At 37.2% G+C, this 72,089-nt stretch overlaps 1 pseudogene; it reads right to left on the bottom strand.

Annotated features, from left to right (window-relative positions):
- Positions 1-13,095: 13,095 nt before the first annotated feature.
- LOC149215037 (protein CHROMATIN REMODELING 20 pseudogene) lies at positions 13,096-55,676 on the bottom strand (annotated as a pseudogene).
- Between the last annotated feature and the right edge of the window lie 16,413 nt (positions 55,677-72,089).

Genomic DNA, 72,089 nt, shown 5'->3' with positions numbered 1-72,089 from the left:
GTATATAATTATATTTCTTCTACTTCTTTATATAGTACTATTTACCTGCTAGGAATATTCTAGAGAAATAAATTTCTAGTATGCCGAACCTTCTAATAAGCCTTCTTATTTTTTTTGTTTTCAAGCTACAACATTGGCCTTTTTAACTAAATGTGGCCTTCATTCATAAAAATAAATAACAACCCATCTATCTACTTATTTGGTTAGGGATATTATTACCCTAACGACCAATGAGGCTTAAAAGAACCTTTATAGATATACTTCTCTAATTTTATTCATAGAACCATAGATTGGGGCATGAGATCCATTTATGTTGTGTTATTTGTTAAAATTAAATCCACATTTGACTCATAGGAGAAAGAAAAATTTTAGGGGTTGAATTTCACCCATGGGATAATCTTCCACATTTTTTCCAAAAAAAATACAATTCACCAATTTTATTTTTTCCTAAAATGAATTACCCAAATTCTATAGGAAAAAATATTTAACTCTAAAAATCACCTAAAGTTTCTAAAAACTATATAAAATCATTGTAAATCTAAACACTTTTACAAAAATACCACTGAAGTTTTTATGGTTGGAATTTTAAGAATCAGTAAGATTCATTAATACTTCTACATTTTAATGATATGAATTGGTTCGTTATACTAAATTTCATCCATCTTGAATCTTTTAGAGTGGAAAAGTTGGAGCAATAAACTTACATGGCCATTTTTGCTGGGGTGTCCTAGTTTGGTGAACTAGGGTTTGACACTTTCTAGCGGTGGGTTGAGGCATTAAATGAGGATTTTATATAGCTCAAAAAAGAACTCACTTGAATATCACACCTTGGCAGTGTTCTACACTTGTAGTCATTTCTAATGGTGTAAGAAATACTTTGAATTCTAGAGGTGGTTTGAGGCATTAAATGAGGCTTTTATATAGTCCAAAAAATATCTCACTTGAATATCACACCTTGGAAATGTTATACACTCATAGTAATTTCTAATGGTGTAAGAAAGACATTGAATATATTTTGTACACAAACTTTATGCCACCGATAAGTTGAACTTCTTATTTTTACCACCACGATTCAAGAGGATTCCATGTAAATCTTGTTACTCATGGAAAAGGGGCAAGCCATGTGGAGATTATGAAGCAGACTCTATAAGGGTCAAATTTGTAACTCTAGTTGAGAGTTATAGGAGTCGAAATTAACCTCTAGTTGGCTATCAAGTTGTTGTAATCGAGCCAGTAGAAGGAAAAGGGGTTCCATTATATTCAAGTGCATTTGGTTCCATAAAATAATATAACAACTTGGAAGTGGGAGTGAAAGAGCATAACTAATGAGATTCTATTCTATAGTATCCCAAAGGCCACATGCCTCTAGTAAATCCATAGAGAGTGACTTCTCCTTTGTATTTACATTATTTCCATTCTAGAAAAAAAAGAGCAAAGAAATCTCACTTTCCACCTGAGTTTTGTCCTAAAAGGGTTTCTTAGAGCATATCTTGTCGTTCATGATGATTGTTGTATGTTTGTATTTCATTGTTCTCTATTTTCTAATTTTATATATGGAATGCATAAACAACAATTTTAATAATAATAGATACAGATTCTAAAGGAATTAACCCTTCATTTTGTAGATTTCATTTCATTTTAATAGATATAGACAAGCTATTTAGTGAAATGTCCATGACAATTTATATATAATTTAAGAGAAGTATGAAGCCTTAAATTTCTCTTAATAGGAGAATGATATGATTTATAGGGCCTACATTATGATATGGTCTTCAGACATGATCATGGTACTTAGAAAACTTATTAGGGGTAAGCTCTTTGGTTTATGGAAAATGAACCACAAAATCATCCCCATATCCAATTCACAGAGTAAACGATCCCATATTGGGATATATTTTAGTTTACATTCCTATTCATAGTTTATAAGTCTTGACAGTAATCACGGGGTCCAAATTTTATGGTTATTGGCCCTAAAGTAGTCACTTTTTCATCTTACACCATGGAATTATCTTAGTTATCAAGAACACATGCATATTTCTATATGTTAATAATTATTACATGTTATGAAAGAACTAATTTGCTTATGCCTTTATATTATGTACATGTTTTGGTGAACTAAAATATGCACATATTTTGTTAAACTAGAATGTGGAATATTCATTTTTACCTAACCTACATATCTTGTGAGTATCCAAGCTTGGGCCACCTCAAACTTATCTTTTGCAAACATGTTAACATTTTACATTTCATAACATGAGTGGGTTTTTTAGATATTTAATTACATCTTAAGCATCCACAAATTTCACGTACTCACCCTTGTACATATCTCTTTGTTTCCATTACCCTAATTATCTTCCTTGCTAGGCATGATAACATTGCTATTATGAAAAACATGTCTTAATATTGAACCATGTCTTAGTAAAAACTACCAATCACTATTTGACACATCTAAGGAAAAAAACACATTGTTGCAATGTTTTGGGAAAAATAAGGCTCATTCTTTCCATTCCACATATTCTTAGTTAAAACATATTATCTCACTATCCTAATATTCCTTTATGTTACTTCATTAGAATGTATCCCACCACTTAGACCGAAAAATAAGAGATTGGAAAAATTAGGTGTCCACTTGCACAATCTCCTATATATTTGTAACATGTCCTAACTTCTCCTCTCTTAGCTTTTAATCATGTACATGTCTATCATGATTACATTGGTTGAACTTGACCTCCACTCAACATTCAAGTGTGACATGTCCATCATTAACATCCTTAGTGAGAGAATGATGTCCATATGCCCACATGGATGGGAAAAAATGCATCTATAAAAACGATAACAAAGTATAATGTCATATGTCTAATAATCCATTCATTAATAAAAGTATAATACATGCTATAACTAAAATATGCATTTTTAATGAATAGTTGGCATGAATAGATAATTAAAGAGTTATTGCATATAATACATATGTTTATTGCATTCCCTTCACCACATAAGTAATGATTTGAGGTGCCATATTTTTGTATTATTTGGCTAGCCACCCAACTCTTGGGATGTATCATTGACATATTTTATTTTAAATGATCAATATAATACATGCTCCTACCATATAGCCAAATGAGCTATTTTATATCAATGTCTCGTTTCCTTCTCTTCTTTTCATACAATGTAACCCACAATTGTGTTGCATCTCTATTGCAAATAACACATTTATTGAAGACATCATTGTATTAATTCACTAATGTATTTTTGGAGTCAAAAGAAATAATATGAAATCAAATATATATTATCAAGTTTATGACAAATAGTTACTTAGTAGAATATTTACAAAATATAAGTGACTTACTCTTTATTACACCTCAATTATTAATAATAATTATTTATTGTATGATATTTATTCTCATTTATTTTCTATACACATGAATCTAAAATTTTCGTTATTATTTTTAACTTTCATCTCATAATCCTAGATTAGCCTCGCTTCTATGGTAGCATGATGTCGCATAAATAAAATTATTTTATAATTCCCTTAGTACTAGGTCTAGGTCTATTTTTGGAGCAAATGTTATCGAATAAACCACTCTTCTTCTTCATGTGTCATTGGTTTTCTTGACTTACTCCCTATCATAATAAGGTAAATCATATAATATGTACCCTTTTCTATAAACCTCTTTATTTATTTTTGTCAAACAATGAACTTCAAAATTTTCATGTACCTCTCCCATATGTATATCCAATGACATTATACCACCTTAAATAATTCAACCTCATGAGCTATGCGATTCGGAATATGGACTTACAACTCCATGATAGTTATGGGTAGTTGCTTCTCATGCATAAAAATAATAATCTTAGCTATCTGTCATCATGGATACTATCCATGTGAATACTTTATATATGGTGCTCACAATTCCTACGGGAAGTCGTGGTTCATAGAACTAAGCATCAGAAAAGGACAATAACAATAGAAAATAAACATGCATACAATTAATTAGCATCAAATTGTTGGTGCATAGTATAAGCTATACTATAGACAATTCCTACGGGAAGTCATGGTTCATAGAACCAAGCATGAGAAAAGGACAATAACAATAGAAAATAAACATGCATACAATTAACTAGCATCAAATTGTTGGTGCATAGTATAAGTTATACTATAGAAAAATAAAGATATAATTGACATATATGTGTTTAGAAGGTTCAAAATGTCATGATGTTTCAACCTCAACACTCAACACATTCCTCTTTATGATGAATTCGTTTTCGAGATTTGACTTGTATAAAGAAGGTTCACACCCAATATAACATCTTTCACAAATGTGGGTCACCCTTTTACAAAATCAATACCAAGAGAAACTAGCCTCTTCCTTCTTTTCCTATCCAATGTTTGTTTTTAGTATTAAAAGAAATAAGATATATCCTAACACCTAATATTCCACCTTTATTTTATGATATGCATATGGGATTGCTCCATCTGAACTTTACTTTAGATATGGAAGCTCAAAAAATGCATAACTTCTTTTCATCCCATTGGGAAGTTTTTCAACATAGGTGTTAATAACGTTTGATCATTGAACATAGATTCCCCATTTGATTTGAAGAATTTTATGATTTCCTTCTTCTTTATTTTATTTTATATGTATCAAGTTATTTTGGTGATGTCATTATTTTAGTTCTTTGTGTTTCCCTTAGTCTGCTATTAAAGCTAGATGTTTCTCTTTTATGAGTGTCGTCTTTGGGGATAAATAGCTTGGAATAGTCATACATTAGTTTCATTAGGTTGCTATACCACGTAGTATTTATAAGAGTTATATAACATTTACATTAATGATACTTTTTTTGTTAGGAGGTTTACAATGCTATTGTATATGAAACAAAATATTTGCAAAGAAGACACTTGCACAAGTTAAATATGCCAAATAATATTACAATTATAATAATATTGTTTAAATTGTTTAAATTTTTTTTTAGAGAAAACACCAATTTTTGATAATTATGCATGGTATATGCACATATCCCATAAAATATGAAAGAAATTTCTCTTGGATGGGTTTTCATATATTGCATATTTTTATCCTTTCCAATAATTTCTTTAATTCAACCATGAAGGCTTGAAAATAGACTTTCATTTTATTTACTTGTTTCTTACTAAAAGATGTATGAGCTAACATGAAATATTCATTTCTTATGAATAACCATAGGCAATATTTTTACTTATCATTACCATTCACCAAATAAAATAGTTGGTGTTTTGGAGGGAATATAAGTTAACTCATTCATTTCTATGCTCAATCAAAGTTTTTATACTTCATCCTTGAATTTATTAGGCCACATATCATCTATATGCTTCATGGTTATTTAATCCACTAGGATCTCCATAAATCTTAGCTCACTTCTATGTGAGGCATGCCATCATTGTAACATAATTAAATTTTTGCAATGAATGATACTTTGAATACCTGAGATTATGTGTGTTTCAATATCATAAGAGGATGACTATGTGTCTTAACCTTCTTTTTAATTTTGGTACCTATCATGTCCACACTTTAGTCATATTTTTTTGTTTGCATGTTCATCTTCGTAGATAAGTGTTACAAGACAACTTAGTCCCTACCAATCAAGTTAAAATTATATTATGGGAAAGATTGCAAAATAAATTATAAGCTGCATTGATCAATGTAGCTAAATTAATAATGGTTAATAAATTATAACCTGCATTGGTCAATGTAGCTAAATTAATAATCGTTAATAGGAAAACAAAATCCTATAGTCTTGTATTTGGAGGAGCTAATAAATTGAGATTCAAAGTGGATTGAAACCATATTCATAAATTGTAGCATAAAATACATGAAGTAGTTATCCACATGGCATTATCTTGTTCAAATATTGCAATATGACCTTCAAGTTATGGTTCAATAAAATGTTTGAAAATTAGTTTTTCTAATAATAAATAGATTGCTAGAGTCTAGGCTTGGTAAATGCTAATAACATAACTATCTCGAGCATGATATGGCATTTATTCAACAATTGTTTTTGCTAAAATTAAAAAATATCATAAAAAATAAGAAAATTTTAACTTTATTTTAAATTATTATTATTATTATTGTCAATTATGAAAAAGTGTATATAAGTCAAATACACACACATAGACAGGCACAAGCCACACACATGGATATAAACAAGCGAAAAAGGGTATAAGTACTTCGGAGATAAATCTCAACCTATGATTTGTACAACATTACTATGAATGTTATGGAATATTTTATGGGGGTTAAATCATTACCATCCACCTAATAAATATTGATAATTAAATTGAATTTATGGAAGCCCTATTCCAAAATATACATGGCTATGGATGTAAAAATAATAAAAACTAACTAACTTGTAAATTTATTTTAAATTATTATTCTTGTGGTCAATTATAAAAAATTAATATATGGCTAAACCAATATCTAAGAAAAGTTGAAAAAGATTCTTAACCATGGAGATTTACCCTCACTTTACCATAGAAATTCTCAGTTTGTAAATAAGTTTTGTTACAATACCATTGACCAATACTACAGTTTATCAATATCACATGCCCTAAAAATCATAAGTCACTATATATGACACTTATTTATATAAATTTTTTTAATTAATTAATTTAATTTCATTAAAATGAAATAACTAATTTGAAAATAAATCTCAACATGTAATTACTATAAATATTTTAATAATTATTATAAATAAATTAAAATTATAAAATCCCTATTTTAAAATAGACATATGTATAAAATTATAAAGGTACCTATTATTCTAATTAATAATAAATATAATCTACATTATACTAAGAACACATAAATCCCCTTGCTATTTTCTTTTGTTACATGATTCGTTAAAATACACGGTTCTTAATGGTTAGTTACTTGAGTAGTGCACTAAGAAACCACTATTTAATATATTACATATTTATTTTTATTGGAAATTATAAAAAACAACGTAGTTTATAATGTGCTACACATTCATCCATATGCAAAGAAAGTGATGGTGGAGGCAGATTTTAAGTTTTGGAAGAGCATATTAGCAGTTAAATGTGAGAAACAAAAGTCTTTTTTGTTTTAATTGTTTTAATTATTGTTTGACACCATATTAGTTGAATGTAATTTTATAACATTTTAAAATAAATATATCAAATTTATTTATAATATTTTAAAACAAATATATCAAATTTAAATTTTTATTAACTAATATATATATATATATATATATATATATATATATTCTAAATTAGATTAATTTTATTAATGTAACAAAAGTAGTACAAGGAGGTACCGGTCTCTGCAGAGCAAGCCCCAAATTATGTCATGTTTAACAACAAAAGACTAGAAAGAGTCTGTCCACATCGGGGAAACCAGTCCAAAATTATAAGAATTTGCTGCCCACGCAGGGGTAACAGCCTGTAGTGCCAGAGTGGAATAGTTTTTTGAACAATCATCAAAATTAACAACATTGCATAAAAAAACACCAGAATAGACCCATAGTATTGGGAGTCGGGAACCCAGAACCTGAAAAACATTAACCAGCTAGGTGTCGTTAGGAGGAGGACGTTCTTTTACTATTAGACATCTATACACCTCCATGTCATATTCTGCATCCTGTTTGTCTATCGGAGTTTCTTCCATGTTCTTGAAGTGGCCTGGATTGGTGTGTCCCTTCGGTGCTTCTATGCGTCCCTGAGCTGCTTCCAGGGGCTTTTCTCTTGCTGGTGGTGTTCTGTGCCTGAGTATTGCGGGTTGGGTCTTCAGAGTTTTGTGGCTCCTCTCTAAATGCCACCGAGATAGTCGCTATTATGTAGGGACGTTCTAGCATGCAACAAAATTGAAATTGTGCAGAATGACTAGGCTGCAGAGATGATACAGAGGCAGTAGGAGGCTGGGGAGCAGCGTCAATAGGCCGAGGACCTGCAGTCTAAGCCCACCCCTGACCGCTGCGAGTGGTTGAATAGTGTCCAGAGAAATGAACCGTCGAAGGAGAGGATGAGTCAGAGGGGGACGAGTCAGAGAGGGACAAGGAGGGGGGCGATCTTCCTCTGCTACTGCCCCTCCTGTAGTGCATTTGATGACGCAAATGAGGCATGCTCACCTGGGAAAAATTGAGTGGATGAGGACGAGAAGGAGCAGTGCTAAGGAATGAGTGGTCAATGGGAATAGAAGGACCTGTAATTAGCAGTTCATAGCAGAGATTCAAGCCCGAAGAACCAGTCCGTAGGCAACATAGAAGACTTTGCGAGAAATGTGCCATTAATATTGGCAGTGGCTTTCTGTATATGATTCTGAGTGGAAGCGTGGGTGGCCAGGTGGCCTCGCCATTTGCCAACCCAAGGTCGCTGCATAGTACCTGCGTGCCTAAACACCCGCATCCGGGACTATTAACTAATATATTTATGCCCATAGACATGTTTATTTTGGAATAGGGCTTTTAGAATATCAATTTAATTATCAATAATTATTAGGTTGATGGTAGGGATTTAACTTCCATAGAATATTTTAGAATAATCTTAATAGTATAAAAAAATCAAAGGTTGAGACTTATTTCCAAAGTAGTTATGCCTTTTTTCCTTTTAATTAATTGATTAATTGAAAAAATATGATATGAACAAGTGTCATATGAAATGAGTTATGATTTTTTGGACATGTGGTATTAATAAGCCATGGTCTAGTTACAAATTCTATTTACATATTATGAATATCTATGATAAAATGGGGATGAATATCCACGGTTAATAATCCTACTAGATGTTAGGGGTGGCACGAGGGGGAGGGATTCTTTTGGGTCCCAATGGAAAACAAAAAGTTCATTATGCATGGGGTTAGGACAGAGAAAAAACAACCTGGCATAAATATATGGGCTCTTTCTCAACCTCAAACTGGCTTAAGAGAGGGATGTGTATAAAAAAGTGATCATTGGAGACTCCCTCATCATTATTTAGCATCTCCTCAAGGGTTCTTCTCCCAAAAAAAAATATCTAAGCCTCCTTCTAAGTCGGATCACAAGTTTTCTTAACTCTTTTTCTCATAAGTCTTATTTCCACATCTTGCGATGCCAAAATGTAGTAGCAAATGCTTAAGAAAACAAGTGTGCCTCCTTGAAGCAAGGAAATTAGTAATTAATTTTGTTATAGGCATGATAATTATTCCATGAAGCTATATCTATATGAATACTCTCTTCCTCTCAATAGAAAGCGGGTAATAATGTGCAACAAGAATACAATATTAAGTTGACCCCCCTAGCCAAATTTTTTGTCCCATCACATAATGACGGGCGACTTCATTTCAATTGGCATCATGATATAATCATCAAGGTTGAGCTGGCTAGTCTTATGTGTGCTCAACATACACCCTCCCTCTCCATGCATGTGGATCCATTTATGGATGGCTTGGTCTTTGATAGAAATATAGTCCTTGCTGTAGCTTCCTAGAGGGTTGTAAGGTTGCGTAATTTATTGCAATCAAAGGCTAATTCGAACTCTGGGGTGTAGGAAATTCCACCTTCAAGATTTTAGCCATTAGAAAATTTCAATTGGAGTAGTTCCTGGAGAATTTCCTCTTTTTCTGGAGCCTTCTGGGTAGTTGGTGGATTCAGTTTTCTTTTGATGCTCAAAGGGCCAAAGTGAATTAATGTTGGGTGTATGTTATATTATTTCCATGACTAGTTGCACATGTGGCGGGTGATATCTCGCCCTGTTTGTTGCACCAAGCGCAACCCCCCCTTTCGAGGGGTTTCAAGGGCGCGATAACCCCCCTATATGGGGTTTGAGGCGGTGCCGTGGGTTTTTTTTTTTGGACCATATTAGATGGGTGGACCTACTTATGGTTTTGTGCATGGGTTTCGCACATGGTTTTAGACATGATGGATTTATTCCCATGATATTTTGTAGATTCGGTAAAGGAAACTACTGTTATGTTCTAATCCAGGATTAATGTATTGGGGTTTATGAATGCTTCAACATATATATATATATTGTAACATTGAAAGGAGCATAATGAAAAATCAATGTGGTAGTACAGATTTTGAGATCCAGGGGAAAATATCTGCATATTTGTTTTGCGTTTCTTGCCATTGTATATTTTCCATTTTTAAGAATTAGTTTGTAGGTAATTTTTGTACGGGGTTAAAATCTACAATTAAATCAGACTGATTTTCCTTCTTTTCACTAAGAGAACCTTCCTCTTCATATGTAAGTATTATCAATCAATTTTGGCTCTTGTTTTATTGGTTCACTTAGTATCTCAAAGGGAATGTTTACATTTTAAAGGCTACGTGGATAGAAATATTTTTAAGGAATATCAACTCTCATTTCTAGTGTCTATCTCATTTTCACTTCTTAAAGGCCATGTTAACCAACTTGAAGATGAAAATGAAACAATGCACCATCAAATTCGTGATCTCCAAGTCGAAAAAAATGAAGAAGGCCAACGCAGCTTTGGCAACAACAATTTTGGAGACCCGTCAGACAAGATGTTGATAGATCCTCCAAATTTATAAATGGTTTCTTACTACAAAGTTGTTTTTTTGGGGGAAGCGTGAAATTTTGTCGGTTTTATAGTTACAATCTAGTTTGCAAACTATATGTTAATAACATGTTTTTAAAAGACGGTCTTTGGTATATGTCCATGCTTTCTATTTTAGAATCTATATCAATTGACAAAGTTTAATTCTCCTAGCCTCATTCCAATGGGACTTGCTGGCGAGGAGAAAATGGTAAAAACAAAAATATAATAGTGAGAGAAAGCTAAATAACTTCATGCAAAATGGCCACATTGAGAAGAAGAATCTCAAAACCCAAAAAAATAACAACCATCTCTAATAAGAAACATTACACAAACCAAGAGCATCTAAAACATTATCAGGTGATGGAGAATGACAAAAGGCCTCATGCACGCGAGCTTCTATATGAATCACCCTTCCTTATAGGTGGGCCGGTCTCTCTTAAATCCACTTCATCCTGCACCAGAGAGAAACCAACATATCCATAATGTGCCATTGATTATGTTGTAAATCATTCAAAAGGCTATGAGCTCATTGCGTTTGTTGTGATGAGCCCGAGATAATTTCTCTAGCAATAATGTGACCTAACGCAACTGAGCTTTGATAGTCAAATGTGGGGGGAAGGTTGGCTCTTCCTGGAGAATTAGCTGATTGTTGGTTAACCTCCTCCTCAATATCCCGATGTTACACTAGATGCACCACTCCCATCCCTCGAGGGACAACACCCCTACGGGCATGTCCCCTTTGGCATTGCATCACCCACCAATCCCCCACTCACCTAGAATTAATGGGGAATCACGCCATGTAGGTGACCAAATGAAAGTGACCCTGTGAATCTGACATAAAAACCTACAAGATGAAACTTCCAAGTGACAACAAAACCACCTCAAACCCAAACATGACCACTTATCAACCACCTTACGCATTGTGAATTGTTGAGACCCAATAGTCCGTAGCCACCACACTACTACAAGATATGGAGTTTTAAGACAATAGTTTGAGAAGAAATAACAATTTCATATCAAATTTCCATTTTCCTACTTCATATTTATCTTATTTAATGTTTATTTATTCTTTTCTGACTCTCTAACAACAATTTTTTTTCCTTTTATAATAAAAGGAATGTGCGGGAGTAAGATAATGGTGCCCTATGGAAGGAATGAGAAAAAAAATTAATGATGGTTCCCTATCATTTGATTGATTCACCTGAACAAAGCTATAGTTTCTAAAAAGAAAAAAAATGGAGAATAGTAGTGATTGCCACAAGCTATAATTTCTAAAAGGAAAACAAAGTGGAGAGCAGTGATTGCCACAAGCTGATTTTCTAGACTAGAGTTATAGTTTCTGTTAACGAAAGAAAAAAATGGAGAGCAACGATTTCCACAAGTGATAAGGGAATGCTGTTCCTTATCTTGTCACAACTATAGGGGCCGTGGGATCTACTCTTGGCATCCATGGTGTGCATTATGGAACAAAGTTTTCACGCAGTGACCCAAAATCTCATGATAAGGTCTCGTGCACTCCTCCCTCCCTTCTCTAGTTTCTGGATTCAAACATGAAAGAAATTAAAACCTCTCTAAGTGCATGGATCGATTACAGGACCAATATCTCTAGTTGGCCTCTGAATCCCTTAAAAACCCAGTTACAATTACTGCAAGATTAAGGAACCCTGAATAACCACAGGAATGCATTTCAAGTCTAGGGTTTGTGAATAATTTTACTCTGCTGTAGGATGTTGTCTTGACTTCCATATGCAATTTGCATAATTCAAGTATTGAGTCCTTAACTAGGGTTTGTAAAGGGCTTAATGCTATTAATCTTGTGAATTGCAGGAATTTGTTATATAATGCCCTGGAAAGCCTTAAAAAATATGACAGTGTCCAAGAATTGAGTTTAAAAGTTCATTTTGGATTTACTCCTTATGGTTTGATAATAATAGGCGAGAATTTCACAATGCTTTTGAGGTTCTCACTCAAGCTTCAACCATCTCTCCACATTACCCTTGTCATGGCCACTCACTGCCGTGATCTACAAGAACTATCTTTACAATTATGATGTATGGACTTGTGGGAATTACTCATATCATTCCAAATGACTACTCTTTCTCATGGATGCTATGGGGAATGCTTGTCAATTATGGTCAATAATATAATGCTTGTTGTTGTTGTTGTTGTTTTTTTTTTTCCCAGAAATAATGGAGAAATTCCATAATTATAATTGCAATAAAATATATAATCACTTAAAATGATATTAATTGGGTATAGATACATGCTATCATGAACAATATAATAATTTTTTTTTACAAGATTTGAAAACTTTCATCATCGATCTTTAGAGGGGAACATGAACTACTTTCTATTGCCTCCTTTGACCAAGTGCTCCTAACCAATCTCTTTACCACAGTCACCACATATAACTTTTACTGGGATTTTCACTTCACCTTGAAGCAGGAGATGTTTATGAATCTTGTTATAACATTGCCGAGTCATATTGGGACAATTTCACTGCTATACGATCTCTACTCCATAGGATGAACCTTGTTATTAGATTTCTGGTTTATGCTCTATACTATAACTTTGTCACCACTATTGAAATTTTGGTCATTACATGATTCCTGTTACTCAAATTTGTCACTGTGGCTTGTCCCAGATTTAAGTCATAATTTCCAGTGTTTTTTTCAACATGTTGATTTGTTACTTGGAACAACTTAACATGAGAGATTTCCATGGAATACTTGATATTTTTTTATTCCATGAACTTTTAAAATTTTTCCCATGCCATATCTTACTCTTCTTTGGAAATTATTTCATCTTCATTCCCTTGGAGAATAGTCTCATGTTCATGATAATTGGAAATCCAACTTGAGTAATGATCTTTAAGTGAGATCTTCATAAAAGGAGATTTTTTGGTGAGGAACTGAGCATATCAACAGGTGGATTTTCAATATAATTAATTGGTGCTTCTACTGTATTCTCTACCTAGGTCTTTTACTCCATTATAATTATTGGCAACATTTTCTTTATCTTCAATATTGAATAGGGTAAAACTTCTGCTTTATTAATGGACCTGTGAACCTATTACTTATTGACAACTGCTGCAAGACCCTCCTTTGCTACCTTCCGTTTATAGATTTTTTCCTCCATTGTTCCATGAGCATCCAAGCAATAAGCATAAACATGCTTCATCTATACAAATATTCACACAAGAAAAAGAGCATGAAGATCATGTGTTGGATTACAGGAACCATAAAAAATTATCACCTGATTGGTTGTTGGAAGATTTATACCCAATGATCCATCTCTAGTTGATATTAAAACACAACAAACCTTTTTTATTTGAAGGATTACTAATTTTCTCTACTATATTTTTCCTTTGGGTGACACTAGTGTGTCCATCAATATTGCACCATGTTAAAAAATGAAAAATGTGGAGGAAAGTGATCTTCTCAATATTATAAAAAATTAAATAGATTACATTGGAGACAACAATAATTAATGATTGAACTGGAACTCAAGTGTAACTCAACTAAACTGGACTAAATTAAAACTGACTATGACACCTAGATTGAGCTTTATGATGCCTAGTAGGTGGTTGGAATTAGTTTCTCCAACACTCCCCCTTAATTACAACCACAAAAAAATATAAATTAAGATACCTGATGGTTTAAGTCTCAACTAGGCTTACAATTTTGACATGAGATGGATTTCCTTTTCTTTTTATTTTCTTCCAAATCCTATATCCTCTAAATTATTTTAGATTTTTCTTTTTGTTAAGGCGTTAAATTTTAGATTCTTCATTTGCTGGTGCAACTCTTCTATTGTTCGAGGTTGTCTAAGCATGTCCTTGATTTATTCGAAAATTGGTTTGTATGTGGACTGCTGCCACATGTCATATTTTGTAGTGTGGTTTTCATATTCAATATTTTTCTCATCAATTTTCTGCAACATAAGATGAGAATAAAATTTTATCTCTTCAAAACTCCAAAACATGAAAATTTCATTAATGTTTTCATTATCCATGCTATCTTCAACATTCATTTCTACAACATTTATGCATACTTTATCAAAACATGGTATTGCAAGCCATGCTTCAAGGAACCTTAATTCTTCTTCCAATTTTTTTGATTCTTCCATGTTGCTGCTAACATCTGCACATTCAAAATCAAGGTTAAGTTTAAAAATATTTGCAAAACCATATTGATTCTGTTATTTTTTCTCTGCAATGAGAGATTTCTCTTCTTGTGCTTCCTTCTCTGCCTATGTCACTTCCACTTCTTTACTAACTTATGTTTCTACAAACAAGTTGTCTTCCACTTGGTTTTTAGACTCAAGTGGGTTTCTCTCAACAATTAACATCATGTTGATATTCTATTTCTATTGCATCATCTGTAACCATTCACCTTTGGCTAAATGTTATTCATCAAAACTAGCATCGACAATTTTAATTATTATATTCATCATGCCAATGGCTACTCCAATGACAACTTCATTGTCATTAGTAAGCTATATTGTTTGATTCAATTGAATATTATCCACTTGTGGCTATTCACAGTGGGATTTAGGAGCATATGTGTGTTCTTTTCTAATTCTTCTGCAAATTCTGTGTAGTCATCATCCACTTGTGGTCGAGAACAGTGAGATTCACAAACATTTATGTGCTCTTTCTTTGCTTCTGGTAACAGACCATCATCAATCTCATCCACTTTCAACTGGGACTCACCAAACTCTTCATATTTAACTTGATTACTCCCCATTACACCAAAACTCCCTTCAAGAGTATCCCAGGCTTCCTTGGCTATCTTTGCATTTGCAATGAGGGGAAGAATGTTGTCATCTACCCATTATTTTATGAATTTCAATGTGAAGAAAATATTTTTCCTTTTGTCTTCCAACTCTTTCAAATGAACCTCAAACAACCTTTGTTGTTGCTTCGACTTTCTCAGCCTCTTGGATTTTCCCATAGCTACCTAGTTTGTGCTTCAAATATAGGTTAAAAACTACTAGTTGTGACTTCCACTTAATTTTTTTTCCTCTCTTATGAATCACTGCACTGTAAGCATCATGCCCCTCTAGATCCGAACTAAAATTCACAACTAACTCTCAAATTTAATTTCAAATTTCAACTAAACCAAAATTTTTGTTTTGGGTTCAACTTATGACAATGTTAGGGTCCAACCCTAACCCCCTTATTTATGTAATAGGGTCGAGTCATAGTTATAGTTAGTTAAAGAGTCAATAAAGCCCATATTAATAATTGTAAATGGTTGACCCACATTTAAAGAAAGGGACCATAGTTAGTTGCAAATGAGCCATGGTATTAATAGAACCATGGTACTGACCCATGGTATTGCAGGTATGAATCCTATATAAAGGATATAGACTCCCCATTGAGGAGTGTCGTGTCTTATTCTGTAATTGAGCCCTACTCTATTGGAGGTTGCCCCCTCGAAGAGACAAGTGAACATTTCTTTCATATCTGAATAATAAAATACATGTTGTTATTTCTCATTTTGTTCTATGTTCTGGGTTGTATTTCCTTGCATATTTGGTATTGTGGCATTTTCTCGCAGGTCAAGAGCATAACAAGTGGTATCAAAGCACTTTCCAGGGCCGGTGGTATCTCCATTTGTAGTAGATTTTTTTTTTTTGGCAAGAGACGTGTTCCAGCGTCTTTAAACGTGAATAAACCTGTGGATTTGGGGAAGCATGCACGCAGAAAATACAAGAGGTGGTCACGCTTGTTGGAATCCCTTGTAATCCCTGTGGGTAACCCTTCTAGTAGTAGCGCATTAGACAGAACCGCACATGGATTGTATTCCATGTACCCTCTGGGTATATTGGAAGCCATCTAGGCTCACCTGAAACCTCGCTGTAGATAAACTGTCGGTCGTCTTCCTGCTACAGTACACCGAGAACAACACTCGAGGAGATTACTCACGCATATGATAGGGTAGTTGGGTAGTACAACTAAGGTTATGGTTGATCCTCCTTAGTTAGTGCCCTGAAATATTAGGTCGAGTACCACTGTTGGACCCTTATGTATATTATGATCTGTAGCACCTGACACTCCTTGAGACCATAGTTCCCTTGTCTATATGAAGAACGCCCATCATTTCCTTGCCAGATCAGATCTGGAAGGTTTGGTTCTGCGCCGCCACAACAATTAGATCCACCAGAATACCATTCAAATTTAGTAGCGGGGGTTCGGTCGCTGCCGTATTCCTACTCACACTCTACAGTTGAGGGTTTCACAAATAAAGCTGACCATTTGTGCAGGGATTCTTGTGGCTCTTATTCCTTGGGGTGATTCTCACAGGACATTGGGCAAGATTAAATTTTCTGGAAATTGGCTACTGCAGTATTGATAAGCGGGGAGTAAAACTCCTTTCAAAGAGTTTGAGGCCTTCCTGGGATGCTTATAAGAGACCTAGCCCATAAGAATCTGGACGATGGGCTGAGCAAGGTGGTACCATTCACTTGTCAGCTTCAATTTTCGGGCGGTCCCAAATTTTTTCACAGTGACGACAAGTGAACCAGATCTGTGTATGGTAGAAACTAGAGCTCAAGCTATGGCCAATGAGAAGATGGAATCCATTGAAAATAGGTTGGAGAAATTATCGAGGCAGATCCAGACATTGAACGACACATTCACAAAGGGCAAGTCGGCGATACAATCAAAGGCATATGCTTTTAATGAAGACCATGAAGGAGAATCTAGTCATTCTCTTCACTTCCATGGAAACCACCAACATTCCCACCCTCGACCACCCAAGCTGGACATGTACAAATTTGATGGATCTAATCTGGAAATATGGTTATCACAAATGGACCAATATTTCACGCTGAATCACATCAGAGATGATGAGACTAAGCTACATGTGGGAGGCCTTTACTTGGACCAAGAAAGATGGAAATGGTGGCAGTGGCATCAAAAATGCTATGCAAGGCCAATTACTTGGCAGGAATTCTCAAAATCCCTTTGTGAATGCTTTGAACGTGAATCCAATTTTTTGGGTTGTCTTACTAAGCTCAGACAGATAGGCATAGTACACGACTATATTACAGCCTTTGAGAAATTAGCCTTTCACACAGGAGGTCTGGCAAATGAATTCTACTTGGAATGTTTTATCAGTGGTCTCAAAGACACCATCCAAGCTCATGTCCGGATGCACCACCCACCCACATGGCTAGAAGCTTGCACAATGGCTCGTGAAGTGGAATGCGCATTACTGACCTAGTCGCATCGTCCAAATTTCATAGCCAAGGGATGACCCACCCAGGCTCCGGGCACTACCCAAACACTTAAGGTTAAAAAGGTGTCACCAGCAGAAATGGCGAAAAGAAGAAAGCAAGGATTGTGTTACTACTGTGATGAAAAATACTCCCCGGGACATAAATGCAAGGAACCCAAATTCTTTCAAATTGATGCTACTGATCACAGTTCATCTGAGGAAGCCCTATCCTTTGAGGGACCAAAGGAGGAAGATAAGGACAACCAACAAAACAATGAGCTCCCAGCTACACTAGAAGAACCAGTTATCTCGCTCCATGCTTTGGCAGGCATTTCCTCTCCCCAAACTCTCAAAATCAGAGGTTTTATTAAACATCGCCCTATAGTAGTCTTGATTGATAGTGGCAACACACATAACTTTATCCATCAGAGAGTCGCAGAAGCTATGAATTTTTTTGTTAGAGTAGTTTTTAATTTCCAGGTATAGATTGCTGATGGGGGGACAATGAAATGTGAGGGCCGCCGTGAAAATATCAAAATTCAGATGGGATATTACCACCTAAAGACCCACATGTTTGCCATCAACATGGGTGGGTGTGACATTGTATTGGGTGTGGAATGACTCTGCACACTCGGCCCAATCACAATGGATTTCCAGGAGTTATATATGAGCTTTAAGAAGAATGACCACATGCATACCCTTCATGGACTCCAAGCAGGTACTCCTTCTCTCATGAGCTCGCATCGAATGGAAAAGTTGTTAAAAAAGGGCCACCATGGAGTTATCGCCCAATTTAATGCCATTCAGGCATTCGAGCCCCCTACTCTTCATATTCATCCTGAGATGCAAAAGGCCTTAAACAACCATCTATAGTCTTTGACAAACCTCAGGAGCTTCCACCATCGAAAGGGGAACATGATCATAGCATTACTTTGGTCTTAGGGGTACAACCATCAAAAGTGCACCCATATAGATACCCTTTCGCCTAAAAGAATGAAATTGAAAAAATCATTAAGGAACGCATGGAAGCCGGTGTCATTCATCCTACAATTAGTCCTTATTCATCACCTGTGGTCATGGTGCTCAAGAAAGATGGGGAATGGCGTATGTGTCCAGACTTCAGGGTGTTGGCATTATGACACAGGTTTGGCACTATGGCACAGGTGTTGTCCTTGATGGCAACTCACTCAAAGGGAAGATCACAATTCAGGCTCTTATAATGAAAGAAAATGAGGTATACGCATGTTCCTTTTAACAAAATTGCGTGTACACGCGGGTGTACCGATCAAAAGGCGCGTATACGTATGCACACACTTTCATGCAAAGAAAAGCACGTACATGTGGGAAAACTTATGGTTGGTCCATGGTATTTAGTCTGACATATTTGAACCTATGGTTTTGGTCCTTGGTGTTATAGACATTTTTGTGCCTTACAGCATCAAGCATGAAATGTCCATAATCTAAGGGATCCAAAGTCCCTAAACATGTTGTTCCTACCCCTAGAGGAACAAGGCTAACAAACCACAGCAATTCATAGAAGTTCTCCACCAGAAACTGCTCAAAAACAAGTCAATTCAGGATCATTTCAGTGGCTACACTAGCTGTTTGCGCTGAATGTCAAAGCCAACACTGGCTACCTGCGTTGAATGTCAAAGGGAACACTGGCTACCTGCGCTGAACGAGAATGGACATGTGGCAGGCTCATTTCTCAAGGTGTCAAAACCCAGGAAGCTTCCAAAATGACACTTGCCTCAGGGAATTCGACTGGTGATGAGTAAGAGGTTCCAAATCTCCAAGTGGAAGCAAGAACCTCCAAGTGGACTCAAGAACTGACAGAGGGAGAGGACACTAGTCGGATCTCAAGTTGACTCATCCTCTCTCCAAACATCTATATATGGATCTGTCCTCCATGAGATCTGGAGGCTGGAACTTTGTTATTGCAAAGAATTGCTGTTGGTTTGAGATTGGAATCATTGGGTGCTTAATGCTTTGAAGGGGGTGAAGATAGGAATTCCATTTGCTGGGAAGGAGATGCTGGATTGGAGCCCTCTGGGTTGTATCTCTTCCTGAACCTTGTTATTCATCAATAAAGCTATCTTGGTTTCTCCTATATGCTGATGTATTTTTGATGTATGAATGCATTAGTATGTTTAGTTTATTTCTAATCCTAAACTAGTTATGAATGTGAATATCTGTCTTTGTGTAGTGTTCTTCTCTTGTCGCAAGTAGCTGTTCTCTTGTCACAAGTAGCTGTTCTCTTGTGATCTCGCAGGAACCCGTTGAAGCTGGACAAGCAAGAAGGCAAGTAGCTGTTCTCTTGTGATCTTACATGAACCTATTGAAGCTGGGCGAGTGAGAAGGCAGGTAGCTGTGAACTCCCAAAGAGAAGAGAGACCGGATCGAGGGACAAACATAAGACACCGGTAAGTCTATTGATCTCTCTTCTTTCACATTTCATAAAGGAAGAAACCAGAATAGCTGTCTCTGTTTGTTGCTAAGGCACTGTCACACCTTAGGTGGATAGGATCGTCCTGCATAGGCATTTTTCCCCACAACAAATTGGCGACTCCGCTGGGGAGATCTGTTTAGTCATTTTATTTGTGTTTCTATCATTGTTTATTTCATAGACTCGACAGCAACAATCGAACTGCATCTGCTTTTCCCGGATGCAAAGTAGACAGTTGCTGCTTTGATCCAATCACTGGACTTGTCTATGATCTGAACAATGGACTCACAAATGATTTGATGATCCTTTGTGATAGATATTAGTACCCCCTCAAAGCATCCCTTTGATTGCACCTTTCTTGTTGCTTTTATTTGGCCTGAAACAGTGAATTAAATAGCAATCTGTGACCCAGAACCTGAGGGAAACGAGAGTTTCTCCTTCAGCGCAGACCCAGTGAAGGGATTCTGCATTTCAACGCAGGTCCCGTGAAGGTTACCTGCGTTGAATGTCAAAACCCCTGTGTTGAGGTTGCGCTGAACCAGTTTGCCCTTGTGCAACTGGGGTTCTCTGCTCTGCTTTGCCTTGTTTTGATCTCTGATTTTTGCAGCCTGTAACCAGCATAGGTACCAGTCTGATAACTCCTTTTCTCTGCTTAAATTCCGCCTCCTTTTGTACAAAAAGACTGTGAGTGTTTTTATGTGTTTTTGCGTCATTTACAGTTTTCCTTTGCATGAGTGAAATAGTCATCCTGTAGCCCTTGATTCAGATCTGTTGATTGTGATCTTAGAAGAGAGTTCATTGGCTGTTTGCAGATTGATTATACATTTACTCTTGCTTATTGGTTTGAGTTTGTCTTTTTTAAGTGTCGAAACAAGTATTCATTTCGAAAATCGTTAAGTGTTGTAATCTCTTCTACCCTCTCTGATTTCGAAAAAGTAAACTTGTTTGTACTTGTCATTTAAAAGCAAATTCAAAGTTGTACAAAAAGCTTTCTTTGTAGGCATCAATACTAAGAAAGCGGAAAACAAACACCTGCATTGTGCATTTGCATCTTGATAGTTTGCATGATTGATTTAGGAAAAGTGCATTAGAGTGTGCTGATTGCTCTTTGAGAAAAGATGGTGTCTTTCTTTTCCCTTAGTAGCTAGGATTTTCAAAGTTGAAAAGATATAAAGCTTGCTTATCATCTTTAGACTGCATTTAGGAATTGTATCATACATCTCGTGGTGAACCTTGAAAGGCAAAATTCTAAAAAGATCAACTTAAAATAAATTGAATGAACTTAACAATGCTTTGCAACATAACGCACAACATAGAGGTATAGGCTAGAGACGTGTTCCGGCGTCGTAAAGCCTGGTGACTGTCGATCTCGTGGATGGTGGGTGATTCCTCCTGAGGGACGATAGCGCCAGTACGGATTGTGCTCCCACGTACCGTCGCATATATATTGGGAGACCCCTATAGGCATAAAACCTTTATCCTTAGGAAGCCGTGTCGGCCGCCCTACTGATCGCAATGCACTGAACACAGCATTCAGGAAGATCGACCGCCCGTACCCTAAAAAGTATTCTACGGTTTTGCGAAAAGTTTGGCACACCCTCTGCCTAGAACTCCAGAACAGTCCCTTTTGGCCTTTTTCAGACTCTATAACGGAAAAAGTCCATCCGAGCATTTGTCACTTCGGGCTCGTTAAAACATCGAAGGAGACTAGAGTCATCTTTAGCTTTTTATCGACTCTTTAAAATTGAAAAAGCAAGTTGTGTCTAAAGCGTCGTTAAAATTTATTTTAAACGGAACAATCACCCCTATTCCTGCGTTGATCTTTAGGTTGAAAAATGGAGTACACCAACCAAGGAACTCCCCTTGGTGGAAATCCTAGTCCCTTCTCCTCTTGGGGAGATGTTGGTGTGCCCCATATGGCCACATTGTCGCTTCCAGGACTGACAATTGGCCGCCGGTCTGGCTCTTTTCAACCAATGTCATTCAAACCACCACTATTCCTGAACGGTCAAGTCAACAGTTAGACCATACCAGAGTTGCCCACCAGCCTTCTACTTCATCTAATTCTTCTTCTCCTCCTTCCTCTTCGCTTGACGGAACTGGTAAAACAAAAAACCAAGTTCCTAAGGAGAAGAAGGAAAAGAAGAAGAAAGAGAAGAAGAAAAAGGAGCCAAAAGCGACTGGGGGCAAACAAGTGTCGTCCAACAAAAATCCACACACAACACTGACCAGGCCTAAATCGCCATGTGTCATATGCAAGGGAGACCACTTCCACAGAGATTGTCCCTGCATCCCTCAGATACTAAGGGACTGGTCTCCCCGTTTGCACAATTCAGTAGCGTCAACCTCTGATAGCCATGTTGACTGCCCACCGTCAACTAGTGAAAGTGAAGCCCCAGGACAGAGAGGTAAAGCTAGATTTCCCTGCAAACTGTGTGAAGGCGACCATGCCATCCACCGTTGTCCCTTCTTAGACGAGGCTAAAAGAGTTTTGGAAGATCGCCCGATCTTACGAGCGCAACTTCCTCCTGGATATCAAAAACTCCTGCCAAGTCCTTCACTAGTTGAGAATCCAGCTGGCCCGCCCAGGTGGTCAGCCGAAGCACCTATCATTGAAGATGAACCGTCTAGATCCATGCCTGACGAAAGTCAAAAGGTTGAGGCGGCAGTTGACCCGGTTTTGCCTTCAGAGGCTCTATCTTCGAATGATACCATCACAGAGGAGAATAAAGACGACATCGTCCAAATTCTCTTCATCAACACTGACTCCGATGAACATGGGGGCAATTCACCCATTCCTTTATCGCAGGAAGGAAGTTCGTCAGAGCGATATCCGGCCATCTATTCGGTCCCACCACCAAGCAACCTAGTTGTCTCGTTCGACTGGAACCAACTAGGCAGACCCCGGTTGCCAGCAAGCATACCATTCAGAATTATCGTTCAAATATACAGAATGGTAATGGCTGGCACTATCATTGATGAGGGGGCATCTGTGAGTATCCTTTCCTCTATTGCTTGGAAAGCGCTTGGTTCGCCAGCGCTTTTGCCTGAAATGAGAAATCTATCAGGCTTTGATAAAGGAACCAGTCGACCTTTAGGGATCCTCCCCAATGTGCCCATAACATTGAAAGGGAAGACCGTTCAAATGAACGTGATGGTCGTTCAAGGACCCTTGGATTATAACCTACTCCTTGGACGAGACTATATATATTGCATGGGAGCCATCGTCTCCTCACTCTTTAGAGTAATGTGTTTTCCGCATGAAGGAAGAGTGGTCAAGCTCGTGGACCAACTTTCATTTCCCGGATCACGCATCGCAAATAGTCATATACCATCCCTAAATGGTCTCTTCACTCAAGAAATGTCTCAACCCACGGTCCGTCCTCCTGATGAGCGCGAGTAATCCGGGAGGATATGACCGGAACCCAGGGGGCATGCGTCCTGGTCTGCTTCGGCAAGAAAACTTTGGGTATAGGGTAGGTTTCCGCGGGAGAATATGACTAGTCCATACCCCGTCCGTGGTTGGAAGAGGGGTTGTTCTGGAATAAGATTCTCTTGTCAAAGTTATGTGAGAGGGCGGGTCTCGTCACTCACCTTTGTTTATCTCGGTAGACATCGCCGAAGAAGTGTTTTGTTGAAAGAATAACAGAACAATCTTTGGGTAGCCTGAAAGAGGTAGGCCTCTCCCGGTAAAACAAATGTTTTATCTGCAAATTGAGGGGTAACCTTGAAATCGTAATTTATGCCTGGGGGCATGCAAACCTTTTGGAGTGCAAGAAAAGAGCGGTTATTTATCTGTTTTTTGGGTTAGCCGTTTCCTAACTTGCATAAAGAAAGGATGCGGGGCATAGCTTTATAAGATGAAGCTCCATAAAAAATAGAATCTTAATGAGACTTTATTATCATATGACTGGGTAATCGAGCAGTTTTAGCACACAATTCATGCTCGTTAAAAAATAAACGCAAGATCCGAGCAGTTTTAGCGCATAGTTCATGCTCGTTAAAAAATAAACATAATACCGAGCAAATGTTTCCACCCGCGTTTAAGCTCGTTAAAAAATGAACTATCCCGGTAAATAACCACAGTGAATGTAATATCATCAGCCATTAAAGCCTTGGTCGTGTTTGCACCATCACCTCCACTTTTCATTTGGCCGATCGTTCACCTCCATATGATTGTTTACCCATTTTGAGGAACAGCTGCGAAGAGTGATTTCACCTAGCCATCCTTGTGACACTGCCGTGATTGGAAAATTCCAACCTGTACCTGGAATCAGCTGCTAACCCTGTTTATCACTCGTTCCTCAAAAGACGAGTCTTCTTTAAGCTCTTTTCATCTGACTCGTAAAATATGAAAAGATTGCCGAGTTTTGGCCTTCCAGCTCGTTAAAGCAACCGGAAGAGCTATCCCTCCTCTAGATTTTAATCTTTTTGGACCTGAGGGATTATTGCACAAAAAGATCGAGTGCTTGTTTTGTTTGGCTCGTTAAAACTATCGAAAACTCATCCCTTCTGTATTGTTTTATACTTTTTTGGACTTAAGGGATTAGATGACGAAAAAGGACTTTTGGAGTTAACTTTATGTACCTTTTCAGACTCTCTAAAAATGAAAAGGACCGAGTTATCCTTGTCGTTAGACTCGTTAAAATCATTAAATAGCGACAAACTTGTCTTTAGACGAGAATGAGTTTCGCTATCGCTAGGCTCGTTAAAACATAGCGATGGTCTTGCCCGAAGGGAAGGTTATAGAACAAGCATATGTTATCCTCCTCAAGCTTGACAAAAATAAAGAGGTACTGGTCAGCAATGATTGGGGAAAAATTGGGAGAAACTCAAGAAAACTTTGATGGTAGCAAGTCGCTCTTGAACATGACACTTTTCCTCCGCACCACAATCGGGTTGGGTTGTTTCATTCACCGGTCACATCCATGGTCTCGCCATACCATCCATATTTGGGGTAATGCTACCGATCCATCACATCAGTGTCACCATATGTTCAAGAGAAGTCGTTCAGAAGAGTCAACCGTGTCCCATCCACTGCCATACATTATCCTTCATCCTTTCATGACCGCCGTGACCCTGAATCATATGTCACAGATCGTTTTCACCTCCATCAAAATCATTAGCTCTGTTCCGTGTCACTGATGTGGGATTCATTAAGGCCCTCCTTTGATGGATCGCTTCTTGTCGACATCAGCTCATTATCCAAGAAGTTGATCTAGGAACAACCCCTTCAGTACTTTGAAGCTTGCATGCCTCAATGGCAAGTTTCTCACTTCCGGCGACAGGTATACATCAATGACCTTCGACCGAAAGATTTTGCGTGGTGTTTGACGCCAAGTCCTTTATTCACACCACGTGAATTGTACTGCAGTACCTTGAGGGTCATTATCATTATCGGTGAATTGACCGGTAATCAAGCGATGTCTTTCCATGTTCGACTTCAGAACATTTCTCACATGGATCGACTTGTACTTAGAGTGAAGATCGAACGAGTTTGAAGACCCCGGATCTAGTTTCATCCATCCGAGCTGCGATATATATTCAGGAAAGATAAAGACATTGACATGTACATCGTTGCAGCAGATGATCATCCTACTCAAAGGATGATAATTTCATCAAAATTATCAGTCTACCATCAGACGATTGTCTGTTCTATGTACAAAAAAATGAATTTATAAAGCTGAGCATGGGAATGCCCGCCTCAGCTAGATCATGAAAGCAGTATGAAAAATAATGTATTGTATTGTATCTTATTACAGGTCTCCTCTCAGCATTGGATGAACTTCGGATCCCCCTGATAAAGCATTTCGCTCGATAAACAACCTCATACTTTAGGGGGCAACTGTTATAGACATTTTTGTGCCTTACAGCATCAAGCATGAAATGTCCATAATCTAAGGGATCCAAAGTACCTAAACATGTTGTTCCTACCCCTAGAGGAACAAGGCTAACAAACCACAGCAATTCACAGAAGTTCTCCACCAGAAACTGCTCAAAAACAAGTCAATTCAGGATCATTTCAGTGGCTACACTAGCTGTTTGCGCTGAATGTCAAAGCCAACACTGGCTACCTACGTTGAATGTCAAAGGGAACACTGGTTACCTGCGCTGAACGAGAATGGACATGTGGCAGGCTCATTTCTCAAGGTATCAAAACCCAGGAAGCTTCCAAAATGACACTTGCCTCAGGGAATTCGACTGGTGATGAGTAAGAGGTTCCAAATCTCCAAGTGGAAGCAAGAACCTCCAAGTGGACTCAAGAACTGACAGAGGGAGAGGACACTAGTCAGATCTCAAGCCGACTCATCCTCTCTCCAAACATCGATATATGGATCTCTCCTCCATGAGATCTGGAGGCTGGAACTTTGTTATTGCAAAGAATTGCTGTTGGTTTGAGATTGGAATCATTGGGTGCTTAATGCTTTGAAGGGGGTGAAGATAGGAATTCCATTTGCTGGGAAGGAGATGTTGGATTGGAGCCCTCTGGGTTGTATCTCTTCCTGAACCTTGTTATTCATCAATAAAGCTATATTGGTTTCTCCTATATGTTGATGTATTTTTGATGTATGAATGCATTAGTATGTTTAGTTTATTTCTAATCCTAAACTAGTTATGAATGTGAATATCTGTCTTTGTGTAGTGTTCTTCTCTTGTCGCAAGTAGCTGTTCTCTTGTCGCAAGTAGCTGTTCTCTTGTCGCAAGTAGCTGTTCTCTTGTGATCTCGCAGGAACCCGTTGAAGCTGGACAAGCAAGAAGGCAAGTAGCTGTTCTCTTGTGATCTTGCATGAACCTGTTGAAGCTGGGCGAGTGAGAAGGCAGGTAGCTGTGAACTCCCAAAGAGAAGAGAGACCGGATCGAGGGACAAACGGAAGACACCGGTAAGTCTATTGATCTCTCCTCTTTCACATTTCATAAAGGAAGAAACCAGAATAGCTGTCTCTGTTTGTTGCTAAGGCACTGTCACACCTTAGGTGGATAGGATCGTCCTGCATAGGCATTTTTCCCCACAACACTTGGTATTGCATCCAAACTGTTGAACCCAAGTATTGAGTCCCTAGTATTGGATCTCTATGGTTTTGGACCATGGTTTGAGTAAGGACTAAGACTATAAAAAGGGAAGGAGATCATTTGGCAAGGAATCAACTGAAGCATTGAATATCTTATGAAGAGCAAGATTTAGAATACTGTCAGTGGGTTATGGTGCATAACTAGATTTGAATCAAGGAGGAACCTGAGCGCAAGGAGAAGGATAAGTTCTATTGATGGGTAAAGATCTTAAGGCGGTTTGAAGAGAAGTATCTTTGTGTAATTTTTGATCTGTTATATTTGGCACATGACGTGATCTATAAATATGATAATATGGGTATAACTAATGTCTGAATATGTAAAAAGGATAAATTATCTTTTATAGATCTGTACGCAAGTTCAGCGCAGCAGAGGCGCGTATACACGCTGGTTCACTAACTTAAAACAACATATACATAGGATGGCCTTGATACAGAAGCATATGCACGCAGGTTTCACATATTGAAGTAGCATATTTTCAGGAAATATGTTTTAGCTTCTTCTGTTTATTGCTGTAGTGTTTTGGGTTCAGAATTGGTGTTTGGTTACTGGTACTGTTTTTTGGTTACAACATTCTGAGAAGTTATTGGTTGATTCAGTATTTTTTGTAAAAAGGAGTATGGTTAATGTAGATATACTTGATGTTTGATTGATATTCATGGATCCAGTCTAAAAATTTATGAAACATGGTCCCTGAAAAAAAGAGAAGGTTGTAACCTTCTGTAGGTCAGCACCACGTACTAGTACCTCAACTAGTACAAGAGCTAAGGGGGTTGTAGCTCCCTTCCAGGAGAAGCTGGAGAATGAGAGAAGGTTGTAGACTTCTGCAGGTAGCGGCCTGCATACTGGTATAAGACTGCACCAATACAGAAACATTGTAAAAAGAAATTTCTAATTGAAAGAAGATAGAGATGAATTGCAGCAGGTGGTTTTCACCCACATTGGGTTTCCACCTTATATCTTGTGTTCTTATGTGTGATTGCATGTTCTGTTTTACTATTCCTGGTTACTGTTCATATGGTTTGATGCATAGATTAATGATCAATATCTGAAGAATAATTTAAATTACAAATCTACTTATATACGCTTGTTTCCTTAACTGAAGTTGTGTACATATGCGGTGTTTACTAACTGAAGTAGCGTATAAAAATCTGATTGTGAAATGAAAAATAATTGACCTGATAATACTGATTCACCCCCCCCTCAGTATTATTTCCAACAATTTGTATCAGAGCAGGTCCTTCAAAAGAAGCTTGATCACTTGAAGGAAGATCCATCATCATGAGCAATTACGAGAAAGAAGCATCGATCAGGTCACCAATTTTTGATGGGAGCAATTTTGTTTATTGGAAGGTAAGAATCACAACATATCTTCAATCTTTTGGTATAGAAGTCTGGGATATCATGGAAACAGGATACACATTTCCATCAGTAACCCCTATAGATACGGCTGGTAAGAAGTAGTATGAAACAAATGCAAAGGCTGTCAATACTCTATTAGGGATTCTATCTCAATCAGAATTCGTCAAGGTTATGCAGCTCAAAACTGCAAAAGAAATATGGGACAAGATCATTCTGAGCTATGAAGGAGATGATCAGGTAAAACGAGCAAAACTACAAACTCTCAGAATTCAATATGAAAATCTCAGAATGTACAATGATGAAAGTGTGGCTAACTATTTCCTATGTATAGATGAGATTGTTAATTGTATGAAAAATTTGGGTGAAGAAATAAAAGAAGTTGTTTTGGTTGAAAAGGTTCTAAGATCTTTGTCTTCTAAGTTTTAATCAAAAGTTTCTGCCATAGAAGAAAAACAATCTACAAAGCCTTACCATGTCATAGCTACACGGAATCCTAACCGCTTAAGAAATGAGAAAAGGGGGACCATCAGACAAGAGAGAAGCCACATTCAAAGCCTCAGGAAAAGGAGATTACAATGACTCAAGACATATGTTGGAAGAAGAGGAAGAATCAAATTTTGTCAAGAACCTTCAATACGGGGTTCTAGAAGATTCAGAGGTAAGCTACCTTTCAAATGTTTTGATTGTGGAAGAGTCGGTCATTATGCTGCCAAATGTCCTCATAAAGATAAGCTTGACAAAGGTAAGGAACCAGTTAGATGGAACAGAAAATAGAATGTAAGTAAGAAGAGCTATTACACACATGAAGACAGTGATGGACTTTCAAATAGTGATGAAGATGAACAAGGTAATGATTATAGACTTTTGATGGCTTTTGAAGATGATGATTTCTTGGATGCTATAGATGAAGAAGGTCTTTAAGAAGAAATTTCTAAACTCAAAATTTGCTTAGAAGAGAAAAATATGATTATAGATACTCTGACATTCCAACTTGCTGAAATGGAGAAACACAATGAAAAGTTAGAATGTGAAATTGTGGGACTTAGAAAGGACATTGAGAAAACTAAAGCTCTTAATCTTAGATTTGCTAAAGGATTTGAAACTTTAGATGAGATTATCAAAGTGCAGCGTTCTCCTCTAATCAAGACAGGTCTTGGGTATACTCAAGAAACATCTCAAGCATAGAAGCCATCTACCTCCAAAAGTTATCTTGGAGCTACAAGGAGAAGTGAGCAGGTTGACAATCGACAGCAAAGGCACAATGAAGATCACCAGGTAAATCAGGGACAATTTACTTCAAGAATGAACATAAATCACCAAGTAAATCGAGGACAATCTAATTCAAGGATGAACATAAGCTACAACCAACCATAATTAAATCATTCTCAATTTACCTCAAGAATGAATGGATATTACAATGGAAGGTTTGATGATCGCAGGAACTTCTTCAATGGCCAATGTTTCTCCTGTCATAACTTTGGATATAAAGCAGCTCAATGCGTTGCCTACAAGACCATCATGACTAGATAAGCACGAAATCAAAGGAGTGTGACTGGAATCATGAAAAGAACCTACAATAACTTTTCTGCTCTTGAAAATGAAATAGAATGTTCTATCTGTAACAACTTTGGTCATGAAGATTCTGAATGCCGGAGTAGGTTTCGGCAAACAACTCAGAAGGAGCAAGCTTCATTGAGCCCCAAAACATGGAGGAAGAAAGAACCACAACTAGAAAGATGTGGCATAGCGTTATACGCGGAAGGGCAGGAAAATCAGTGGTACATCGATAGTGGATGCTCTAAACATATGACAGGTGATAAAGAAAAACTTCAATCATATAGCGCCTTAGAAAAGGAAAAGAAGGTCTCATTTGGAAATGACACCCCAGCATTCATAAAAGGTAAAGGTTCTGTTCTTTTGTAAGAAAAGGTCAAAGATGGGAATGTTATGTATGTTGATGGCTTAAATCATAATCTATTAAGTGTCAGTCAAATGTGTGATCAAGGAAATGAGGTAATATTTCGATCAAATGGATGTATTGTTCGTGAGCTTGATACACGAGAAACAATGATCAAAGGCATAAGAACTCAAAATAATTTATACATACTCAAGGGAGGACAACAACAATGCTATCTTAGCAAGAATGATGAACACTGGCTATGGCACAGAAGATTGGGGCATCTAAGCTTCTCTCAGATAAGGAAAGAATGTAAATATCAGGCGGTTCGTGATCTCCCTAACATCAGAATTCCAGACAATACAATATGCAAATCATGTCAGTTTGGTAAGCAAACCAGAACTAATTTCCCTGAGAAGGAAGGATCAGCTAGCAGGCCACTTGAACTTGTCCATACTGATGTATGTGGTCCATCTAGGAAAAGGTCACCTCGAGGAGAAGAATACTTTATATTGTTCATTAATGACTTTTCCAGGTTGTGTTGGTTAGGACTTATGAAGCATAAAGACGAAGCTTTCAAAAAGTTCAAAGCATTCAAAGCCTTGGTTGAAAATGAATCAGATCGCAGAATCAAATGCCTAAGGTCTGATAGAGGTGGGGAATTTACCTCGGATGAATTTTTTGATTTTTGTGAAGAACATGGAATAAGAAGGGAATTCTCTACTGCAAGGACTCCTCAACAAAATGTAGTAGTTGAAAGGATGAACAGAACGATTCAACAAATGGCTCGTGCTATGCTTGATGAGTCTGGAACTCCCACAACCTTCTGGGGTGAAGCTGCATTTGCTGCAGTTACTATTCTCAACAAGACAAACATCCAGGTAAAAAACACTCAGACTCCTCATGAACTTTGGTATGGTAAGACTCCCACGGTAAAATACTTCAAATTTTTTGGAAGCAAATGCTACATCAAAAAGGATGATGAAAACCTTGGCAAGTTTGAACCTAGAGTAGATGAAGGCATTCTCCTTGGTTACTCTCCCCACAACAAAGCATATAAGTGTTACAATAAAATACTTGGAAAAATTGTTGAAAGTATTGATGTAGTGGTTGATGAAGAAGGAAACACTCCTAGGCAAATAAAATCTGAAGACTTCGAAGATGATGAGGACTATCCTTCAACATCAAATCAGATTCATGATGAAGAAGAAACCCATGAGGCACCAGAAGAACAGATAAGGATAGAAGAAAAGACTCCATCCAGGTACGTTCAGAAGAATCATCCAGAAACTCAAATTTTGGGACAGAAAGAAGCAGGTGTACAAACAAGGAGAACCATTTCAGAAGCTTCAAGCTATCTAGCATTGCTCTCCTCCACTGAACCACAAAATGTAAGAGAGGCATGCAAAGATGAATGCTGGGTCAAGGCCATGGAGGAAGAACTTGAGCAGATTGAAAAGAATAACACTTGGGAGTTGGTTCCTAGACCAAAAGATAAGAATGTCATAGGAACAAAATGGATATTCAAAAACAAGCTGAATGAAAATGGAGATGTTATTAGAAACAAGGCTAGACTTGTTTGTAAAGGGTATGCTCAACAAGAAGGCATAGATTTTGAAGAAACTTTTGTTCCAGTTGCTAGACTTGAGGCCATAAGAATGTTCCTTGCTGTTTCTAGCTTTCAGAAGTTCAAAGTATTTCAAATGGACGTGAAGTCTACCTTTCTGAACTGAGACTTGGATGAAGAAGTGTATATTGAGCAACTAGATGGGTTTATTCTTGGAATGATCCTAAACTTGTATGAAGACTCAAAAAGGCTCTCTATGGCCTTAAACAAGCTCCAAGGGCTTGGTATTATCGATTGAATAAGTACCTCCATCAACAAGGTTTTACAAAAGGATCAACAGACATCAATCTATATATATAAATTGACAATGATAAGTTGCTAATACTTGTTGTATATGTTGATGATATCATCTTTGGTAGCAATGAAGAAGACATGAGTCAAAACTTTGCCTTGGTAATGCAAAAAGAATTTGAAATGTCCCTTCTTGGTGAGCTCACATACTTTCTTGGTTTACAAATCCAACAAAACAAAGACGATATTTTTCTATCACAAACCAAGTATCTCAAGCAGATCTTGAAGAAATATGGGATGGAGGATTCGAAACCAGTATGTACCCCTATGGTAACACGATGCAGCCTCAGTGCAAATGATGAATTAGTAGAAGTGCATCAACCAACCTATAGATCCATGATTGGTAGTCTGATCTATCTAACAAGTACCCAACCAGACATTATGCATGTAGTGGGAATAGTTGGAAGGTTTCAAGCAAATCCAAAGGAAACTCTTCTTCAGGTAGTTAAGAGAATTTTCAAGTATCTTAAAGGAACTCAAAACTATGGCTTATAGTATCCTAGAGGTACAGATCTCACACTTCATGCATATACAGATGCAGATTGGGCAGGAAGCGTGGATGACAGAAAAAGCACTAGTGGTGGTGCATTCTTCATGGGTCCTAGATTCGTATCTTGGTTTAGCAAGAAACAGAGATCAATTGCATTATCTACAGCTGAAGTAGAATATGTAGCTGCTGCATCTTGCTGCACACAACTCCTTTGGATAATGCAAACATTGCAAGACATGCAAATCTCTTGTACTCCACCTATCTCCATTTTTTGTGATAATACAAGTGTAATCAATATTTCAAAGAATCCCGTCATGCATTCAAAGACCAAGCACATACCTATCAAGTATCATTTTCTCTGGGAACAAGTGCTTGAACAAAAGGTTAAATTGGAGTATGTTCCCTCTAAGGAACAAGTTGCTGACATACTCACCAAACCACTGCCCAGGGAGACATTTGAATACCTCAGACAGAAGCTAGGGGTAGTTGATGCATCATCTTGCTGTTGAATCTTGTTTGTTTCAGAGAAAAGTGGTTGTACGCGAGTTTCATGAGGAGGATCCGTGTACATACGCCGGTTTATGAAGATACAATCGCGTATATGTTGGTTTAAAGAAAAACAGTGGGCCAGCTTCAGGATGAAAAGAGTCTGATATAGGTCTGGCAGAGACCATCTGGCACAGGTTCAGGGGGAGCATATACTCTTCTAATAATGCATTGTTGGCATTATCTTAGAAGATCTTGGTTTACATTCACAGTTGTTTTAATTTCAGGTGGAACAGGTGCATGCGGAAGAGCATGGTTGCTGGTCTGAATGATGATTGAGGGTTATGATGATTGATGATTGACAGATGCTAGTCTTGCTGTAGATATTTCGTCTCTATGTCATGTATTTCTTTTCTTATCAAGGCCATGTAACGGCCTATCTTGGTTTCCCCACTATGCCTGGGATGGATGAAGTAATGTTCTTGTTGTTATCATGTGTAAATTCTTGGTGTATCCCCACTTGGTTGGGTAGATGAGTCAGTCCCCACTTGGTTGGGAGATGGATGTATGTATGAGTCTTTGGTGATAGGAAGGTCATTTATAATGTATAAAGTCATGTTTCTTTTGTAGAACATCTTCTTGCAAACCTTGCCTACAGTTGGGGGGAGCTTGGACAACACAACAGAGCAGAGATTTCAGCATGTATTTAGGGGGAGCATAACCCTTTTCCCTTGAAGTCAAAGGGGGAGAATGATTTTGAGTGACTTGGGGCTACCATCAAGTCCAAAGGGGGAGATTGTTGGAATTATGACACATGTTTGACACTATGACACAGGTGTTGTCCTTGATGGCAACTCACTCAAAGGGCAGATCACAGTTCAGGCTCTCAGAATAAAAGAAAATGAGGTATATGCAAGTTCCTTTTAACAAAATCGCGTGTACACGCAGGTGTACCGATCAAAAGTCCCGTATACGTATGCACGCACTTTCATGCAAAGAAAAGCGCGTACATGTGGGAAAAATTATGGTTGGTCCATGGTATTTAGTCTGACATATTTGAACCTATGGTTTTGGTCCTTGGTATTGCATCCAAAGTGTTGAACCCAGGTATTGAGTCCCTAGTATTGGATCTCTATGGTTTTGGACCATGGTTTGAGTAAGGCCTAAGTCTATAAAAAGGGAAGGAGATCATTTGGAAAGGAATAAACTGAAGCATTGAATATCTTATGAAGAGCAAGATCTAGAATACTGTCATTGGGTTATGGTGCATAACTAGATCTGAATCAAGGAGGAACCTGAGCGCAAGGAGAAGGATAAGTTCTATTGATGGGTCAAGATCTTAAGGTGGTTTGAAGAGAAGTATCTTTGTGTAATTTTTGATCTGTTATATTTGGCGCATGACGTGATCTATAAATATGATAATCTGGGTATAACTAATGTATGAATAAGTAAAAAGGATAAATTATCTTTTATAGATCTGTACGCAGGTTCAGCGCAGCAGAGGCGCATATACACGCTGGTTCACTCACTTAAAACAGCGTATACGTAGGATGGCCTTGATACAGAAGCTCAGGTTCCGCATATTGAAGTAGCGTATATCTCATGAAATATGTTTTAGCTGCTTCTGTTTATTGATGCAGTGTTCTGGGTTCAGAATTGGTGTTTGGTTACTGGTACTGTTTTTTGGTTACAACATTCTGAGAAGTTATTGGTTGATTCAGTTTTTTTTACAAAGGAGTATGGTTAATGTTGATATACTTGATGTTTGATTGATATTCATGGATCCAATCTGAAAATTTATGAAACGTGGTCCCTAAAAAAAAGAGAAGGTTGTAACCTTCTGTAGGTCAGCACCTACGTACTAGTACCTCAGCTAGTACAAGAACTAAGGGGGTTGTAGCTCCCTTCCAGGAGAAGTTGGAGAACGAGAGAAGGTTGTAGCCTTCTGCAGGTAGCAGCCTGCGTACTAGTATAAGATTGCACCAGTACAGAAACATTGTAAAAAGAAATTTCTAATTGAAAGAAGATAGAGACGAATTGCAGCAGGTGGTTTTCACCCACATTGGGTTTCCACCTTATATCTTGTGTTCTTATGTGTGATTGCCTGTTTTGTTTTACTATTCCTGGTTACTGTTCATATGGTTTGATGCACAGATTAATGATCAACATCTGAAGAATAATTTAAATTACAAGTTTGCTTATATACGCTTGTTTCCTTAACTGAAGTTGCGTACATACACGGTATTTACTAACTGAAGTAGCGTATACAAATCTGAGTGTGAAATGAAAAATAATTGACCTGGTAATACTGATTCACCCCCCCCTCTCAGCATTATTTCCAACACAGGGCCCTCAACAAGTTGACGGTCAAAGATAAATTCCCCATCCCGGTTGTTGATGATTTGCTGGATGAACTGAATGGGGATCAATTCTTTACTAATCTAGACCTTCGCTTGAGCTATCACCAAATTTGCATGAAAGAAGTAGACATTCCGAAGACTGAATTCTGAACTCATGAAGGCCATTATGAATTCCTTCTCATGCCAGTTGGTCTCTGTAATGCCCCATCCACTTTTCAGAGCCTCATGAATCACCTGCTCAAACCATATCTCAGAAAATTTGTCCTCGTTTTCTTTGATGACATTCTCATCTACAACCTCACCTGGGAAAAACATCTTCAACATGTAGACCTACCCTTGCAACTGCCCGGGAAGCATAAATTATTTGTCAAATTGTCCAAGTCCTCTTTTGGCATGAAAGAAGTCCAGTATTTGGGCCACATTGTGGGACATAAAGGTGTTAGGGTGGATCCCAAAAATATCCAGGCAATGCAGGATTGGCCCCAACCAAAGACCTTGAAGATTTTGAGGGGATTCTTGGGTCTCACCGGCTACTATCACAAATTTGTCCGCAATTATGGTCGGATTGCTAGACCCCTCACTCACCTTCTCAAGAAAAATTCATTCCTCTGGAATGATGAAGCACAACAGGTGTTTATAGCTCTCAAACATGCCATGTGTTTCACTCCCGTATTGGCACTACATGACTTCACCAAATCTTTTGTGATTGAATGTGATGCTTCAGGTACGGGTATTGGGGCTGTCTTAATGCAGGAAGGTCGACCCTTGGCCTTCACTAGCCAACAACTAAGTGGGAAACATCTGGGACAATCTATCTATGAGAAGGAGATGATGGCCATCTTACATGCAGTGGATACCTGATGACCATACTTATTGGGGCGACATTTCCAAATCCGCACAGACCATCAAAGCCTTAAATATTTTTTGGAGCAACGCCTAACCTTGCCACAGCAAAATAAATGGCTAGCCAAAACATTGGGATATGATTATGAGATAATTTAAAAGAAAGGGCACGAAAATGTCGTAGCAGATGTTTTATCACGCCAATTTCAGGAGGAAAACACCCTGCTAGAAATCTCTCTTCCCATTCCAGAGTGGATTGAAGAAGCTCGCAAGGAATGGCTTTCACATCCCTTTCTCTCCCAACTCATTCATAACTTGCAAGTAGATCCAAATTCCACAGTGGGCTACTCTTGGAAGGATGAGATTCTTCGCTACAAGGACAAAGTAGTGATATCATCGAAATCCACCCTTAAAAGGTGCATTTTGGCAGAATTGCACTCATCTCCCACTGCAGGCCATTCAGGCTTTCAGAAGACTTATGCTCGCACTCATCGTTCCTTTTTTTGGATAGACATGAAAAAAGAAATTCTTACTTTTCTAGCTGAATGTGATGTGTGTCAGCACCACAAAGGAGAAACAATCAAGTCCCTAGGCACTTTACAACCATTTCCCATACCTGCCTCAATCTGGACAGATGTTTCTATGGATTTCATTATTGGTCTTTCGAAGTCAGGAAACAAGTCAGTCATCATGGTGGTTGTGGAAAAACTTTCTAATTATGCTCATTTTTGTGCCCTACCCCACCCTTTTACACCCACTTTGGTGGCTCAATCTTTCATGGACCAATCTTCAAATTGCATGGCATGCCAACTTCCATTGTGTTTGACCATGACCCGATCTTCACCAGTAAATTTTGGCATGAAATTTTCAAGCTACAAGGCACCCAACTCCAACTCAGTACTTCCTATCATCCCCTAACTGATGGACAAACTGAAGCAGTCAACAAATGTCTGGATACCTACCTCAGGTGTTTCACTTTAGAAAAGCAACATCTATGGGTACAATGGTTACCTCTCGCTGAATGGTGGTATAATACTAACTATCATGCCACCACCAAGATGACTCCATATGAAACAGTTTATGGTCAACTCCCCCCTTCACCTACTTCTTATATCCCTAGATGCTCTAAGGTACAAGCAGTGGATCAACTCCTACACAACCGTGCAACCATGCTCGCCCACCTCAAAGATAATCTCCATCAAGCTCAGAATCACATGAAGCAACATGCAGACCAACATCCTTTGGAGCACACATTTCAAGAAGGGGATCAGGTATTCTTGAGGCTGCAACCATACAAGAAAACATCACTCAAAGACAAGGGGCCTACTTCAGAGCATTGGAGAAAGAGCCTACAAGCTAGCCTTGCCACCCACTACAAAAATCCATCCCATCTTCCATGTCTCATGACTCAAGAAAGTGGTAGGGAACAATTGCAGAATTCAAACCAGTCTATCAAGATTGGATGAAGAAGGTTAAATTTGGCTCCGACCTGAATAGGTTCTTTACACGCAAGAATGGTACCTGCGTGGCCACACGATCAAGGAAGTCCTCGTCAAGTGGAAAGATATCTCTCCAAAAGATGCAACCTGGGAACCAACCACTATTCTTCAGTAGTTTCCGCAGCTTCAACCTTGAGGACAAGGCTATTTTTATGGGGGAGAGCATGTTAGGGTCCAAACCTAACCCACTTATTTATGTAATAGGGTTGAGTCATAGTTATAATTAGTTAAAGAGTCAATAAAGCCCATATTAATAATTGTAAATGGTTGACTCGCATTTAAAGAAAGGAACCACAGTTAGTTGCAAATGGGCCATGGTATTAGATAGATGGTATTAATAGAACCATGGTACTGACCCATGGTATTGCATGTATGAATCCTATATAAAGGATAGAGACTCCCCATTGAGGAGCATCGTGTCTTATTCTGTAATTGAGCCCTGCTCTATTGGAGGTTGCCCCCTCGAAGAGGCAAGTGAACATTACTTTCATCTCTGAATAATAAAATACATGCTGTTATTTCTTATTTTGTTTTGCGTTCTGGGTTTCATTTCCTTGCATATTTGGTATTCTGGGATCTTCTCGCAGGTCAAGAGCATAACAGACAAAGGAGGGTCAACAAGAATCAACAAGATGATTGAAAATTTTTACTTAAATAAAGAAGATACTCATGGATATTATGAACATAATTGATCCATTCAAGTATGCTAATTAAAATTTACCTTCCCCTTTTTTTCAAAAATACATGCTATTAAAATGGAATTTCAACCTATAAAATGTCATGCACATGATGCACATGTATAACATGAAGTTGACTTTTATCATAAGCTCATTTCATAAGAACCAATGCACATTACATAACTACATTTCATAAAATTTTGACCTTTCATGATATCTCATAAGGAAAGAGGGCTACGATTTACCTTTGTGACCTTCCCAACATTTGATTGATCTCTGACGAGCTCTCTTCGCTTGAGATTTTAGAGGGGAAGAATGTGGACTCACGATTTAGATTCCATGCCAACTTTTAACTTTGAAGACTTATGTATTTTTGTTCCTTAACAAGGAGAACTTACAACTAACATACTTGTGGACATTGCTATGTTGCTCCATGGGCGTTGTGTCGCTGCATCAATGTGATTTTTTCTTATAGCTACTCAATAACGTGACTTGATAAGCTTTCCTTGGGCATTATAACAATACTGCTTAGCAGAAGTCAATGTAGGATTCTGAATACTCCTTTCCCTTCAATGACTTTGCAACAATAGTCTTTATTGCAGTAGGAATGGTGACTTTGTAAAACAACGAAGGCTTCTCACACTCTCTTCTTGCATGAATGGACTGCGATCTCACTACAAATCCCTAGGCTACTTTTCTTTTTCTTTATTGGGCGTTTCTAGTTTACTCATGTGTTCTCTATTACTCTCTTAAAGAGTCTTATGTAGGCTCACACTCTTTTCTTGGCTTATCTAAAAGAGCCTTATGTAGAATGAGCTATGATACCATGTTAAAGGCAGGAAAGAGAGAAAATTCATTGGGCATATGGTCATATGGAGCTGATGATTTTCAGTGATATGATGGGGAAAATTAGGAAACCTTATACAGGGGAAAGATAGGCAATCCTTATGGTATTTTTTTATCAAATTCGTTGTAGAGGTGGTGAGCAGAGGAGTAATGTAAATAATAACATCTAAAGAAACTAAGTAAGTATTAATTATAGATGTCACAATGGAAGAAGAACATTAAATGTTTAGTAATCTATAACATAACACTTAACATTGAATTCTGAAATAAATCCTGGCTTAACTAAACATGAATACATAACATTTAAAGCTTGATTGTAACAAAAGATAAATTCACATATACAAGAGAAAACATCACCATAAGCAATTGACACATGAATCTTTGTAAAAGTCAACTTAAGCCTTCATCATTCACTGAAAAATTTCTGAAGATATACAATGCACAATGTTTTCTTTCTCTAACCCTGACCAACCATTTCTTTTTAATGAGAATTTTTTCGGCGTAAATCACATGAAATTTCATTTGTCAACGCGTTTCGAACCAACAAGTATGGTTCATCGTTAGGACAAGTTGAAGAATTAGATCCAGCTTTGCATAATAAATAGTAAGAGCAGAACACCCAACAACTATATTTCTTAACGGTTATTTTGACCAACAACTAAATTTGACTGGGAAACGGTTAGTTTAAGGGCACAACCTTTATTTTAATAAATAAGTCAATTCCAAAGAATATTAAATTGAAAGTTAGTCATATATTTATTAAATTAAAGGTTAAAGGGACTTTAAATTAATAGTTATTTTAAAAATGATTAAATATATAAGTAATTAGTTAAAGTTAAAGGGTTATTTTATGAACTTATAATTCGAAATAAATATTAAAATAAATTAAATATAAAATAAAATCAATTTAAATTATAAAAATTAATAAATAAGTCTATTAAATTGATAGTCGGATCTGTTGTTTCTTAAAAGATGCAGGGACTCCTCCATTATCTCGGTCTTCGCTCAGATTAGTCATCGCCTTCACTCTCCCCAGAACCATCAGGTTTTCCTTAAGGCTAGTTTAGCTTTATTAAGGGCTGAAATCAATAGGGTCAGAAGGTCCCTGAATCAGCTCTCTCTTTATCTTATGGGTTTGCATCTAGTTCTTGCAAACTTGATTTCCGCCTCTCTTTGGGCCAGGATAGATGCTTGTTCGACCTTAAAATCTCTGCGGTTAGAAGAGATTTGGAAGCATAAGCATCTCTCTAAGTTTCAAAAATTGGTGCTGAAATATTTGGGAATTATTTCCCACAGTCGTGTCTCGGATGGACAGAAATCTGCGCTCAAGGATTGGGTTTCTTGTGGGTTTTCGGATTTGTTCCATCGCTCCAAAGTTAATGATAATGCAAGCACTAATGTTGAGGCCGGTTCCTCCTGTCCCCGCAATCCGCTCTGGTCTTCAGATATCCTTCGCTCCGGCGTGGGGGAGAATTATCTACCAGTCTAATCGATGCCTAACGAGTGATCTGGTCTCCTTCGAACCCATCCTCAGAGCTCGTTCATCTCTTATCTCAGATGATCCGCTGCGTGAAGACAATCTTAATTTGTGTCTGAGGGTTCCAGAAGATAAATTGGAGAACGACGCAGTATGCATCTCTTCTTCAGAACATGGATGTGATTCGTTGGTATCCACTACTGGCTATCCATTGTATTGTTCTTCCCTCTGCAGGCTACGTGAAGACAATCTTGATGAAGGTCTGCAGGCTCCGATAAATAAACTAAAGGACAGCACGTTATGCAGCTCTTCCTTAGGATGTGGAGTTGGTTTATCGAGATCCTCTCCAGGTTGTCTTTCGCTTTGTTCTCCCCCGTGCGTTTCTAATCCTGTTTATTTATCCTCTCCTGACCTATTGGTGACTGAACCGCTGAAGTATGGCTTCACTTTGTTCATTGATACAACTGGCCTATGGGAGAGCTCGAACCTCCAGGTTTTTCATAATTTGAATTATGTTTATAATAATAATAATAATAATAATAACAACAATAACAATAACCATGTGAATAACAATAATAATAATATTATTAATTATAATATTAATAACATCAACGGCAATAATGATAATAATAATAATAACAACAATAATTTAATAATAATAAGAAAGGTAATAATATTAATAATAATAACAATAAGAACAATAACGGTAATAATAATAATAATAACGTAGATAATAATAATAATAATAATAATAACAGTAATAATAATAGTAATATTAATAATAAAATTAATAATAATAATAATAATATCAACAACAACAACAACAACAACACCAACAACAATAATAATAATAATAATCATCATCTTTCCCCTCCATCTCACATTAATAATAAGGTGATCAATTTATCTAGTTTTTCCTTTCCCCCTTTAGTTTTTAATGTTTTAAGTAAAGGGTTAAATTTTGCCTTAACCCCTAAGAAGATCTCGATGGATGACATTATTTGTGACATAGAATTCGGGATTAGAGGTTTACCTGATAATATTAAAAACACTATCAGGCAGGATTGTGCCGTAATCCTGAGGAAGGCAAAGCCCCCTAAGAGCAACCTTAGCAGGGAAGAATTTGTAGCCCTTAGATCCCTAAACCAGAACAATGATATCGTTGTTCTGAAAGCCGACAAAGGTGGGGTTGCTATCATTCTCAACAAGGTTGATTACCGCTGTAAGATGTTGGATCATCTTCATAATAGTGGAAGCTACAAGAAGCTTCCCAAAAACCCTTTAAAGAAGATTTCTAGGAATGTGGCCCTTGCCATTAAATCCTATAAATCTGTGTGTTCCTTGCACCATAAGCTCATTGAGAGCAATCCCATCACTCCTAGGATCTATGGGCTCCCCAAGATTCACAAAGAAGGAGCTCCCCTTAGGCCCATTGTCAACACCATTGGTGGTCCTACCTACCTTCTTGCTAAATTCCTTGCCTTAAAGCTTAAGCCCTTAGTTGGCCGAACAGAGTCCTTCGTCAAAGACTCTGCTTCCTTTATTAATGAGCTCAAGGGCATTAAGCTGGACCCTGAGGACATTCTCATTAGTTTTGATGTAGTTTCCTTGTACACCTGCATCCCTATTAATGAGGCCTTGGAGGTGATCAACCGCCTAACAGATCCGGATACTGCTTGATTAGTCGAGATCTGCCTCACTTCTACCTTCTTCAGTTTTGAAGGGGAGTTCTTTGAGCAAACCTGTGGTGTTGCCATGGGCTCCCCCCTATCTCTTGTCGTAGCGAATCTTTTTATGGAAGATTTTGGATCCAAGGCTCTAAACTCGGCCCACCTCCTGCCAAATCTTTGGAAAAGGTATGTAGATGACACTAATGTCATCTGGTCTCATGTCCAAGAGGAGTTAGATCTCTTCTTTGATCATCTCAATAGTCAATCCTCAACCATTAAGTTCACCAAGGAACAAGAAGTCGATGGTTGCCTCCCGTTCCTTGATATTATTATTTCAAAGAATAGTGATGGCTCCCTCTCCCACCAAGTGTTTCAAAAGAAAACACATACAGAGCAGTATCTTCATGCCAATTCCCACCATTTCCTTGCTCAGAAGTTGGGTGTTCTCAACACCCTTGCTACTCGTGCCTTGAGGATCTCTGATGAAAAGAGATTTGAGAAAGAAAAATCCCACCTCCTGAATGTCTTTGTTGAGAATGGTTATAGTAAGTACCTGGGTCAGAAAGCTTTCCTCAAAGCTGCCAAAAATTCGTTAAATAAAAGAGAACCGAAAGAGCGGGTCCTTGGGGACATCTTCCGTATGTGCAAGGGGCTACTGATAAGATTGCAAGGATTCTTAGGAACCATAATGTCCCCTTGATATTTAGACCCCTCAACACCATTCGTAGGTCCCTCAAATCTATGAAGGATCCTATCGACCCTAAGGATATGAAAGGGGTTTATATCATTCCTTGTTCCTGTGGGACCCCGTATATTGGTGAGACTGGTCGCTCCATTAATCAAAGGATTAGTGAGCATGCAGTGGACCTCAAGCAGAGGAGAACCAAGTCTTCCGCTTTAGCTGAGCATGCTGAGAGAACCAAACATCATGTTTGTATAGAGGAGTCAAGTGTTATTGCTAAAGTTTCGCAGTTCCATCACCACAAATTTAGAGAAGCCCTTGAGATTGAAAAAATACCGAACAATCTCAATAGAGAGGACAGATGGAAGATTAGTAGTTGCTGGATCCCAACCTAGTCGTTTTCTTCCCTTCCTCCCCTCCCTCCTTTTTAGCTGGTTCTTGGTCTAATCTTCCCCTTGTTTTCCAGTATCCTTCTCTCTTTGGCCGTTTGTCTTTGATGAGTTGTTTCATTTTATTATATTAGTTTTGGTTATTCTTTAGCGGTTGGGTCCCTGCCCTCACCTCTTAGTCGCTCTTCAGGTATTTTATTTACTTAGGTTATAGGTTCTCGACTTTATTAATAAAATTGATTGAATGATCTAGGATAACATGCTAATAATAATAATAATAATAATAATAATAATAATATTCTTTCTAACCCTTTAATTTCTATAATTTAAATTGAATTTATTTTATAACTAATTTGTTTTAATATATATATATATATTTTGAATTATAAGTTCATAAAATAACCTTTTAACTTTTTAATTAAAAAATATAACTAATTATTTATATATTTAATAATTTTTTAAACTAACTATTAATTTAAATTAATTTATTTTATAATATTATTTTAGTAAGTATATAACTAACTATCAATTTAATAGACTTATTTATTAATTTTTATAATTTAAATTGATTTTATTTTATATTTAATTTATTTTAATATTTATTTCGAATTATAAGTTCATAAAATAACCCTTTAACTTTAACTTAGAATTATTTATATATTTAATAATTTTTAAACGAACTATTAATTTAAAGTCCCTTTAACCTTTAATTTAATAAATATATGACTAACTTTCAATTTAATATTCTTTGGAATTGACTTATTTATTAAAATAAAGGTTGTGCCCTTAAACTAACCGTTTCCCAGTCAAATTTAGCCGTTGGTCAAAATAGATGTTAAGAAATATAGCCGTTGGGTGTTCTGCTCTTACTATTTATTATGCAAAGCTGGATTTGATTCTTCAACTTGTCTTGACGATGAACCACACTTGTTGGTTTGAAACGCGTCGACAAATGAAATTTCATGTGATTTACGCCGAAAAATTTCTCATTAAATTGATATGGATTACAAAAGCCTTAATTCAACAACCATTTCTTAATAAAAAAGAATTCCTATACACATCAAATACAATTAGTTCCTTCCTTTAGAAACCAAATTCCCCAAAAATATTTTAGTTTCTCCCTATAGCAGCGAAAATAGAACTAATTTCTAGAAACAAGGAAGTTGTTTTGACCAAAAGAATTCTTAAAAATTACATTAAATGCCTACACAAAGATGGAGCTTGAATCTCCAATGTACTTCAATACGTTTGCCATGACCAGAAAAATTGGTTTGGTGAAGTTTAGACTCGAAATACAAATTCAAATCGTTCGCTATGTGGAACTCTCTTCTTCAGCAGAAACAAAACAACAAAAGTGCAACGAGTTGATGATTTGTCTACTTCTGATCATTTTATGAGACCCTGAATGAATCATGCATCTGAAAAATTACCTGAACATCATCAACTACCCTTTGAAAATCCTCTTGTCATACTGCAAACCCTCCATCCTTCAAAAACATCCCTACAGTAAAAGCGCATAAAAAATTTACCTTCAAAATAATGACTAGTGCTTAGGTCTCTGAGCATGGAAAATAACCATTTGATGGTGTTGACAATATTGTAAGCCTTTTTTAAGTTCCCACACACAAAAAAATGCCAAAGCCTCAAATTTATATTACCCTAACGCTGTTGATAGTAGTGCAACATCACTATGTAGACTACTTCCTTTGCAAACCATCTCAATTTCCTAATCCATCTTCATTCAACCTGTGTACTTGGGAAAAATACAAAAAACCAAAATTGCTTTGATTACTTGTCAAGATTCAGACTTTCGTTGGTTCAGCCAATAGATCAAGATTTCCTCTTCCTTTTTCTTGTATTTCCTACAATGCCTCCTGCAACTATTGTTTAGAAACCCTTAGGTCTTTCTTCAAGGTGATATTTTGTCTGCAGATGTTCTTGAGCTATCTGTGTAGGGAAAAATTATTTTTAGCATAGACATAATATTTAACAATGCTAGCTCACACATGTTAAAATGATCATGTATCTTTTGTCTCTCCCTTTTATCTTGTTTCTTAAGCCTAGTAATCTCATTTTGAGATTTCTTCAACTGCTTCCTCATCCTATGTTAAAGTATGCTTCCCTTCATCCACCTCAACCTTCTTCTTTTCTTGGATTGACTCTTCCTTTTGTAGTTGCAACTTCCTTGCTGAAGACTTGGTCACAAGAATTCTTGCTGATGTGGTATCTAGATTTTTAATATTCTCTGTTGTTGCCTTATCTTTACCTTTTGACTTAGTGGAAGATGGTGTTGTTTTCATCACTAGCTCTACTTCATCAACCTTTTGTGTCTTATCCAAAACAATCTTATTCAACTCCCTATTGTCATGTTGTAGCTAGGAAATGACTAAATGATCATTTTTTCATTTGTTCCCGTAGTTCTACAATCTCCTTATCCTTGTCATCTGAAACAACATCCTATGATATGATATCTATAAATTCAATTGTTTGTTTAAGTGTTTTCTCCATTAGAAATTTTTTCATAACAACTCTTGTGAGTGGCTTCTTGGGAACTTCCACTACCTCAGGAGATAAATGAAGCTTCTTACCCTTTTTCTTGTCTGATGGGTCAACTGAAGTTGATGGCCTTTTTACTAAGTTATCAACTGGTGATTGCACATCCCTTGCCACAGATTAAGGTGTATCCTTTTTACTCCAGGGGCTATTTGGAAACTCAACTCTCAACTTGGATGAATCTATGAATGAGTACCATGTCTGATTTTTATTTTTCAATTCTTTCACCACTAATAACTTAGTCAGAGAGAAATAAAAGAGATCGGGATCTACTTGACTTTTCTTACCTTGAACTCTATCTTCCATTTTACTAATTCTTCTGAATAAATAGAAAGGCAGATTCGAAGGGATTTTTCCTGTGAAATACATCAATATCCTAAAATTATACTTATAAATTCTCCCAAATCCGCCTTCACAAGCGAAATATCTCTGTATGACCTTAAGAATTTTTCTATAGGGTTATAACATATATTCTCTTGGCACAATAGCTTCATATTCCTTGTTTTTGTATTTTGGATTTAGGAAATCCTTGTAGTTGGCTATGTCTAGAGGAAATCACTTGAACCAATGTTCACCTTGTAGAGGAATATTTGTAGCAACTGAAATGGTGACATCAACACTGGAAAACTCAACTCTCCAATCTTAACATCTACCCTGGTGATATTCAAAGCAAACTCTTTGGTCAACTAAACATTATAACCTTGTATCTTCTCACAAAGCTTGATGCCACCAATCTGCTCAAAATAAACCCTAATTACTAGATTTGAGTTTATCAAGGCTAGATCTTGAGGCTCAAGCCTAACTATGTATCCTCATTTGAGCTTATTTCTATCTGCAGTTGTCAAGACTCACAACAAAATATGAATTCTATGGTTTTTTGATGCAATTTAAGTGTTTGACAACTAGTGAAACAAGTTAAAGGTTATGAGGGTTGCAAGATTTAATAGGTGCTCTCCTCAATTGCTAAATATTAATCTACGAGTAGATGACATGAATTATACTAGAAAAGAGAAATTTGGAACCTGGGGATGGTCGTGGTAGTAGGAAAACCTTTGATTTGCAGAAGCGCAACGCAAAGTGAAAGCACAACAACAACTTGTAATGATGATGATTTGATGATTTGATCTTATAATTAACTTAAAAATACACCACTTGATTCTACTCAATGATGAAAAACCCAAATCCGTTCTAATATTCACTCAAAATACTAATAAATTGATCTTTAAGAGATCATAACTAGACTTTACAAAATGACCAAAATAATAAAAAGACTAAGCTTGAATTTGATTACTATAACATAGGAAACTAACATGAGACAACAATAATTAATGAATAAACTAGAACTCAAGTGTAACTCAACCGAACTAGACTAAATTCAAACTGAGTATGACACCTGGATTGCCTTTTATGACAACTAGAAGGCGGTTGGAATTAGTTTCTCTAACACACCATTCTTTACCTTGCCTCCAGTATTAATATTACTTTCCATGCAGGGGTAATTTTATGAGGAATGACTCAATGAGATCTAATGTAACCAATATTTGGCTAAAAACAAATGCCTTATAATATTGCTCAAAGCTTAGGTACATTAGATATAGCAACAATACCATCTTACCACTATAATCATTTTTTTCATAAGATTTATCTAGAATAATGTCCTCCCACCACTTATCAGCTTGCAGGGGAACCTCTTCCAAATCATTTTCTTTGTTTTTTCTTGTCCAATCCACTCTACCTTTCATCTTATCTCCATTCATGAAGTCATGATCCATATCATCATTGCTGAAGCTACATACAAAATGAAATTCTCAACTGTGACATCATCGTGTTGAGAGTCTCTGCCCTTTTTGGCTATTTGCAGTAACCCTAAATGATTCCAAATCTGGGCTAAATAATGAAGAAGCATTTCCTATGTGCCCCTTTTACACACATTCTTTTCATTCTTCATAAACCCATGTACTTCTAGGAATCTGATGTATAACTGCCACTGTAATGGAGAAAGATGTGTAGATATCACATATACACATTTTGGAGGAAGTTCATCCTTCATCACATTCAAGCCCATACATTGTAAAAAACCTTTTAAATGTTCATATATGACATGTGATATTTGATTCATTATTTTCACATCATTTGAAATTGAATTAGCATGTTGACCATTTTCTATGGGGCTTTGGAAACGTTTCTGAACTATGGTTGTTTTCCAAAGAATCCTTCTTTTACTAAGTCTACCATATAATAATATTCCATCAAATTATTTTGTAAAGGAGAACTTGTCAACGCAATTTTGTGTTGGGTCTTCACTTGTTTTAATACTTGTTTTATATCAAATTTTGTGTTTTTTGTCATGCGCGCCTCATAAAAAATGAATAAATCAAAACGAATTTGTAAAGCATCAAAAATATCATATGCGATATCCTTTCTTTCACATATTTTCCTAAAGATAAGTTTTGAAATGCTGCATAGACTATCAGTAGAATTCCAACTTTTTCCCTCCATTTGGTTAATAACCTTTGTTTCTTTGTGTTCTCCCTGAAAGCATCCTCAAGCAAGAAAACTGGTAAAGGGTATAAATAAAAAGGTTTCCATTTGGAAAACTCGTCTCCAGTAATGTAGAAAATTCACTGGCATTACAATAAGGTAAGTCTTCAAACCTAGATCCACGAACTACGTAATATTTTATATAACATTTATAACCTACAACGTATTTCTAAGTCCCATACCATGGGCCAAAATGAGACCAAGAACCTTGTTTCCAAACATGATCTTGCTTACCAATTGAATACATTTTTCCCACATGAAATGCATGCCAACAATCTGGTGAGGTTTCAAGATACACGAGATAGATGGAGATATTTTGACTTCTACCTCATTTTTTCTTCAACATTAAAAATAAATCCTGTAGAAATTCATTGTAGATTCAAACTGTAGATTGTAATATGCTAAAAAAATTGACTTGAATCTAATCTAATCATCAGCGGAAATAATAAATGACTGATGAAATCATGAAGCATACAAGAGAAGAATTAAATCACACATAACACAATAATTTTCCCATGAAAGCCACAACTAAAAACCCCCACTATCTGTATATTGCATTAATCATAAAATATGAGAAGATTACAATGCTTTGATCAAGTCCAAGAAACCTCAGTACTATCTCTATCTATCTCACTACATCCCAGACAAGCTCAAGACAGTACTTAGCCAATTCTGCTACCTTCCAAGCTCTTATTTCTTACACAGTTCCCATGGAAATTAACCCATATTAAATTGGGAAATTCCAATATTATGAATTGCATAATCCTCATAGGCCTTCCTCTGGTTGCATGCACCATCTGTGCAATTCAAATGATTATACAACTGATAGTACACTGTTTGTGAACTCCAATCTCAACTGGATCTTTCTATGATATGGCATGCATGAGTTAATTATGATTGAATATTTAGTTTATTGGTTGATCACAACAGGTTACACCCCACTACAAGATCTCCCACTAATTCCTCCATTAGTTGGGACTAGTTTAAATGAATTTAACTCAGTTAGCCCAAATTAAATAATGACAACTCAAAATAAACTCAACCAGGGCTCCTATAAAGTAGGAGAAACTCTACATGACTCAAGTTAGACCCTCAACTAGAATTAATTGAGCCAACTAAGTAAAATTAACTTAGTTAACTATTACAAGTTGTCATAAGATGTTGAATTACTATTTAATTCCTAATTTAATTCAAGGACAAAATTAAATTAGGATTTTATTGTTTCATTTTCAACACTCCCTCTCAACAAGAAATGAATTATCTACTACCAGGATCCTGGCTCTATGAAACTCGAATTTGCATCTTGACAATGCCCTTTGTTAAAATATCTGCATCCTGCTCCTTTGTAGGAATGTACTTCAACAACATGATTCTCCTCTGCACATAATCTCCTAGATGGTGATACTAGATGTCGATATGCTTGGACCGATCATGAAAAAATGGATTCTCTGAGAGTTTGATACAGCTATGATTGTCACAATAAATCACTATAGGATCCATCTGCTGACTAAATAAACCAACAAGAATCTTCCTCATCTAGATAGCCTCACAAGCTACCTAACTAGCAACCATATGCTCTACTTCTACTGAACTGCGTGAAACTGATATATGCTTCTTGCTGTACCAAGAAACAACTACTGGCCCAATACTGAAGATTCTCCTTGATGTGTTCTTTCTGTCAGATGGACTCCTTGCTCAATCTACATATGTGAAGCCTTGAATCTTCACTCCCTCTGTCCGTTCGTACATAACACCAAACTGAGTGGTGCCTCTGAGGTATCTCAACACATGTTTAATTGCCTTCCAATAAAGTTTGGTTGGCTTAACCATGGCTTGACTAAGCTGGTTTATTAAAAACACATGTCCAATCATGTGTTCACCAAATACATAAGTTAACCCATAAGAGGTTTATAAATAATAGCCTCAACTACTTCACCTGAAGTAACATCTTCCATCTTCCTCCAATTACCTACTAGAGGAGTCTCCATGGGTTTTCTACTCTCCATGTGGAGCTTTTTTGATATCTCATTGGCATACTTTCCTTGAGAGACGTACAATTCCTCATCTCCTTGCCATACTTCCATACCAAGAAAGTAATGCATGAGCCCCAGATCCTTCATCTTGATTTCTCTTGCAAGATCCTCATTTCAAGATTTTATCAACTTCTCATTAATTGTTAGAATCAAATCATCAACATATAATACTATAATCAACAATTTACCTTTAACCACAATATGGTAAAGGTTCACATCTACTTCACTTTTGGTGAAGCCCAACCCGGTGAAATAGCTATCAATTTTGGTGTACCAAGCACAAGGTACTTGTTTTAGTCCATACAACGCTTGCTTCAGTCTACACACATGTGACTCTTTGTTGAAGGTCTTGAATCCTTTCAGATGCTCAATATACACCTCTTCCTCAATAATACCGTTGAGAAATGTTGTCTTCACATCTATTTGATGTATCTTCCATCCCATCTGCACTGACAATGATAGAATATATCTGATTGAAGAGTACCATTCTACTTGAGCAAAGGTCTCATCGTAATCAATTCCCTCCACCTGAGAGAATCCTCTGGCCAAAAATATGGACTTGTGTTTCTCCACACTCCCATCTGCTACCTGCTTTACCTTGTAAATCCATCTGGAACTCACCACTAACTTGTTTGTTGGTCTTGGGACCACTTCCCAAACATTGTTTTTGATAATGGAGTCATACTCGTCAACCATGGAATCAAACCGTACTGGTTGCTGCACTGCTTCCTCGAATGAGGATGGCTCAACCTCTACACTCTCGCTCATCGGAGCCATGTAGTCAGTGTATAGATATCATGACCTCCTCTGCCTGCACTGAGATGTGGGTTCTACCACATTCTCTCTAGCATAATGCATGAATCTATCAACTTCTCTGGTGCACTTCCTTACATCTCTAGATGTCTCTGCATGAGTGGGTGCTTCCACTTTCTACTCCTCTGCATGTGGCTATTCCACATCATCCTGAGGTTCCTCCTTTGGAGCTAAAAGATCCTGAATATGCATCTAACTAAAGCTCCCTCTCAAGGGAACATATCATGGCCTTGTCTTCATCGAACTTCATGTCTCTATGAACCACTATCATCCTGTTGGATGGCAGGTACACTCGATAATTGTGAGGTGTATCAATGTACCCCACAAATATTCCCAACTCAACTGTTGGCGCTATATTTTTCTGAGCATCCTTGGTAACATGACAATAGACTAATGAACTAAATATCTTGAAGTGTGCCACATCTATCTTATTACCTGAAAAATCTTCTTCTGGTGTACTCATCTCAATAATTCAACGAGGGCTTCTGTTCTACAAATAAACAACTATGTTGCATGTTTCAGCCCATAAGTGCAACGATAGGTCCTGATTATGTAGCATCGCCTGTGCAACTCCCACAATACTCCTGTTCTTCCTTTCAGCCACCCCAATTTTTTATGGGTTATGAGGTGTTATTAACTCCCGTCAGATTCCTTCAGATGCACATAAGCTATTGAATTAATTTGACACATATTCTCCACTGTTATAGATTATGAGAGCTTTAACTTTCCTGCAAGTATCTTTCTCGATAAGTGATTTAAATTCACAAAATTTAGCAAATATTTGACCTTTCTTCTGTATGAAGAAAATACAACACTTACGAGAAAAATAATCAACAAATATTACATAATACCTGTTCTTAGACGTGGATGCTTTCGCGAACTGTCCACACACATCTGAGTGAATTCTATCAAGGTTTTCTTGTGCTCAACTTTCTTTATCATGAAAGTAAGATTTGGTGTAATTACCCAATATACACCCTTTGCATGTGTCTCTCTTCTATAGCATACCCTCGTGAAGTCCTGTAGAAATTTTCTGCATGATATTCAAAGCTCTGTGGTGCAAGTGACCCAATCTTCTATGCCACAACTCAACAATGTCTTGGCTCTGCACCTTCTATACTTTTTTGCTCAAAGAAACACAATATTTTACATCTAATTTGTAGAGGTTCTTCACCCGAACCCCGATCCGCTTCACCTATCCTGAGGCTATGTGACGAAGGAAATCCTTTCCCTTTCTAAATATCACATCATAAGCAAGATCCTATAACATGGAAACTAAAACCAAATTCTTCTTCAAACCCATAACATACATGACATATTTTAATGTGAGAGGAGAACTAGATTCCTTATGAAAGGTAACAATATCGATTCTGGTTGTGATATACCTCCCATCATCTCCCATCTCGAAGTGCATCTGGAGGTCCTTCTCCTCCAATTCACTGAAGAACTCTTTTTTTCTGGTCATATAAAATGAGGCTCCACTATCCAGGTACTACACACTACCCATCATTGATGTCACCATGCAAGTGATGAGGGTGAAATCTAGATCGAATTGTGAAGCAAGAGCTTCACCTACCACTCCTCCTGATGGCTTGTTACTGACCTTCTTGTGCGAACACTTTGTGGCAGAGTGTCCTAGCTTTTGACAGTGAAAACATTTAATATTCGACATGTCCTTATTATTTCCACCCTGACTGGAATCTGATTTGGAATGGAATGACTTCCCCTTCCCTTTCTTTGCATTTCTAGCTAATGCACAATTCTCCTCATCATGATTCTTGGATGAGGATCCATCTCTGATGTTCTGTCGAATCTCTTTCTGTACCAAGTCAAACCACAATTGTTCCCACTCTAGTAGTTTCTCCCTCCCATTAATTGAGTCTTGGTAGCTGTGAAATATCTTGGGAAGGCGTAGAAGTGTTAGGCTCACCAGATCATCTACAAAAACCATAACACCAACACTTCCAAGCTCATCACAAAATTGGGTGAACTTGGTCATCCTTCTCCATATTGATCTTTCTGAGTTTGTCCTTCAAACCCAACTTCCTATGGTCACTTATATTTTGAAACAGGTCTGTCAATGACTTCCACATTGAAAATGGAGTTTTCTTACCATGGAGGTTTTATACAGTATGATCTCGAGATCCTTCTAGGATAATCCTTCTTGCCTTTTCCACACATTTTCTCCACTCTGCCAGATCTTGAGCGTCAACTATCTTAGGAATATATTTGTCTATGAATTCCTTAAGCCCCTTGTCTTCCAACACTGCCCCATCTTATCCTTCCAAGAAATATAGTTCAAACTACCTTCAAGGGCATATTCAAGTCTCAATCTGTAGAACGACATCCTGTTGGCTCTGAAGTATGATACTGCAAATTCGATTTCTCCTACAAAATACAAACTCATATTCTCCTCTTTTATAGTGATTTCAACTTCGATACCATATAGAAATTCCTTGTAGATTCAAACTGTTGATTGTAATATGTTAAAACAATTGACTTGAATATACTCTAGTCATCAACGGAAATAATAAATGATCAATGAAATCACGAAGCATACAAGAGAAATAATTCAATCACACATAACACAATAATTTTATGGGGAAAGCCACAACTTAAAACCCCTTCTATCTATATATTGTGTTAACAGAAAATATGAGAAGATTACAATGCTTTTCTCAAGCTTGAGTAACCTTTGCACTATCTCTATCTATCTCACTGCTTCCTAGACAAGCTCAAGCCAATACTTAGCAAATTCTCCTTCTTTCCAAGCTCCTATTTCCTTGTGTAGTTCCCTTGAGAATTAGCCCATGTTTAGTTGGGAAATTCCACAATTATGAATTGCATAATCTTCATAGGCCTTCCTTTGATTTCATGCACCATCTGTACAATTCAGATGATGAAAACAATTGATAGTACACTGTCCCTAAACTCTAATATCGACTGGGTCTTTCTATGATCTGACATGCATGAGTTAATTATGAGTGAATCTTCAGTTTATTGGTTGATCACTGCAGGTTATACCCTACTACTGCAAGTTACACCCCACTACTGTATCTCCCACTAATTCCTCCATCTGTTAGAACTAGTTTAACTGAATTGAACTTAGTTAGACTGAATTAAATAATTACAACTCAAATTAAACTCAAAGAGGGCTCCTATAAAGTAGGAGACACTCTAAATGACTCAAGTTAGACCCTCAAATCGAATTAACTGAGCCAACCATTTCAAATTAACTTTGTTAACTATTACAAGTTGTCATGAGATGTGGAATTACAATTTATTTCCTAGTTTAATTCAAGGAAAAAATTAAATTAGGACTTTCTTATTGCATTTTCAACAAATCCTTGAGTAACATTACCCAGTAATTCATTTTCCTTGGTCCATGCTTTTTCTCCACATTCATTGGTTGATCCCTTTGATCACTATTCAAACATTAAATGCTTTTGAAACATCTTAAGGTGGTCCCGACACTCCTCAATTGTAATCTTTTTCTTTATTTCTTCACCAAACTCAACATCATTGATGATTCTCTAAATTCTCTTTCCTCTCCATATTTGACCAAAACCCAAATAAGGATTTTTTTCATCTGAAGATGCATATTCACGATCAAAATCCAAATGAGAGTGGTTTGCTATCTTTTCAGCCATATTATAGTCATATTCCAGTGAAGCTTAGAAGAATATGGTAACAATAATAACAATGCCATTGTGAGTTAGTTATTTCTTTCATTTTTCTTTCTATAGATTTTGTGTTATGCACTTGTCACAAAACACTTTTTCACATAAGAGTCATAGCAGATTAGTGAACCTCCTTTCCCACACCAACTGAAAAAATCTTTTGAACCATCAAGATATTTTTGAACCATCAAGATATTGCTCAAGCGAGGCACTCACTACTACACAAAGTGGGGTTTTAAAATGCTTTTTAAAGGCAAAAGACATATTTTGTCTTAAAAGTTATATTTTTATTTTATTTATTTTAATTATAATTTAGAATTATTTTAATGGTCTTAATTAAAGACAAAAGGAACTTTTTGCGGACAACTTGCAACTTCCCAATGCGGGACAGGGGTACGAGACTTATTTTAGTTTTCATGAAGTATGCTATACACGCCTGTGGCCAAGGTCAACCCACGATTCCCACAAATGGTGTGCTTGTGAAGAAGAAACTTGTTGCGCCCCCATTAGATGCTCGACAATGGTTCGAGGTTCATTCGACGAAGCCAAAATTTTGACATTGGTTTAAAATAATGCGAATAAGTCTATCCCAATAAGAGGGCTTCATATTAGACGATTTGAATTTGAGCAAGATTAGGGTTGAGATGAATGTATGAAGGGATTTAGATTTGAGGATATGAATATGAAAATGATCATGGTTTAGATTAATGTTTGAAGTTATTCATAGGCATAAACGTTGGTATTTAATTGTGAAGGGTTTAAATGGGAAGGAAAATCTTCAAAGCATTGCTTCTGCATCATATGTTAAGGAAACTAGAAAAAAGTATCTTTTTTCACCACATATGCGAAGCAAGTAATGCCTTAGACAAGAATGTAAGATTCTCCTCTCTCAGGATTTATTCTCTATATCTTCAAATGGCGTTTAGGGTTTTAGAGGAGGCTCCAACAATGGCATCTCATTGATGGTTTTCATTTTATTTGCTGTGATCAGGCGAAAGTAGTAGTTAATGTAAATCCAAAAGCTTGGCCATTGGATGATACAAATCTCTACACAACAATAATAAATGTTGTTCGAGATGCATCTGAAGTCACATAGCTCAGGAACCGTGCATAAGAAAGTAACTTCACTGGTTACTGCTGCAATTATTTATATATTTATTTGTTTGGGGAGATGTATTAGACAAGTGTTTGCGATGGCATTTTTCAAGACATTTCATATGGGTTAGTAGAATTTGCTCTAATCGCAGTGGACATGCAAACTCGTACCATTTTTCTCCATCTACCATCCTTGGCTTAAACTAAGGTAATAAAATTTAACTTTGAATATTACAGATAGAGGGAATGTTGTGTTTATATTGTTAGTATTAATTTGGGAATTTGTGTTTCTCTATTTTTGGACATAAAGTATCATGTGTATTTATGGCATCAAAACAAGAATTGGGCTGTCCGCATGGAATGGTGATTAGTCCATTGGTTACCTAAATTATGATGTTGACAAATATAGGGAGCAAATTTGACTCCCAGATAAGCAAGCTCAAGGTATGTAGCAGGCTTAAGGGCTTCCAAGGAGGTGTCGTCCCATGAGTGATCCAGATTTAAATAGGAATGCAATAAAGTACAGACATAACCATGAATACAGAGATGCAGCGGAAATAATACTTCATTTCATTAATGTAAAATAATGAAATATGCTTACAAACAGAAATGGAGATAAACCAGCTAGGGCGATGGTAGCTTATCTTTGAGAAGAGATGTGGCAGCTACATGCCTTTGAAATGTGTTACAATGAGGATCGAAGGCCTATTTATTGTTGAGAAATAATAGAAAACCCTAAACATCTAAAAACTTAACCCTAGGAGATGAAATGCCAAACTGTGGGCCTCGTTTCGGGTAAATTGGTACATCAACTTCCCGGGGTCATAACTTTGGCATACAATCTCCATTTGACACGCAAAATAGCTCGTTAGAAAGATCTATCCAAGGAATACAACTTTGGGAAGAAACATATGTGTCCATGGACCCATGTTACTCCTAGATTTCCCAAAAAACATCGTTTAGGGCCTCAAAACGCCTCTGGAAGTTCAGGACCCGAAAAATTGCTAAAAATAGTAAGTTGTGCTACAATTAAGGAAACTGAAAAACTGAAAGAGATAGTTGTTGGTGTCCAAGTGGGATAGGTGGGTGGCCACCAACATCCACCTGGATCATTCCTCCCCCCTTAGGAAGCAATGGTCCCCATTGCGTTGAGTTCCTCCATCTGCTGAACTTGGTCCTTGGTGAGCTGTTATGCAATCTCTGATGTGTCCAGTAATGGTGGGAAGCATGGTTGAGGGCGTTTCACATTGAACACTCGGTTCAAGATAAGGAATGGAGGAATGCTGTGCTCCAAAGCATTGCTTCCCACAACCTTGGTAATGCTGTAAGGACCATGTCAGAATGGTCTGAGCTTCTAATGGGCTCTTGTAAGGCGTTCTTTCTGCAGATGTAACCAAACTTTGTTGCCCACCTGAAACTTGTGTGGTACTTGATGCTGATCATGTCGCTGCTTGTACTTGGCATTTTCCAGAATGGAGTGGTGATAGATAAGCTCGTTGGGTAGAGGTGCTCCAAAAGTCAGATCGGATGAATGCTTGACCTAAGAGTGCAACGATACCCCTGTGGGTGAGGAGAAGATGACCATATCCCTCTGCTGCTGCTGCTACATGGAGGAACCCTTTGCGGGGCTCATGGATGTGGTGACGATCTTCCCCTTACTTTGGGAGCGAACCATGTTAGTGTCAGTGTCTTCACATTGCCATCAGTGATCAAAATCCGCTCTTTTGCATTTCATAGTAGGAGTCCCATACTGATGAGTTTTCATTCCATTAGGTCATGGATTCATTGATGGTAGGGTTTAATCAATTTTCCCTCATGATCTGTACTTGCTGATCCTCTCCCATATATTTCAGTCATGGCTCATGTTCACTCTGCAGTATATTTCATTAGGTCTTAGGGTTTGGTCTCATAAGGTTTTAGGGTCCCATCATGGTCAAATTCAGTGATTATATGCCAATGATGATCAACAAGGACATGAGGAGGTCAATAATGATTGGTAAAGCCATAATTTATCATTTTGAAAGCTTAATGTAGTTCTCACCTCAAAACTTGTTTTGAGGTGAAAACAAGGTATTTTGTTTTTATCTCCATTAATGATGTAATTTTACGTTTTCATATGTAATATTGGTTCCCAGATGCTCCTAAACATCTTGTGATGTTTCCAAGCACCTGCCACTGCAAAAATAAAGTCATCATGAGCACCAATTCACCTGCAAAAGAAAAAGAGAAACAAGCACTAAAACCCTAATTTCCTTTCCCACTGAGCTAGGGTTGGTTATGGGATCAGAAATATCTAAGAAGAGGAGGAATAAGGGATATCAGAAGGTATGAGGCCATTTCATATCATCGAACATCAAGTCTCCATCATTTGTCGAGAAGTCATTCCAAGGAACAAGCCATTCACCATAGATAAGGGACGGTTTTTCTTCAAATTGTGTTTCTGAGCAAGAAAAGATAAATTTGACAAAAGTGAGAGAGGTTTTGTCCATCATAGATCCAAGAAGAAAAATCTCCTTTAGTTTGTGTTGACACCTAATCATCAGGATTGGGTGAATAACTGAAAATGATGTAAATAAATAATAAAGAATATGAATAGTCACCGGGAGATGAAATGAACAGTCTCTCCTTCATGTATATAATAAACACCAACCTAAATGAAATCAACGAATTGTCTTGAAGATTTTCTGCCTGGTCTGACATGGTATCAGAGCCAGCTCCCAAAATTAAGTTTTGTGTAACTCCTGGTGTCAGTTTCTGCCTATGTTCTACCTATTTTGCAGAATTCACACCTGCCCATCTGTGGTGTCAGTTGCCTGAAGCTTGAAGCTTGCTCCACCTGCTCTTCACCATTACTCCGACTGCTCCTTCTACTGTGTTGAAACACTATCAATGTATTGAAAACGCCATTCTATTCTCCGACCATTGTATTCTGCAAGGTTGAATACCCACTGCGTTTTCATTACTACACATACCACCAGCAAGCCTCAACGCCATCTCTTCATCAGATTTTCTGTGCTAAACATCTGAACCTATGGTGATTTTATGCAATAGTTGTTAAATGTATGTGGAGCCTATGGAAATTTTGTTTCTCAACATTAGCGTGCCAATAGTTTTACCGGACCACACAAGTTAAAAAAAAAACTCCCCTCCATATCCTATCGCATCTCGCCTATCTTCTCTACTATGTAGCTGTTATCAATGCGTTGACATGATATCATTGTTGGTATCATTGCCACAGGTATGAACATCTGCCGGAGCCATCGTGAGAGAGAGGCGCAACTGGGGAGCGGTGGTTGCTAGAGAGAGCCATTGAGCCAGACAACCTACCTCAGACAAAGAGCTCACCATTTGGGAAAATAAGAACAACAAAGCCTATGCATTAATTGCAACATTTGTAAGTGAAGAGGTGAGTTGCCATATTTCACCATTTTCAACTGCTTTCGAAGGCTTACAAAAGCTGAAAGAACTCTATGACTCACATTTTGCACTTGAAGTTGTTCAACTCATGATTAAACTCTTCACTCTTGAATTGCAAAATAATGATCCTCTTGGTCTTGCATCCGAAGTAAAATCTATAATGCATGATATCAAAGCCACTAAGGTTGAATTGGATATTCCTCTTATCGATTTTCTCAAGGCACTTTATCCTACTTACTCCAATTATCTTGACTCATTACAAGCAAATGGAAATCTTAAATATATTACCTTTGACTCTCTTGTGAAAAAATTTGCTGACAAAGAGAAAGATTTTGGAAAGAAGACAGCCCCTGAATCTTCTGAAGAGGTTGTGTGCCTTGCTCATAAATAAAAGAATCCTGCTCAAGATTCTTCCAGAGGAAGAGGTGGTCGAAGAGGAAGAGAAAGATATTTCAGAGGCAGGGGGGCAGACACTCTCAAGGAGAAAAGGCAGATTTGCACTGCATACGCTACAAAAGAAATGGATCACATGATGGCTCTACATGCAAGTTACCATGGGACAAAATTGAGCAGCAAAGAAACCAACAAAAAGGTAAAACTAATGATATAGACAAAGGTAAAGCACCTGAATCTACTCATTATGTGGTGGCACAATGTAATATTGGAGTAAATGAAGATTTATTTAATGCTTCACTTGCTTCTTGGAAAAATGATTGGTTGCTTGATTCAGGAGAAACTTGCCACATGACTCATAGAAAAGATTTTTTTGAAGAATTTATTGACAATGTTGATGGAGCAATATACTTTGCAGACCAATCAAAAATCAAGCCATCAGGGCTTGGCACAATCAGGCTTAAATTCCCTGGTATTCCAGACTTCCTTCTGCATCATGTTCTATATCTCCAACAACTGAAGAGAAGCTTGCTATCCTTAGTCCACATCCACCAGCAAGGTCACTCCATTCATATGTTTGATGGCAAGCTTGAGGTAAGAAAAGGCTTCTCAATCTTGAGGGGAATAGAAGAAGAAAGGCTTCTCAAGCTGCAAGGTATTTTTGCTTGTGCACAACATTTCTCATACAACTCTCATTATGAAGAAGGTACACTTTCATCAAGTCTATTATGGCATGCTAGATTTGGACATTTGAACTATGACAACCTTCGCTTGTTGAAGAAAAATGGTGTTGCTGGTTTGCCTACAATTCCTAGGAAATTTAAGCAATGTGATGCTTGCATTCTAGGAAAGCATAGCAAACAGTATTTTCATGATTCACATTCAAGAGCACATAGAAAACTTGAACTCATTCATTCAAATTTATGTGGTCCAATGCCTATTCTTTCTGCAAATGGAAATAAATATATGATGACATTTATTGATGACTACACCAAAATGTGTTGGGTTTATTTATTGAAGAACAAATTTGATTCTTTTCAAACATTCAAGAAATTTCATAAATGGATTGAAAATGATGCAAAATCTCATATTGGGTCTATTCGCACTGATAATGGAAAAGAATACACATCAAATGAATTTGAAAACTATCTCCGCCAACATGGGATCAAACATCAAACCACTGTGCCTTATAATCCCCAACAGAATGGTGTAGATGAAAGAATGAATAGGACAATCTTAAATATGGTACGCTCCATGCTCTTCTTCAAAAATGTAAAAATAATGTTTTGGGCTAATGCTGTTCTATGTGCTGCATATATAAAGAATAGATGTCCATCTAATGCTATTAGAAACAAGACTCCATATGAAATGTGGTATGGGTACGTTCCTTCGGTAAAGCATATTAGGGTCTTTGGTTCCACCTGTTATGCCTTGATACCAAAGGTACATAGAAACAAACTTGGTGCAAGAAGTCATAAGTGTATCTTCCTGGGGTATTCAAACACCTCCAAAGCATACCGTCTCTATGATGAAGTCAATAAAAAGTTTGCTGTATCTAGAGATGTAATTTTTCTTGAATCATCCAAAACTGACAATGTTGTTGAGCGGAAACTTGATCACTTGGATAGATTCGCAAATTCAAAATCATTTCAATAATTTGATAATCAGATTCCACATCTTGAAGGGGGGATTCCTATACTATATCAACATGTGGAATCTTCTTCTGAAGAACTCTCTCCCCCACATGAAACTCCAACAATGGATGATGCTTTAAGTGATGTGATTGATAGAATGGGAGACTCGATCTTGATTCAGTCCCAACTCAATCAATGGAGCAGCCTGGACCATCTGAGAGAGGTCCTCCAAAGTGGCTGATAAAGACACTTGAAAGTGTTCATCCTGATGAGGTTGGAAAGATAAGAACTAGAAATTCAGACCCGCAAAATGGAGGTGATGTAGATGACTCTAATTCACCTATTGATATGGGTGTTTCTTATGATTGTGAATTGAATTTGTTTACAGATTTTGAACCAACTTCCTTCAAAGAAGCTGCTTCTCATGATGAATGGAAAGAAGCAATGGGAAAGGAGTATGATGCTCTCATAAAGAATGGCACTTGGAAGCTGGTTGATCCTCCATTAGGAACCAAACCAATTGGCTGCAAGTGGGTCTACAAGAACAAGTATAAAGCTGATGGCTCATTTGACAAGCATAAAGCCAGGCTTGTGGCAAAAGGTTTTGTACAGAACGAAGGGGTCGATTATGAGGAGAATTTTTCCTCCACAACAAAATGTGCTACCATCCGGACACTCTTTTCCCTAGTAGTTTAAAACGGTTGGAAAGTCCATCAAATGGATGTAAAAAATGCTTTCTTGAATGGAGATCTAAAAGAGAATGTTTTTATGTCCCAGCCTGAAGGATTTGCCGTGAAAGGACATGAACATAAATTATGCAAACTTTTGAAATCCTTGTATGGCCTCAAACAAGCACCGTGAGCCTGGTATGAAAAAATAATTGAGCATCTTCTGAAACTCAATTTCAAACATTATGATCTTGATGATGCAACTTTATTTGTCAAGAAAGTTGCAAAAAAGTTGTATATCTTGTGGTATATGTAGATGATCTTTTGATGACAGGGAACAATGAAAGCTACATTGCATCCATAAAGAAGGAATTGGGGAAAAGTTTTGAAATGACTGATTTGGGCTATGTTCATTACTATCTTGGTATTGAAGTAACTCAACATCTGAAGTCCATATTTCTTTCTCAAAAGAAGTACATTGGAGATCTGTTGAACAGGTTTGGCATGATAGAATGCAATCCTCTTACTACTCCAATGGAACAAAACTTAAATCTCACATCTATTGAAGGAAAAGAATTTGAGGATGTAACAAAGTATAGACAACTTGTAGGAAGTCTCAACTACCTAACTACTACTAGACCAGACATTTTGTTTGCTGTTGGAATCCTCTCCAGGTTTATACAAAATCCTTGTGAGGGACATTGGTCTGTTGCAAAAAGAGTTCTAAGGTACTTGAAGGGAACTCAAGAATTTGGAATCAAGTATACACAGGTGGACGACTTTAGCTTGATTGGATACTCTAATTCAGACTTCCATGGAGACAAAGAAACTGCGGTATCTACTTCAGGATATGCTATGAGTCTTGGATCAGGAGCTGTCTCCTGGAGATCACACAAACAATCAGTTCTAGCAGATTCCACAATAGAAGCAGAATACGTGGCAGTAGCTGAGGCAACAAAAGAAATTGTGTGGCTCAGGAAGATTCTTGAAGATTTATAGGTAAAGCAAGTATAATAAACTACATTCATGATTGGAAATACCTCTACAATAAAGTTGGCCAAGAACCCAAAGTTCCATGATCGAACGAAGCACATCAATACTAAATATTGTCTGATTCGACATCATGTTGAGGCCAAAACAATCCATCTCCGCCATTGTTCCACAAACGAGAAAATTGAAGACATCTTCACCAAAGAACTTGGAAGAGAAAAGCTTGAAAGATTTAGAATGATGCTTGGACTCATGAACATCCCTTTAGATTAAGGGGGGGAATGTTGACACCTAATCATCAGGATTGGGTGAATAACTGAAAATAATGTAAATAAATAATAGAGAATATGAATAGTCACCAGGAGATGAAATGAACAGTATCTCCCTCACGTATATAATAAACACCAACCTAAATGAAATCAATGAATTGTTTGAGGAGTTACTGCCTGGTCTGACAGTTTGTACACAAGTGTCATGGTTTTAGAGAAATTTCAAAAATACAGTTGCCTCAAGAGAGTTGATGCACTTCTGGAGTGACCTTGGGGAGGTAAATATTTCTCCTAGATAGGGTGACCAAATGACTTTCTTGATGGGTCAAATGATCTCAATACACAAGGATCTTTCCAATGAGCTATCGGGAGATCAATTTGGAGTTCAGGAAGACCTCCAAACATTGACTGAAACAACACTCTGCATTTTGGCAGCCTCATTCTACACATTTTGACTAGAATTGGGAGATTGGACTTTTGACAAGGAAAATGAACTCAAAATTGAAAAACTAAAGATGTTATGAAAAGTAGACTTGAAAACATTTCCAACGAGCTATCCCACACTCAATTTGGAAACCGAGAAAGCCTCCAAAAGTGGTTTGCAAAAAGGCGCTGCAATTTGAGAGGGTGGAAATGTTCTTTGAGAGGGTGGTGCTGCACTTTTGGCAGTGGCGCTGCGCTTTTGGTAGGAGAGCCAGAAAGGCCTCAAAACTTCAAGAAACCTCAAGATTTTCCTCTCTTCCCTTCAATGCAAGTAAGTTAACATCCCTTACTACATTTTTGGTTTGCATTTCAAACTTTTTAGCATCATTCCCCATGGCAAGTGTGAAACCCTAAAAATATCCCTTGGTTATGCCTAAACCCTAAAACCCCCATTGTTCCTCCTATCACCTATCACTACAGATCTAAATTTTTTCCCTATCCCTTTATCCCTTTATCCCTATTCCATATCATCCCTATCCCTTTATCCCTCTTCCCAAAGGGCAATTTCTCAAACAAGCCAAGCCCTCCCTCTCATTTTATGATTCCTACTCCCTCATTCATTTTCTAGCCCATAAGCTCATCTCCCATCCCCTCATTCCTAAAAAAAATTTCACTCATTCCCTTAATACACCTCAACCTTGCAAACATGGACCAAGAAGACCGAGACTATAAGGAGGAGGAAAACATAGGCAGTGACACCTCAGTAGGCAGAGCTAGGCAAAAAATAAAACCACACAAGGGAGGAAGATAGACTCAAAATATTGGCTGAAGATTCTTTGGCCAACCAAATCACTTGATGGTGGTGCTTCATGCCAAATTTGGGCAAATTTTGAGAACTTTTTGCATTTTTGAAAATTTTAAATTCACAACATAGAAAATTTGCCCAGAAGCGTAGCGCCACTGGCGCTGTGCTTTTTCCTGGGGCATCCAATGGAGAAAAGGTTAAAATTTTTGGATTTATAATGATGAGGACATTCACCTTGGAAATTTTCAGAAGTTTTGGATCTGATCTGGTCCACCAAAAGGTCCAAAAACTACCAAAAATGACCATTTTGCCTCTTTTTGGACACATAGAAGCAGTCTTGGGAGTTTCAAGTTTTGAGGGGGAAAATGACCTCTAAATTCAAATATTCTAGGTGTTCCAAAAACTAGACTTGAATAAATTTCCAATGAGCTATCATGGGATCAATTTGGCTAAGGGGAAGGCCTCCAAAAGTGTGCTGAAAGTAGCGCTGCGCTTTGAGCCAGTGGCATTGTGCTTTTGACCATTTTGCTCAGAAATCAAAATTCGCCTATTTTGACTGTGAATTTGATTTCTCTCTCCTCATGGATGATTTCAATGATGTTTTGGTGACATGGCATGTAAAGGTAATGGTAAAACAGTGTTAGAGGGTAGATTCATTAGTTAGAGGTGGTTTTGAGTCAAATGAATCAGTTTCCCCTCTTTTAGAGGCTAGTTGTTTGACTGCCTATACTCCAGTTCTTTGTTGGGAAATGGCTGAAGCAACCCCTCTTCTCATGGATTCGACCCATGAAGGTCAGGATGAGTTGTTTGATGCCTATATTATGTATTTTCTTAGTCATTTGTAGAGGTTGGATTCACTTGGATGCTCTGAACAATATTGTACATCATTGTAAGCAGTTTGGCAAGGAAAGTAATAGGAGTTGCAACTATTTTTATGGGATACCTGTGGTATGGTGTTTTTGCATAGTTTATTATTTTTTATCAGTTTGCTTAATTTTTTATGTGTGCCATCATCTATTTCACTGCTTCTAACTAAATGATATCAAGATAGATAGGTAAAATTCATTGTTTACAGTGTTTTGCCTTGGGAAACCATTCAGTATTCTATGTTTTCTTCTGTTTGAGAAGGATACATATACATGCCCTCATCAGCTCCTCACCAGTCTTAGACATCTCACCTCACTCAATTACAAGTGTAAAAGCCTATACCTACCTTACCCCATAGAACACCCTGTATTATGACCTAATTTCCCAGATCCAAATTGCCTAGCTCCATTTGATCTAGCATAAAAATCAACAAATTCAATCAAAATCCCCTAAGCTACTATACCTAGCCTAAAATCCCATATGATCCAGTCATTTTGATTGAGATCCATAAAGGAGAGAGCCCTCTCCCGACCTGGTAGGGCTAGCTACAAGGTTAAGCTTGGTTTGTGGTTACCCTAGAATTGCCTCCCTTCAGCCTGAGGTCAATCTAGGTGACAACATAGTGGAAACCATACTAGGGAACGTAGTTTTATCTTCCCCAGTAAAATGTATCAAGTTTCGATCTGATCGTTGATGGTGGACAATGATCAGAGACCGGAAGGCTGAAATCATTCACTCCAGTGTCGAAAAATCCCAAGCTTCATAATTTTTATGGCAACTCTACTCTTCAAGAACTAGTAGCATGAAGAATTTATTGGTGAATTCATTGTTATCAAAATGGATTTGTTTTCTCAAAGGTATGCTCCCATGAGTTGAGCTCACATTCCAGGTTTCCAAAATAAAATTCCTAAGGTAGATTGGCAAAGGAATTTGCCTACGTTTAAAGATGATGATAGGAATGATGCTGCTTTACATATGGTTAGATTTCACATGCATATTCACAAGTTGAAGGTTGATTTTCCTGAAGTTTTCTTGATGAAGATATTCATGGCCACTTTGGAAGGTGAAGCCCGATCTTGGTATGAAAGTTTGCCACCTGCTTTTATTTATTGTTTAAAAGATTTTCATACCATGTTCTTTGAAGGTATAAAGAATCTTGTCCATCCTTAATATTAGTTCAGAACTGTTGCAAACATGTCTATAGTTTTATTGAAAATATTGAGAAAATTTATGAAGATGATGACTTCATGGATGATGAGATCATGGAAGCCTTGTATGAAAATCCATTTCAGCAGCATAAAGAGAGCTTAGAGGATACTTGTCAAGATGCTTAGGAAAATTTGCAGTAGGTTCAAGATCTTAGTACAATTGAAAATGATGGAAGACAAGGTCTTATTTCAGATATGATCATAGCAAAAGATGGTACACAAGAAAATCAAGTTCCAATTTTAGATTGTGATAAAGTAAAGTTGGCTATTCCATATCTAGATTTAGATCGTGCTGATGAAGAAATCATTGAAGCCTTCTTTGATTTTTCCCTTCAAAAACAGTCTCAAAAAGCCAGTCACTTCGTTACACAAGATCATAATCAACATATAGTAGCTTCTTCTTTTCTTGAAGATGAAGGAATTTTGCATCTTGATAGTTAACATGAATCACATGAAATGAATCAGTAGTTTGAGGAATATTTATATACTCCATTGCTTGAAATTAATGAAGATATTCAACAACCTTGTGAATCTTTAGGAGGGAAAGAAGACAATTATTATTTTAGCAAAAGAAAACAAAAAGTACTCTCTCCTCTATCTGAAGATGAGATAGATCAACTCCTGAAAGGTCATGTTACAGCCCAAGCTAATGCAGGTTTGTAGTGTTCACATAGTCAAGAAGGTGTTAGTGAAGCTTCTTCCACTTTTGAAAATGATGACAGTCTTGAAATTAGATTTATAGATCAACGAACATATATTGTTTTCTTTCATGAAGATGATAGGGTTGTCATGTTTGATAATCTTGAAGAATGTTTTATGTTTAAGAATGACTTAGACTATGAAATTGAGGAATATGAGCCTGAGAGAGACAATATGCCAGAAATCGAGTTAGAATTTCTCATGCTTGAGGAATTTACAGCCAACACTCAGATAGAAAAAGCTTATACTTCTCTATGCCTTCCTATCAATCAACAACCAACTGTTCTTTCAGATCATAATGAAGGGAGTACTTGTATTTTTGTTGCTGGATCTCAAGACAAGCTAGTGCTTCAGGATTTTCAAGATCCCTTCAGCATTATTTTGCAAGCATTAGAGAAGATGAATGTTGCCTAGTTTATTAGCATAAGCCTTGGTTTTAGTTGTTATTGTGAGTTTCCTACATGTACATTGTTCTACCTGCTCACGGAAAGTGAGAGCAAAATTTTAGCAAGTAGCCATCTACTGGATTGGTTACATTGGAAGGCCCACTTCATATGATTGTACATATTTCATCAATAGGCAAGTGGTTGTCATCATGATTTGAAGCCCTCAAATCTCGATGATCCGCTTCCATTAAAAGTCTTTGTAATTACTTGTTTTAGTTAAGTAAACCTTGAGTCATTTTCCCAGCCATTTTCAAGACAGTTTCAGAGTCAGTTTGTGTCGTCAAGTCGTCAGCTTTCAGTCATGAATTTTAGTTTGCGTTTTTGACTGCATTCCCAATGCATAAGGCTACTAGGTCTACGGTGTTCTTGGCACCTTCAAGGAGCAACCATCCCCATTGGAGCCAATGTTAGTGTCAGTTTCTTCACACTGCCATTAGTGATCAAAATCTGCTCTTTTGCATTTCATAGTAGGAGTCCCATATTGATGAGTTTGCATTCCATTAGGTCATGGATTCATTGATGGTAGGGTTTACTTCAATTTTCCCTCATGATCTGTACTTGCTGATCCTCTTCCATATATTTTAGTCATTGCTCATGTTCACTCTGCAATGTATTTCATTAGGTCTTAGGGTTTGGTCTCATTAGGTTTTAGGGTCCCATCATGGTCAAATTCAATGATTATATGCCAATAATGATAAGTAAGGACATGAGGAGGTCAATAATGATTGGTAAAGCCATAATTTATCATTTTGAAAGCCTAATGTAGTTCTCACCTCAAAACTTGTTTTGAGGTGAAAACATGGTATTTTGTTTTTATCTGCATTAATGATGTAATTTTAGGTTTTCATATGTAATATTGGTTCCCAGTTACTCCTAAACATTTTGTGATGTTGCCAAGAACCTTCCACTACAAAAATCAAGTCATCATGAGCACCAATTCACCTACAAAAGCAAAAGAGAAACAAGCACTAAAACCCTAATTTCCTCTCCCACTGAGCTAGGGTTGGCTATGGGATCAGATATATTTGAGCAGAGGAGGAATAAGGGATATCAGAAGGTATGAGGCCATTTCATATCATCAAACATTAGGTCTCTATCATTTGTCAAGAAGTCATTCCAAGGAACAAGCCATTCACCATAAATAAGGAACGATTTTTCTTCAAACTGTGTTTCTGAGCAAGAAAAGATGAATTTGAAAAAAGTGAGAGAGCTTTTTGTCCATCATAGACCCAATAAGAAAAACGTCCTTCCATTTTTACAAAAGTGTCATGGTTTTAGAGAAATTTCAAAAATACAGTTGCCTCAAGAGAGTTGATGCACTTCTGGAGTGACATTGGGGAAATAAAGATTTATCCTAGATAGGGTGATCAAATGACTTGCTTGATGAGTCAAATGATAACTAGACACAAGGGGATTTCTAACGAGCTATCATGAGATCAATTTGGAGTTCAGGAAGACCTCCAAACATTGACTGAAACAAAACTTTGCATTTTGGTAGCCTCATTTTTCACATTTTGACCAGGCTTGGTAGATTGGAATTTTGACATGGAAAATGAACTCCAAATTGAAAAAATCCAAAATATTTTGGAAAGTAGACTTGACATTATTTCCAACGACTATCCCATGCTCAATTTGGACACTGGGAAGGCCTCCAAAAGTGGTCTGCAAAAAGGCACTGTGCTTTGAGAGGGTGGCGCTGTGCTTTTGGCAGGAGAGCTAGAAAGGCCTCAAAACTTCAAGAAACCTCAAGATTTTCCTCTCTTCCCTTCAATGCAAGTAAGTTAACATCCCTTACTACATTTTTGGTTTGCATTTCAAACTTTTTAGCATCATTCCCCATGGCAAGTGTGAAACCCTAAAAATCTCCCTTGGTTATGCCTAAACCCTAAAACCCCCATTGTTCCTCCTATCACCTATCACTACAGCTCTAAACTTTTTCCCTATCCCTTTATCCCTTTATCCCTATTCCATATCATCCCTATCCCTTTATCCCTCTTCCCAAAGGGAAATTTCTCAAACAAGCCAAGCCCTCCCTCTCATTTTATGATTCCTACTCGCTCATTCATTTTCTAGCCCATAAGATCATCTCCCATCCCCTCATTCCTAAAAACACTTTCACTCATTCCCTTAATACACCTCAACCTTGCAAACATGGACCAAGAAGACCAAGACTATAAGGAGGAGGAAAACACAGGTAGTGACACCTCAGCAGGCAGAGCTAGGCAACAAAGAATACCACACAAGGGAGGAAGATAGACTCAAAATATTGGCTGAAGCTTCTTTGGAAAACCAAAGCACTTGATGGTGGTGCTCCATGCCAAATTTGGGCAAATTTTGAGAACTTTTTTCATTTTTGAAATTTTGAAATTCACAACGTAGAAAATTTGCCCAGAAGCGCTGCGCTTTTTCTTGTGGAATCCAATGGAGAAAAGGTTGAAATTTTTGGATTTAGAATGATGAGGACATGCACCTTGGAAATTTTTAGAAGTTTTGGAGCAGATCTGGTCCACCAAAAGGTCCAAAAACTACCAAAAATGACCTTTCTGCCTCTTTTTGGACACACAGAAGCAGTCTTGGGAGATTCAAGTTTTGAGGAGGAAAATGACCTCCAAATTCAAATATTCTAGGTGTTCCAAAAACTAGACTTGAAGACCTTTCCAATGAGCTATCATGGGATCAATTTTGCTAAGGGGAAGGCCTCCAAAAGTGTGCTGAAAATGTCGCTACACTTTTGACCATTTTGCTCAGAAAAACAAAATTCGCCTGTTTTGACTGTGCATTTGATTTCTCTCTCCTCATGGATTCTTTCATTGATGTAGTTGATAACATGGCATGTAAATGTAATGATAAAACAATTTTAGAGGGTATATTCATTAGTTAGAGGTGGTTTTGAGTCAAATGAATCAATTTCCCATCTTTTAGAGGCAAGTTGTTTCACTGCCTATATTCCAATTCTTTGTTGGGAAATGGTTGAAACAACCCCTCTTCTCATTGATTCGACACCTGAAAGTTAGGATGATTTGTTTGATGCCTATATTATGTATTTTCTTAGTCATTTGTAGAGGTTCGATTCACTTGGATGCTCTGAACAATATTGTACATCATTGTAAGCAGTTTGGCAAGGAAATTAATAGGAGTTGCAGCTATTTTTATGGGATACATGTGGTATGGTGTTTTTGCATAGTTTCTTCTTTTTTTATTAGTTTGATTACATTTTTATGTGTTACATCATCTATTTCACTGCTTCTAATTGAATGATATCAAGATAGATAGGTAGAATTCATTGTTAACAATTCTTTGCCTTGGGAAACCATTCAGTATTCTATGTTTTCTGCTATTTGAGAAGGATACATGATCTATACATGCCCTCCTCAGATCCTCACTAGTATTAGACATCTCACCTCACCCAATTACAAATGTAAAATTCTATACCTACCTTGCCCCATAGAACACCCTGTATTCTAACCTAATTTCCCAGACCCGAATTTCCTAGCTCCATCTAATCCAACACAAAAAACAACAAATTTAATCAAAATCCCCTGAGCTACTATACTTACCCTAAAATCCCATCTGATCCAGTCATTTTGATTGAGATCCATAAATGAGAGAGCCCTTTCCTGACCTGGTAGGGCTAGCTACCAAGTTAAGCTTGGTTTGTGGTTACCCTAGAATTTCCTCCCTTGAGCT

This window comes from Pinus tabuliformis, chromosome 1_1, assembly GCF_031772625.1.
Source record: "Pinus tabuliformis cultivar Carrire ecotype Pingquan chromosome 1_1, CPIR1, whole genome shotgun sequence".
In the NCBI taxonomy this organism is placed as follows: domain Eukaryota; kingdom Viridiplantae; phylum Streptophyta; class Pinopsida; order Pinales; family Pinaceae; genus Pinus; species Pinus tabuliformis.
Note: the sequence above shows the minus strand (reverse complement) of the source record. Positions and strands in the feature narration are given on the sequence as shown.